Source organism: Sinohyriopsis cumingii, chromosome 6, assembly GCF_028554795.1.
Source record: "Sinohyriopsis cumingii isolate HCF-2022 chromosome 6, ASM2855479v2, whole genome shotgun sequence".
NCBI classification, from domain to species: domain Eukaryota; kingdom Metazoa; phylum Mollusca; class Bivalvia; order Unionida; family Unionidae; genus Sinohyriopsis; species Sinohyriopsis cumingii.
In genome coordinates this window covers 156,126,269-156,198,357 of record NC_142966.1, presented here as the reverse complement: position 1 = coordinate 156,198,357, position 72,089 = coordinate 156,126,269, and the positions used below count along the sequence as shown (strand labels likewise).

Below are 72,089 nucleotides of genomic sequence, written 5' to 3'. Positions count from 1 at the left end.
CGGCACTAAAAAAACGGAACAGCTGCTTCAATCAGGTTAAGCGATAGCGGCCATCTTGTTGTTTACATACAAAACTTACATTATACTTATACAACATTTTTAAAAATAATTTAGGCAAGAAAGTCATTTTTCTTTTCGAGGCAAATGATGGGCCCTGATAAAGGCCTTTGGGTTTAGGTTAACAATATTCTGTTAACATAGACGGCATCGTATAGGTCTTCTTCTTTTCCTCAAACTTTGTCTGACTTCTGGTCCGCAAATCAAAACCCTCTTCAAACCGCCTTGTCGAGCCACATAAATTCTTCTTTTCCAAACGCTTGTATCCGTCATCCTGACAATGGTCCACGATGATCTGGCATACATGGGTAAGTCCGTACGGAACAACATTGAAGATACGAGAGTAGAGGATTCTACTTCGGTCCACATCTTGTGACGAGAACAGGTGAATGAATGTAGCGAACTGTGGTCATTTATAGGGTAAGGGAGGATCGAAACGGATTGAGTTTGTTGGTCAATCCAAACACGCGTTACAAAATTCAGTCACCACACGGATTCACTCGTCCAATCCGAAGAGAGCAGTCTGTGACGTCAGATTCCCTATATAGAGGCACTAGCGTCTGTGCACAGTTAATCCATACGACATAGTTTTCAAACATGATGGAAACTAAGAAGACGATGAATTGGGGTGCACCGGCCGTGGAGACGAAAAGAGATGGAATAGCATTGACTACCCAAGTCAACCAGGATTTACTTCCAGAAGAGGTTAATTTCAATTGGGATTTTGTTGATTTCCTTTCGCAAGAATTTGTTCTCCTTTACCACACGTGGAGAATTTTAAACAGAGACCGAAAGAAGAATTGGAGAAATTTATAAAGCAGCAAAAGGAAGCAGAACAAGCTTTTCTCCTTCAACAACATCAAGAAGAAGAAATAAGAAGAAAACGACAGGAAGAAGAAGCCGCTAAGAAACAAGGTAGTGAAAGTCAAACGGTCACGATGCTGATAGACATTTTTAGCAGAGTTAAGAAATCTGAAACACATGTATCAGACTTCTTTATTACGACCGAAGAGAAAAAGACCTTCCCGTGCTAAACAACCCAACCCTGTGACTATGCCTGCCGTACCACCCTTAGTGATTTCTACCAAATCATCATCGACAGGAGGCAGTTCAGAAGTAGGCCTTGGCCGTGGCAAAGGCTTAAGGCAGTTAAAGTTGATTGTTTAAACCAACAAATACCCAACGGCCCTTTTCATGACTACCCATTTCTCTCGAAAAGAGGTAGTATTTCAATTGCCAACATCAATTAAAACTAAAAAACCCCACCTTTTTTACCCCTATTGTACGTGTGTGTGAGTGCGTGAGTGTAGGTTCTTATTCTAAAAATCAAAACCAAGAGACACGTTTTATGCCTGGTCTATTCAGGTACAAATTTCACAATCCAATTCACAGCACAACATGTATTTTTAAAACGTTCTCAGCCTAATTCTGTATCTGTCTTCACTCTCTCTGTTTTCTTAAAAAACATTCTTCACTTTCACAGTTTTTTCCTTCTACTTCTTCCTCACGTTCTTCCCTTTTTATTTTCTCCTCTTTTTCTTTTTTATTCACGTGTCTAGGTTCTTCCTTTACTTCCTCTCTAGAATCCCTCTCTTATTCTTCTTCTTGCTCCTGTTGTTTCTTAGGGCATTCTGAAGACCAATGTCCTTTTCTTGACAATGATAACAGGTATCTTGACTTTTGTCTCTTCTAGCCCCTGTAATGCTTTTTTGACGGTCTGGACACTCTGAAGACCAATGCCCTTTCTTCTTACAGATATAGTTAGTATCTCGACTTTTATCTCGAAATGAGGGAGAGTTTCCGTCGGCTTGTCTGAAGAAAATTTTCTGATGACCCCTCTCAAAGCTCTGATCAAAAGTTCGATCTGTGTAGGCTCTTCCATCGTTCTGCTCGGTGAAATGAATAGTGGAAGGCAAGACACACACCCTTTATATATACGGTGGTCTGCCATGGATATAAAGTGACCCTTGGTGTTTAAAATGTAGTCATTTGACTTTTTCAGTCAAGATGAAACGATCGCATCAATTCGTGAAAAAAGGAGAAGAAAGTAAGAGGCAGAAACGTGATTTATCGCCTCGTACAGTAGCTGAAGTCTTGGCACAAATTCATTCCAGTGAGTTTGAAGATGACATGGGTAAACCAGAATCCAGACCCAGAGAGTCTTCACCTAACTAATGTTCACCAGTTAACCCTGAAAAGTACTATCATATTCGAGAGACGGAAAAGCGCTCCTCTAGAAAATTTAGAACCACGGCTTACACTTACAGTATGATGTTTAAAGATTTCAAGTCCGACGTACCATTGGAGAAAGCAGAAGGGTTCATCACCGAGGTGTGGAATTCTTTGTTAACCACACTGAAACACCAATGTCAAGCCAAAGAAGACGATCGCTTGAGACTTTCCATTCACCACGACAGCTTGAAGTCCCTTGCTTGGATAAAGTTTAGCAACGCAGCAGAATTGATACCTTCCAAAGTCATCGACAAGATCCAACACGTGCAACGATCCAATGACCAATTTCACATCACCGATGAAAAAGCCACACTGTTTATGACTCTCGTCTCTCTCTCCAAGGGGACCAGACAACGCAAAAAAGTCTTATTGGTGGACGACCTTCGCAGCATTAAGCGTAGCCTCGTCCAAATTAACAACCCTCAAGACCACATGTGTTTAGCCTGAGCCATCGTGGTGGGACGAACCTATGCCAAGAAGAACGACACGGTAGAATGGAAAAGAGCCTGGAAAACTATTCAAAAGTCGGACCGAGCCAAACAACGAAGTGAAGCAGAACTCCTGTTACAACAAGCCGGCCTGTCCAAAGACACACCCTGTGGCTTTCCTGAAATGCAAAAATTGCAAGATGTCTTGGCTCCACACTACACCTTGAAAGTGCACCCTCAAGAGGTGCGCGGGTCTCTGTTGTTTCGAGGCAAACATTTTAAGGATGGAAAATACATTCACGTCTATTATCACGATGAACATTTCGATACCATTACCAGTATCACCGCTTTCCTGGGATAAAGTTGTTACTGTGAGAAATGTGACTATGGCTATAACAATCGAGAGCAACACAAACATTGTGGATCGAAATGCTCAGGATGATTGGCCTCTAAACCCTGTCTTGACAAAGGACAAGAACGAGTACATTGCTCTGCTTGTCAGCGCACTTTTGTCAGCCCTGCCTGTTACCAACAACATCTGAAGACGCAAGGTTCACAGTAGAAAAGTGGATGTCAACTCCTGAGATTATGCCCTACGTGTCGACAAGGCATAAGTATAAATTTCGAGAACTGTTCATGGAACACGGAGGGATCGATCCTTTGAAAGAAGCATGCAACATCGCCAAAGCATATTTCTTAGCGGACCGCGAACGATTCATGCCTGAAAACACCCTGGCTGTCATCAGCCCTCAAACTACCAACTTTGTCAAACGTCAATACTCAGTCAAATCCCTACGCTGGTTACATTACTTGTGCGACAAGGAGGACAAATATGTTCAGCACGCCCGCAACGGAGGGGGCGAAAAGACAATCGGAACATATTCGGTAGATGGCTGGGACTTAGAAAACCCCAAGATCGTGTACGAGTTTAACGGTTGCTTATTTCACGGATGTCACGTCTGCTACCCTGAACGTGGCACTAAAAATCAGTTTTCACACCAAACAATGGAACACTTGCACCAGGCCACTTATCAGCGAGGCTTGAAGTTAGAACAGCAAGGATACCAAGTGGTGGAAATGTGGGAACATGACTACGATCACCTTTGAAAACCGATCCCGAGTTTAATCTCATCGTAGAAAGTTACAAGTTGATGGACCCCCTGAACCCGAGGGACATTTTATTACGGAGGAAGGAAAAATGCAATATGTTTCTTGTACCACGCCGACGAAGAGAAAAGAGAAGAAATCAAATACTTGGACCTGTGCTTACTGTATCCCTAAGTATTCAAATATTCTCGCTTTTCTGCAGGTCACCCACAATTGTTGACGGAACACATCGACCTGGACCACATTCTACAATACGAAGGCTTAATCAAGTGCAAAGGTTTGCCTCCTACCAACTAGTACCATCCCGTGTTACCTCACCATTGCCAAGGCAAACTGATGTTTCCCCTGTTCCGTACTTACGCCGAAACCTGCAACCAAGACCAGCCTTGTAAGCACACCAAGGAAGAACGCGCCTTGACGGGGACGTGGGACAGCGTGCAATTGTTTAAAGCTCTGGACCTGGGATCCGAACTGTTAGAAGTATACAAAATTTACCACTTTCGCAAGACACAACAATACCACTAGGGTGGCCCAACTCATAAAGGCATTTTCGCAGACTACGTGGTTGCCTTTTTGAAACTGAAACAAGAAGCCAGTGGCTATCCTTCTTGGTGTCACACTCCCGATGTTCAAAAGAGATTAAAATAGAAATACTGGGAACAAGAATGCATCACTTTAGACCACATCGAGAAAAACGAAGGCAGGCGATCGTTTGCCAAAGTGATGTTAAATTGCTTGTGGGGTAAAATGGCACAACGTCTGTGTTTCCTCAAGACAGAGTATTTGCCAGAACCTGCCCGCTACTTTCAGATGATTCACGACAAAACCAAATGAATGAAACGCGTGGACGTCGTTCGTGAGGATTTGATCTTAGTCAATTAAGAAGAAGATATGGACTTTGTACAAGCCCACGAATTTGGAAATGTCATCATCGCGGCTTACGTGACAGCCCATGCTCGCTTAAAATTGTACGAAGCTTTAGAACTGTTAGGGGATCGCGTCCTGTACTTTGACGCGGACAGCTGCATTTACACCTATCGCTTGGGGCAACATCACCCTGACATCGAAGGAGATCGTTTAGGAGCCTTTACAGAAGAGCACCCCGACGAGCTGATTTTAAGTTTCGCTAGTGGCGGTTCTAAAACTTACGGCTACGAATACCGGGAAAACAAGGAGAAGTGCACACGGAGTGTAAAGTGAAAGGAGTGACTCTTAATTATCGCACCAGTCGAGAGGTGAACTTTGGCGTATTGAAAGAAACATTGCAGTCTGTAGAGGATGGAAATTTTAAAGTGACCACCTACCAAGCGAACACGATTGTACGTTTACACATTCATCAAATGGTCAGTCGACCTTTGGAAAAGGTCTATCAAATCGTGTACCAGAAGCGAGTGCGTCTTCCCAACCACTTCACTTTGCCGTAAAGACATGTCGGTATAAAAAATTGGTTGTAAGACGATAGCCACCAACCAGAAGGATGGCTTCGCCACAACAAGAATCGAGTGAGAAACCCAATGAAAACTCCAAGTTCAAACCCTACCAATTTCCCGGTCTTCTTGTCTGACTATTGTGATTGTGCCCGTCGACTGGAAACGTTTCAAAAATGCCCCACAGATAGGGAAGGATTACCTACTTCGAATGTTTTAGTTAAAACAGGATTTGTCTACTTGGGACCTGAGACTGGATTGGGATACGAAGTACAGTGTTTCAGTTGCGGCCTGAAGTTACGAATGGATCTATGTATCTATAAAGATTCCGCTATTCTGCAACATACTCGATGGTCTCCGCACTGCCCTTACCTTTCTATGGCCTTTCCACCCATCACACCACGATACAATTATGACGGTACCTTAGAGAGGGTAGTACCGTTGTCCAGGAAGAAAAAAAGGGAAACTTTCAAAATTAGACATAAAAAAGGAACGATGTACAAGTTTGAGACTTCATTGCGACTACTATAAAAAGGGACAATGTGCAAGATCGATAGTTCATTGTGATTACCAAGACCAAGCGAACAAGATGAATTCCTTCAGAGAAACACAAGACAAGTTCAGACAGGCACTATTCAAGTTCGGTGATTCTCAAGTGGAGTGCGATGCTGTGCCTTGCGATGAGAGTGATATTGTACGCTGTGACCTCAGCGATGCAGTAAAGCATCATGGGAACTTTGCTCTCACTACACCTATCATGGAAAGTGACGCTGTGCTGTCCAACCTGACGGATGCGAAAGCGATGCCACTCGTCATCGTGGACTCTTTACTGGTCGTCATTGTGGATGTCAACCTTCACGTCTCCCATCCTACGGATGTCATCCAGCCCTAAGCAAATTCCTATCGATGTTACCCTACCCTCATCGAGAACCTGTGAAAGACGCATATTCGTTCCCTGTGCGTTTGCCTGAATAATGCAACTTTGAAAATCGTCCTCAATCATTCAAAGGAAAATGGCCTAAGTATCTGGGAGGACCGACCCTGAAGAATTAGGAAGAGCCCGATTATTCTACTTGGGCGAGGGGGAAAAAATCTTGTGCTTTAGTTGCGGTGTGTCACTACGCCAGTGGGAACAACAAGATTCAGCCTACCTGGAACATGATCGATGATCCCCAAATTGTCACTACCTACCTTTAGTGGGACCAAGTCATTGAAGTAACCTACCATGTCGTTGAAGAAACCAGATTGGCTAGGAGTCAAATGTTGGAAATCACCGAGACCAGTATTTTAACTAAATTAAAATTTTTTTATTCAATCATTACCAAACGAACTGCAAGAGAAAATCTACAAGGAAGTTTGGTAGGGACTTGCCAGAGGGAAATCTCATTGGGTGACTGTAGAACTTTTGTGTCGAGAAATTCACAAGATGAAAGTGAGAGAAGTCAACAAATGTGTTATATTTCTCTGGATCAAGGATGTGTTCATCCTATTATTCCGCTTTAGGCCGTTTACATTAGACGATTTCATTGACATTCTTGGGCGTTACCTTGAATGGCAGTGGCCAGAAATTACTCGCTATGTTGATTACTTTTGCTCTAGGAGAAGATTGTAAATACAATTAAACTGACTGACTTAATCATGGATACTTTGCAAGAGAACATTCGTGGCTTACCTGTGGAGTTGATAGAACGTATTTACTGAGAGTTGGTCAAAATACAAGTCAAACGTAAAGAACAATTGCATCCGTTACGTCACCGGTGTTTAAACCACTGGTACCTGAATGCTATAAGAGGACTGATTGAGTTGAAACTGTTCCAATGGTCAGATATTGTTAAACTGGACAAGGACAGTACGACTTTGGTGTCTACTCATCCTACTACTTACATGTTGACCATTCTACAAAGAGCACCTAAGGAAGAGGTAGTGGATTACCAAAGTCTTTTACCTGATCGAATTATGTCTCTAGAGGAAGATTCTCTGCGATCTGTAGTGTGAGAACTAGAGATGAAAACATTTGGTTTAGCTATTGGAGTACAATCAGATTTGTACAGAAAATTCACTTATTACCTCCGACAAAAGAGGGTTTTAGTATGACCTGATCATTGATACTTTACAAGAGAACATTCGTGGTCTGCCTGTAGAGTTGAGAGAACGCATTTACCGAGAACAGGTCAAAATACAAATGAAACGTAAAGAACAACTGCATCCATTACGTCACCGGTGTTTAAACCATTGGTACCTGAATACTATAAGAGGACTGATTGAGTTGAAACTGTTCCAATGGTCAGATATTGTTAAACTGGACAAGGACAGTAAAACTTTGGTGTCTATTCATCCTACTACTTACATGTTGACCATTCTACAACGAGTACCTGAGGAAGAGTTAGTACAGAAAATTCACTTATTACCTCCGACAAAAGAGTGTTTTAGTATGACCTGATCATTTATACTTTACAAGAGAACATTTCTGGTTTGCCTGTGGAGTTGAGAGAACTCATTTACCGAGAACTGGTCAAAATACAACAGGAACGTAAAGAACAATTGCATCCGTTACGTCACCGGTGTTTAAACCACTGGTACCTGAATGCTATAAGAGAACTGATTCATGAGAAAGTGTTCCAGTGGTCGAAACTTGTTAAACACTTCGAGGACGAGAAGGATCATGATTTTCATTACTTCGAGGTACACCTGCTGCAACGAACTCAGGAAAAAGAGTTGAAGGATTACAAAACTCTTTTACGCAACATCTGCTTAGTGAAAGAGGAAACTTCGGAACGAACTCTGAACTGAAGATTAGTGCTTGGAGCATTTAGATTCCCAACTGGAGAACGAATATCTCTGGGCAGAAAGTACATTTATTGTTACCGAAAACAAGAGGTTATAAAAACAGGCTACTAATCCACGGCTTTTACCAAAAGTGATTCAGCAGATTTCGTGGAAGGAACTCAATGACACTATTCAAACTGTGCATGATTACCATCACTTATTACAAGAACTGTTTCCTTTGAATTTGGGTCGACGTGTGGTGTGTGTCTTAATGACTTGTTTTCTTTGATTTCGTTTATCAGCCGATTCCTTGTGGACTCTTTACAAACAGTACTTACCACCCAAATGGCTTTAAATTCTCACGAGGGACTCATTTTGCTCAAAGCCTTGCGTTTTCATCTGGATACTTCTCGATCTCTGCAGGAAAAAAAGATTCGTCAACTTTTAGGTACCGAAGAGGTGGATTACGATGTCTGTGTAGCTTGTGACAGTTGTACGTGACTGGAAAAAAATGGGGTTTTGAGGCTTGGACACAAGAAGTGGCCAATTATGCTCGAGAGTTGTGATCCTTCCTTTCAACATCCAAGGAAAACAGACACTTTTCAACCTGTGTTAGTGACAGTACCAGAAAAACCCGTCATGGACATTCCTGAAAGACCCTTTCGGGAGGACACTTGTGTGACATTACCCGCTGTAGAACCTGTATGAACATTACACCCTGTCCGTATGCCATCTTGGTTACCCAAAACATGCTGTACAGAGACTTGTTTCTATTCCACTTTGATCATTTTAATGTGCATTTTATCGTTGTACTTAACCCTTTGGCTTTTCTGTATTTTAGTCTTTCGTGTTTATTTTTAAAACATCAATAAACGTGTCCTGAAAAAGTATAAAAACTCTTATCTTGTATGTTTTTGTGTCACAAGTGACATTCCTGACACTATGGCTACCTCTTATGTATCTGCTCCCTCTTCCTCCACTTTCAAAGTCATCGACGAACACTTAGATCGTGCCAGTTGGGAGGCTTTGTATCTTCGCCATCCCTTTACGATGCTCATTGCTGGACCTAGCAGTTCAGGCAAAACTGAATTTGTCAAACGTTTGATCAAAAATAAACATCATTTGATCGATCGTCCACCTCAACGAATCATATGGTGTTACAAAGAGTGGCAATCGGCGTACAGCCTCTTGCGAGAAAGTCAAAGCGATTCCATCGTGTTTGTGGAAGGCATTCCTAACGAAGACGACATAATCGTGTCTGACCGCCGTCAAACCCATTTGGTCATTTTCGACGACATGTTAGGAGAAGACGAAGAAGAAATTAAACTTTGGTTTACGTGCAAAGGGCATCATCGTAATGCCAGTGTCATTTACATCACTCAAAATTTGTTTCAACAAAGTAAAACCAATCGCACCATCAGTCTCAATGCTCATTACGTGGTTTTGTTTAAAAGCCCTCGAGATAAATCGCAAGTGCAAGTCTTAGCCAAACAGTTAGGAATGCCTTGGTTAACTCATACGTACGACGATGCCACTCAAACTCCACACTCCGATTTACTTGTTGATTTGAAACCCACTGATCCCAATTATTTGCGAGTTTGTACCCATTTGTTTCACCACTGTTGTCAAGACGGAAGGCCTGTCCTGTACATGTCTCCGTCCTCGACTTCACCCAAAAAATCTATAAAAACCTCTGACACTTTTCGTCTGTCTCACACAGTGTCAACATGAGGTCCCTTCAGTCTCATCTTCCCATCAAATTGACTTGTGCCTTGTATGGCACCAGTCGCGAAAAAATGAACAAATACGTGCTCATGTCTTAGAAACCAGTCTCAAAGAAGTCTTACGATGGTTCACGGTGACAGCACGTTAATTACTGCAAGGCATCATTCAGATTTCTCATCAAAGCAAACGCTTTTTTGATAGAAGCAAAGTAGCTTTGACCCAATTGGACGATCCCCGCATCGACACTCAAAGCAAAAAGAAAATCATTTTGAAACCTGGAGAAGCGGTAGTCTAGGAGGTGCCATCATTCGCTCCCTCTTAAGATGGGATCCTAATGCTCCCAAAGTTCTCAACAAGAAAAAAAGCCAAACGAAGCCCCAAGAAGAAAAGTGCAGCGGAGTCAAGACCAGGTCACAACCGTAGAAAAAAGCCACCAGAAAAAGATACAGAGAAGTTCCCAGAAAAAGAAAAGCCCACATAAAACAGCTTATAGTCCTAAGAGAGGCACTTCGGCCAGGACGCAACCTTACATTCGCAAACCACGACGTGCAACGACGGTGACCGCGTCTCCGGTAGCCTCAGGTTCATCCACTTCTCCGTTGATGACACCATGAAAGCCCGTGTCTCCAAGAACTTCTCCTCCAGTGGTGACACCCTCCTCCTCTTTAGCTGCAGTGGCAGCTGCTTACAAAGTACCTGCTCAAAAAATCAAAGTCCAAGAGAGATCGGGCATGTTACAGAGTTTGCTGGATTTATCCAAGCAAGATGCATGTCATCAAGTTGATACGACGTAAAGACAATCAGTGGCGACGCGTTCCATTATAAAAAGGTATGAGACAAAGCACGGGTATCAGTGTTTTTGTGCTCCTGAAGATCCAAAGATGTCACCCCCCAGAAAACATCCCTCTTCTAAACCCAAAGGAAAGAAAAGGAAAGGACTGCCTCCTAGTTTAGTCATACATGGGGACATGTTGTCTCTCCTGTCCAAAGCTTCGCCACCCATGCGAAAAAAAACCCTCATTCAAACAGCCTCCAAAGATATCCTCGATACTGTGTGCGAATGTTATTTGAACGTCTCGAAAGACACGATACCTTTGTGGAAACACCAGAAATAATGCTTAGGCAAACATCGTCACATTCTTCGCCAAATGGTTCAAAAGAAAATCCCCATTCCTCAAAATAAGAAGATGTTGGTCCAACGTGTAGGAATTTTGCCTCTATTGTTAGGACCTTTGCTGAAAGGAGTCTTAGGAACCATGTTGAGAGGTCTCGTGGGAGCAAGATAAAAGGCCCACTGAGTCCCAAGATCTCAGACGTAACCCTTCACATCGAATGGAAGGACGAAAACTAGCTTTAGTGCCTTACAAACGATGGATGGAATACCATCGTTGATAAGAACAACGAACCCCGCATTTGCCTCCCAAGTCCAATTTGACCGAGATGTCACAGTTTCAACACGAATTGCTGTCCTTGATGGATCGCCACGTTTTGTCCGAAACAGAAAAATCGCAAAAGTACGGTCAATTCTTGCAACGACTGCAACTCTTTCACCATAAAGCTTTAGACGAAACAGCTCTACTTGATAAAAACTCCATCCCACACACCACGATCACTACCACCACTACCATCCACAGGGGCATGAGAGAAGCTACCACACGAAACCCTGAGGAAGAAGAGATACGAGAAGTTTTTAAAACACCGTCAGTAGCTCCTATTTCTAGTAAGATTGCAATGTCCTTGTTAACCCCTTCCCCCACACGCCAACGAGAAGAAATGAAAGCTTGGGTTAAAAAGATGATCTCCACTTTTCCTTCGACAGAAGTGAACAAGAAAGAAGGGAAACCAGAAGTGAAAAAAGAAAAGAAGACCAAAACCATTCCATTATCACCTCTACCACTAGCCTCGACTTCTACTCCCGTGGCCCATCGGACACGTAAATCTGTTTCCAAACCTCCCTTTCGCCCCATCCAAAGTAGCATCAGCGAAGAGTGGGTGACTTATTAACAAACAAAAAATGGAAAAGGTGTTAGCCAGCATTTACTACGATCCATCCCATCCTGCAGGTTACGGAGGAGTTCAAATATTGTATCGTGCTGCAAAACGTAGACTGAAAAGTCTCCGTTTACCTCAAGTGCAAGACCAAGCTAGCTACACTTTACACAAACCCATTCGACGCAAGTTTTCCAGAAGTCGCAGGCATCGATCATCAATGGCAAGTTGATTTAACCGATGTCTCTCATTTGGCCAGCTACAATCGTGGCTACAAATATTTATTTTGTGTCATCGATGTCTTTTCCAAATTTGCCTGGGTCGTACCATTAACTTCCAAATCGAGCAGCGAGTTAGTGCGAGCCCTGCAACTGGTATTGAAACAAAGCGGTCGTCACCCTCTTCGATGGCAAAGGGACAAAAGCACCGAATTTCTGAACCAAGCTTTTCAAAAAGAATTAAAGAAACGTGACAGTCATTTTTTTACTACCGAGAATCCTGAACCAAGGCCAGTATCGTGGAACGTTTTCAACGCACTTTGAATGAACGCATGTGGAAATATTGTACGCATCACCACACTCTCAAGTACATCGATATCTTACCGTACCTGGTGCAAGCGTACAGCCAATCTTACCATCGAAGCATTGGACGTGCCCCGCAAGATGCGACACTCGACAACGAAGTGCTGGTTTCTGGTCGCCTCTTTGGTAAGTCACCGACGGTGGCTGTCCCCAAGAAAGGTGAAGTGTTGGCCGTAGGAAATTGGAAGCGCATTGGCAAAACCAAAAGCACTTTCAAAATAGGTTGCTTACCTAACTGGACGAGTGCATGGCCGTCAGCCTGTCGTCCATAAATTGGAAGACATGAACGGAGAAGTGTTAAAAGGAACGTTTTAAAAGGAACGCTTTACTTGCCTGAGCTACAACGTGTCACCAAAAAAGAAGACTATGTGTACGACATCGAAAGCATTCTCGTAAGCAGAACCCGAAAAGTGGGGAAACGACGTGTCAAAGAAGTCAAAGTGCGTTGGAAAGGATATCCACCCAGTTTTGATTCTTGGATCGACGCTTCGCAAGTCATCGACTATAAAAAGAAGTGACTATCATGCCCTTTCACACTTCTTCAGCTACCGCTACCACTGCAGCGCTTACTCCTTCACCCAGTTCTTCTCTGCAAGATTTACAGAAACAACATTTGTGGGTGTGGTGTGGAGAACGTGTGCCTAAAAACAAATCGTCTTTTTCTGCCAAATCTTTGTGGTATATTGTGTTATCGGTGCAGCCATTGCCAATTTGAGTTTGTCGCAAGGAGACAAACAATTGTGGACCATTTTATTGAGCAGTTGCATCGGTTACCTTCTTCCCAATCCATCCCTGATATTCTCCTCGAACGGGAACAACGGGAATCTTGTGTCCAGTACCAGTCACCACTCCAACAACAACCCTATTTTGTGCAGAGTCACTGCTCTGACTTCCAGTAACCCCTCGGACAGCCCTAGAACTCTGGAATTATGAGCCACCATAACCAATTTTACTTAACCTTACCCAGTGACAGTTCCATGGAGGTGTTTTCCAACAACACTTTATGCTGTTACACGGCCATATTACCTCAGGCCGTCCAATTAGATCAAATATTTTTTCTCAGTGGAAGTTCATGACGAGCAAATGCAACAGTACTTGGATATCCATGGAAATTATGATAAAAGAAATACTTAACACAAGAACTCAAAAGTCGACCTATCACTTGTTGATTCCTCCAGTCTATTATTTTAGTGGTCAACTTTTGGTGAACACTATTACTTCCAGGCAAACAAGCCCACCTGATTCACTCTCAATCTCAAGCACACCACATTACAAACCTTAGAAGAGTACAATATCCACCCAAACAACATTCAACAACACAACACCAAAATCTCCCAACAGTATAAAGAGATCACAAACAAGTAGACAGCAAACGGTGTCTGATGACCCCGTCAATATATAACATATTTGGCGAGTTTGAGGACATGGATGTACTCAAGGTCGCTCTAGACCTACAATCAAAACCTTTAACCTCGTACTTCCTCCAGATAAATAAGCACATATATTTCCTCCGCGAAAGGTCTAATCAAATTACATCACCCCCGCTTTAAGTTCGTAATGAAGAACACCATCATACTATGATATTGTCAAGGACTTAAAACAATCTACATTGACATTCTGCTTGCAGGAAACGTTTTAAAAGAGACGGACAACATTACACTTAAAATCTACTCCTTGTTTAATACTTACTCAAAAAATGTTGACAGAGCATCAAGACGAGTTTCCATTATTGTGAATAGTAGGGCCCCTCATTGCGTCATTCCCTTAAACACAATGTGCAAGCCATTGTCGTGAGCGTCAATCTACATTACTTTTTGTTCCATTTATTTACCACCAAAACACCAACCTGCTACCAAACGAATTGGTCAACCGTGTTCAAAAACTGCCTGAACCATTTGTTAAACTCGGAGATTTAAATGACCATAACATTGTATGGGAATCAAATTACATAAGCGACAGAGGCAAGAAGGTAGAAGATTTCATTTCTAGATACGATTTGTGTCTATATAACACCAAATCATCGATTTACACACAGGAAGGAATACACACACGTGTATCGATCTGACAGTTTGTTCTTCTTAGCTGCTTTTGGACTATGAATGGAAGATCGCTGATGACTTTCACAGCAGTGACCACTTTCCAATCTCTCTTAAGAACATTAACTTTACAATCGATGAATCAATTACACAATGGAATTTACAGAAGGCCGACTGTGCCAAGTTTGAAACACTTTGTCAATCCAGGCACTACTGTGATACCGTTTTAAACGTTAATGACTGTATTCAACATATTACTTCTGTTTTAATCCATATTGCAGAAGCATCTATTCCCAAGTCCTAACAGAACTCAAAAAAGAACAAAAGAACCTTGGCTCACTAAAGAATGTAAAGAAGCCATGGTTCATCCAGGAATTCATAATTAAAGATGCTTGACTCAATTCACCATCAAGGAAGCTCTGGAAGCATTTAGGACATCTCCCGTCTAAGAGCCTTCTCGCTGAAGTGAACCAGCTCCTTTATCACATCGTAGATAAATGCTTTCGATACAGCAAACCCTCAAATTAAGATCGAACCATCTAAACCTTGCTTTTGCGGCTGTATTTGAACCCAAATGCAAAACATTATACCAAACTAAACCAAATACTATACCTACCTTTGTCGTTAAAATATCATCCAATCTTGGCTATACAAATATTGATCTTTCTAAAATCCAGAAGACGTCCATCTCCGAAACACCCCCTTGGCTACTTAACCAACCAAAGTACTTTTTAAGCTACACGATGGGTATAATCTTGCACAAACCCTTCCATCTTCTCAACGCTTATCAAAAATGTATCGCCGAATTTAATAACTACACAAGAATTTACACTGATGGATCAAAAGATGAGGAAAAGGCTGCTGCAGCTTTCGTTCAGGGAAATCACACAACAAAAGTTCGCTTACCAAATGGTACATCAATAGTTTTAGCCAAAATAAGAGCAATAGACCTTGCTAAGAAATATATCGAAAGCAAATGTATTATAAATTGCATCATCTTCTCCGACACACTATCAGTACCAATATTCTCATCAAACGTGCCGAGCTGCGTTCCTCCCACAATATAGTATACTGTTGGTTACCCAGAAATATTTGTATTAAAGGGAATGAAAAAGCAAATCGCGCTGCTAAAATGGCCCTATCCCTAGAACTATCTGAGTTTAAAATACAATGCACTGATTTTAAACCTATTATCAAAAAGTTTTTACGCCTCATGTAATGACGCATTGAATAACAAACTCAAGCCAACCCTATGAAAATAGGCTCCGTCCTACAGATCCAACCGTAGGGACGAGGTAATAGTTGCAAGAATTAGAATTAGTCATCCTTATATAACTCACTTCTACATGCTAAAGACGAACACCCACTTTAGTGCGGTTTTGCAATGAACCGTTCACTGTTATACGCTTTATGATAGACTGTTTTGAACTACAACCTGCACGCAATCATTGCTACAATGTTCCTCACATGATTGAGCCTCGTGGTACAATAAACGTGTCTTGCACCTTTAAATTCCTGAAAGAAGTAAATATTTATTATAAAATATAACTTTTATGCTATCTCTTTTAGTATTTTTATGTAATGTATATACCTTCGTTCACACTAAGTACCTTTTAATCGAAATATTCATTGACACACACCATTTACATTGCCCGTTGATCGGGTAGCTTTATATATTACCCTTATCATCTTATCGTTTTGATTTTAACTGATTTTTTCATTGCTGGTCGATAATAAACTTTTTTTTATCAACTTAAATAATATTACATATAACCTTTTCTGTGGTGCTATATCTCAATCAATCAATCAACTTTCTCCTGATTATACATTTTAAACATTGTAAATATAAAGCACCACTGATAATAGTGATATATCCAATGCTACATACATGTTTTGTTCCAAGTGTGCAGTAGGAACAAGTTGAATAAGATTCAGGATTACATATTCCAATAGGGATTAATACACCATATCAAATGACTTGGAATAAAGCATGTGGTTTTGCATTTATTACATATCACCATCTTTTAAACCGTCCAAAATATTTAGCCATGCTGTTTAATTGGTAGTTAGAAAAGTTAATGTTAGTGCAGCAAAGAATATCTATGCGCACATCAGTGAAAACACCTAAATAATCCCTATGCATGTGATATGGAAGAGTGGATTTTTGAAAACGTAAATTGGATGCTAGATGTCAAAATAAGTGTCCACGTAATAACGGACTAAATATAAAAGTAGGAGGGAAATCAAATTATTTCCTATAGTGGGACAGCTTCAATGGAAGCGGGGATAGGGCTTGTTCTAAAATGCTATAAATAGATAATATGTAAATTCATTACTTGTGCGAAATGAGTGATGGTCTTAGCACACCCTCCAACAATGAAAAATGATTCCAATGAAATTAAAAGTATAGAAGTTGCACAGGTCTACAAGGAATTTTGTTTTATGAGAAATGGGCATCAAAGAAACTACTCAAAAATATAAAAGTACTTTACTTCATTCATAAATCGACGGAGAATGAGATGTTCATGAAGAAAACCAGGATGAAAATAAGACCAACACTTGCTCTTTTTCTAGGAATATCATGCCTTAAAATTCATACATGATTTATTCAACATGTACCCAATTCTTTCTAATAGATTGCCACAACAACAAATTTAAGGTATCAATTCATGTTCATTTCATAAGTGGCAAAATCTTTCGAATGGAAAAATCAACTTCAATGTGGCGACCAAAATTATATTTAAATATCTCTGTTAATATGATAAATTACTTTAAAATACTGGCGTGGATAAAACTGTAAAAATAAATAGGGATGAGGTATATATGAAACGTTGAGTAGAAACAAAGAAGTACCACATTATAGAAGAAAATGGAATCTTGAACCTGGTAATTTAGAAAATAACTGGCAGATTTTTTCATGCAACAATAAAAAAACATATAAAACGTTCAAATCTTAGATGGCTGCAGCTTTTAATATTTCATAGAATGTTGCCTAAAAAGTACATTTCTACAAAAGAATTATAACTCTTTTAAACATGCTCTGTTTGTTATTTTTTTTGTTGCTACACGCAGAGACAATGTCTCATATATTGAGAGATTGTCACATAACTAAAATTGTTTTAAATGGTATTTTAAGATTCGATAAAAAGTAACATTGACATGTTAAAATTCACTTACTTCAATTCGTTGAAACTATATAAGCGAAAGACGAAAACGTAATGTTTTAAAAAGAGATGAAATGATGAGGTTAGAAAGGTTATTTGCCGAGTCGAATGATTCAGTGCTTCGTATTGAACCATGCTGACTTCCATTAGATAGCAGTATCACAATGCAGTAAATTGTCTCTTGGTCGTATGAATGACGTCAAATACCTCTGGCAAGCTGGAATTAAATTCCCGATTCAAAAGTGACTAACATATTTTTTGTGAAAATATGTCCGTCGTCCATATAGGTCTGTGAATCACACATATCGGGATAAAAGATATTTACAGTCCAAGGAACTCATATAAGACTGGATGTATGCAGATATATAGTGTCTATAAATAGCAAAATGAAATGTCTTCTCCCTTATAAATTATTTAATTGTTCATTTACACTATTATACATGTATATGTTTCTTCATTTAGTTGTGAATTTTAGGTTTTGGATAAATGAAATGTTTACCTTGTTTTCAGATATGCTTATGTTTTAACTAATTATTGTCATCCTTGAAGTATTTTTGTTTGTTTTGGGTAAGATCTAAATGCATTATTCTTTCATTAAATGAAAACACAATATAAAAATACAAATCAAAAACTTATGTGCTCATCAGCTAGTGATCTGGACAAGAGAGGTAACTTGTCACGGCTTATTAGAGTAATCGCAAATAAACCTATTGTCTATTTAGAGCAGACTACACATGCAAGTTCCCGCTCGTTGACGTATGGTGGCCATCGCAGCGTGCCACATATGACATCCACGACCATGCTGGCTGCTTGCCCCGCCAGCAATAGATTATGGGTCGCCGTTCCAAGCATATGTACACTGATGCCCAAGCATGACTGTGATACATTAAGACTAGATGACTAGAGCATTCATACATCCATCCGGAATAGTAACTTGTTCTACCTGGGATCATAACAGAAAACAGAACGACGGATTCAGCAAACAGCACATGGAGCATCATTGTCAAGAACTGCAAGTGAGAAAGAGGTGAAATCACCGAATACGCCCATCTCATGTTCTGTACCATATATATGACCCCTGGATCCAGAATCGACATTTCCGTCTTGATATTTAGCCCATGTTGGACCTTCTGGAAATGCAAAGATGATTTGCTCTGTTTCCCGTCTGATTGAAATTGGTACCAGACATATATCCTGAAAATGTATTCAATACATTACACGAAATGGAACTCATCAATCACTCTTATGTACCGTGAAATTTCTAGACTGGTTCTCTGTGTGAACGTTATTTGCTCACAAGCAGAATTTCTGAAAGAGGGAAGCAAACTTTCGACAATATAATATACTCTCTCTATGGAGTTAGTATGATTGAATTCTAATCTTAATTATGTACTCGAATTTATACAGAAATATTGTTCTTCTACCCCTTAAAGATGGATCCTACCTCGCAACGGCAACGTTAACAAAATATTATAATTTTCAAGGTAGTTACATCTGCATGTAATAGTCTTGTGAAAATTTGAGCGTCATTGCGGTCCTAAAACGATTTAAATGGCTGAGAGAGTTGATGCTAGACAATAGCATTATGCGAAATTGAAGATTGACATTGTTTTTTATATTATGTACTTGAATACTGATTCACCATAGACAGAGAAAATGTTGACCAATTGTTCAGAGTCTGTTTTTACATGATGCAGACAATTAAATGCTATTACAAATCTAGGTGTAATGATGTAATGATAAGTGTATATGATTTCTTTTCGCGTATGCATGAAATTGATATTAGTTCAGATGCATGCGAATGATATACGTTTTCTAATATTACAAGGTCACTTAATACATTACAAAAGCAATTCTACCCGTCGATGATTATTTTCTAACAGTGGTCCTATTGGTACTAAGAAATGATAAGAATATGTAAATCATGAGAAATGGTTCATAAATCAATCTGATCCAAAAACTACCTGATATGTTCTATCTGAAACAAATTGATGCACACACCATTGACAAGCTCAATATAAACTAATTTAAACCAAGAAAATGGCACAATATAAATGTTACTATTTTGAAAATACATTCCTCTGGGCACCAGGTGAATTTAATGACTAAAGATTTAATTTTGTGAGTCACTCATGGGACAAGTGAAATTTCATGTTATAAAGGTCGATAAGTTTAAAATTTTGGAAAAAAGTGTGCCCCATCTGAATTTTTAACGGAAGAAATTGGGCCTGTATGATAGTAATCTTTTTTGTTTCATGTTGGAAATTAAAATAACCAAAAGTGTTAGACTCTTATTTTGCCCATAACGTATATATTTACAGTTTTTCCCCTACGGTCATACAACATTAAATATTGGACATATTAACATAATACGCACGGACCTAATAATGCAACAAATGAAAATACAAATAAATGACCTTACACAGTACAAGGACGAATGATCCACTAATTTCACACGACGAACAAAATGTTGAGTTTTACTCAAATAGTAAAAATTAATTCACTCAAATAGCGAAAACAGGTATTTTACCCAAATTGTAAAATGATGAAAACAAAGGGACAGTTATAACAAAATATCTTTACAATTCCAAAGTACTGTGTATTACAAACCCCAAAATTAGCCCACGGCTCAAAGATTACACGTATGGAGTTACACACTCCGTCACCAGCGCACTTGGCAACCAGTCACACTGGTCAATCAAGGAGTCAGTGTTCCAGGTAGTCACCGACCACCATTCAATTCCTTGGTCAATCAAGCAATCAGCGCCCATCAATCGGTCAGCAACGCCCGATCACCTGCTACTCGACCAGCAACACTGTTCACTCAGCTCTATGACTGCTATGGTTCAACTATACAGCTGATATGGTCAAATTCTACAGTTAGCTCTACAGCTGGTACCACGTAGACTCCGATCAGCTGAAAATAACCTGACACCGTGTACTATGCATGGCACGGGCATATACGATAAAACGTAATGACGTTATATACGGTAAGCTATACAGATTATATTATCGGCATAATAATTACAAAACAATAAACAGGATCAGAAGTGAACCGACCCGTGCCCGATGAGAATCCTCCGGTGTTAAACGTTTCTTAAAAATGCAATTTTATATTGTTAATATAAATCTCTTGCTAAGTCACAAACAAGAATATAAAATATTTGCATTATACTACGTAAGCCAAAGCTACATAGAAAATAGAAAAAAAATAAACGTGGTAGTACAATAGTTCTAACTTATACACAAGAAATTAATAAATAACTCACATACATCTACAGCCGAAGATGTGCAAGTCCTTACGTAGACCGCTCACCGACAAGACGTTCGGTAATGTGAAGATTAATCTTACCGTTAGGCATTTATAGACAGACGATGCAGTCATACATCGTCTGTGCGCTGTAAGTATTCGCTTTTTACCATCGAAGGAAATTCGCACGTGCGTCATAGGATGAACCGAATTCATTATTTCCAAATATTGTACAATATGCAATTCCGTGACAATACCTCATCCTTTAAAAAATGTGGTAACACTTTTAGAAAAATCACGGAATGTGAACATAAACAAGTGTTAAAACATTCAATTTTTGAATATTGAACGAAAATGATCTGCTAATTACACCCTACTTAAAAAACCAGCACCCACATTTTCCGACCCTCGAATCGCTTCGATTTTGAAACTATACGGTTGCAAAGATAATGCCCAACGCATCAATCTTGCGTTGGCGACTTTTGCTTTGTTCAAGTATAAGAGCGGCTGATGCTCCGTTTATAAGGTAAAGTCCCTCCCGAAAAGATATGCATGAAACTTTCATATCCCCCATACTAAGGCTAGGCACTCCTTCTCAATCACGGAGAAGTTTTGCTCCCTAGAGAGCAATTTCCTACTTGCATAAGCAATGGGCAATAACATACCCTTTTGCTCATGTAGCAAAACTGCCCCAAGTCCCGTATCGGATGTATCAGTCATCAGCACAAAAGTTTTGTTCAATTCTGGCAACTTTAAGATTGGTGCACTTACCAGTTTCTGTCTTAAACGTGTTTTCCTGTAACACACACAGGGAATTATATTCGGTTGCCCTTTCCTAGTCAATTCTGTTAATGGGCTGGTAATAGACGCAAAATTTGGTACAAATTTCCTGTAAAACCCAATCAAAACTAGGAAAGACATTTCTTGTTTTCTTTGTTTCTGGTCTAGGTGCATCTCTAATTACTCCTATTTTGTCTGGGTGAGGTTTCGACTATCTTAGTCCACTTACAAGATGGCCCAAACATTCTAGGTTAAAATATCCTATGCTACATTTGGTGGGCCTAGCTGAAAGATTTGCTGTGTGAAGTCTAAAAAACATATCCCTTAATATTTTAATATCTTCATCACAACTATATGTATAAACAAAGATATAATCTACGTTGCTGTGGACGATTTCCATACCGCTTAAAAGTTTGCTTATGAGACGAACGCACGACGCACCGGCGTTGACTGAACCGAAAGGCATAACTTTAAATTGATAAAGACCTTTGGGAGTCGCGAATGCCGTTAATTCGCGGTCATTACTATCGATTGGTACCTGCCAATATCCCTTGCTCAGATCTAATTTGCCTGCCAATTTTGAAAATAAGCTTTCTATGTCTGGCATTGGTTCTGCATCGAACACAGTGATTTCGCTAAGTTGCCGAAAGTCAATGCAAAAATGGTTTGTCCCGTCTTTTTCCTGACTAACACAACGGATGACGAGTACGGGGAACTGGAAGGTTCGATCACTCCCTGGGCTAACATTTTCCCCACTTCTTCGTTGACTGTCTCCTGCGCATTTAAGGGTATTGGATATTCTTTAATCCTGATCGGCTCCGAGGTATGAAACCTGATCTCGTGTTGAATCAATCCAGTACGGCCTAGTTTGTCCGTAAACACGTCTGGGTATTGGAACAAAACCTCCAAGAGCTGCGTATGCTGACCCTCAGATAAATCCGGACATACATTGATCTGTTCTTTACCTTCTTTACCTAAGTCTATGGGGTATTCAAGGGGCATTTTTGTACTGGAGACGAATTCCGATTCGTCACACGACCTATCCTCTATCACCGCTATACTTACTACGTTCAAGACGCCTTTATCAGTTGTTTCATCAGGTCTTTCTACGTAATATTTCTGCATATTTAACCTACCTTCCATGTCACTGACGTAGTCCAATTCCTTTTTGAGACCGTTTTCTGACAAACCTTGCATGAACGACAAAATTGTGCTACGTCACTATTAACCTTGGGCCAATAACATTCTCGTAATACCTTAACCGTTGTTTTATTCATACTTAAATGGCCTGCCGTACTCGACTCGTGCGCCACCTTGAGAACGTGTGACCTAAATTTCTGGGGAACAATTAGCTGCAAGAACTTCATACCATCAGGCGTAGTCTACTCTCTATACATGAAGCCATTACGATGTAGAAATCTAGAGGACCCACTCCGGTTCTTATAGTTCCTCACGGTACTGGACAAAACTTTCCTCGCGGTTGCACGTAAAGACGCGTTACGTTCTTGCTTGTTCAGAAATTCTTCGCGGCAGAGATCGGTAATGGCTTCAGGCTTCAGGTACTTTTAATTTACGTAGGAGATGGTTATTTTCCTTTACCTGAGCTCTGGTTTGCACTGCTTGGATGATCGGGAATCGGAAGTCGGACATGGTTTAGAGTCTAGATCCCTGTACATAGCCAATCGTAAGTTCATAGATTCGATTGGCTATGCACAACGCTTCCACGGTTATGGTCAAGAAAGCTGTTTCGATATATATCCTTGCGACAAGAACGTGGACGATTGTTTGGTACAGTATCATACAAGGCGATTTAAACCCAAGTAATTGGTCATCACGAACGAGGCTCAGTTTCATGACTACACTAGCACATTCTGTGTCTCGCAAAAAGATCACATCTTTTCCGTTTACAGTGCCATTTGTCGTCAGTACCCGTGCCTCATGAAAAATACACGTGCCGATCGACTGGATAGCATCGCGACCGATCTCTGCACGCACCACTGGCTCGCACACTGATTCCAGCTTAGCCTGCTGCGAAACATAGAGTTTTCCCTCTACAGATCGTTGCCTTAAATAGCCACCGCGACTCTCTGGCCTGATCCCTACCGCTCAGAAACGATTCGGGGAGATATGACCCCACTCCTTACAAGTGAAACATTGCTTGTCCTTATGCCTTCCCTGGTTATCTCTACCAGATTTCTTAGGTTTCCTGGGTTTTCGGTCCTTAACCTGATTCCCACCTTTGCTGTCTCGCGAGATGCCATTCTTGGATCCTCCCCGAGCTTAAGCGAATAAATCCTCTTGTGTGGCCCTGTCATATATATTCGTGAAGGACCTTTCCCTCAAGAATAAATATAGCTCCCTGCCATAAGTTGTCAATAATTGGTCCCGAAGCAAGAAATCGATAAGACCCCCAAAGGTCTTGACGACTTTACCACATTCCACCCATCGCTGCAAGTAATTGCACGTCCTACTGACGAACTGGGTGAATGTCTCACCTCTCTAGGGTTTGCTATACTTAAACTTCTTGCGAAACCCTTGACCGGTTTGCTCGTATTTCTTCAGAAGTGCTTCTTTCATCGCGTCTAATGCTTTAACCTTCAACAACACGCTAAGATGAAGCGACCAATCGTCTTTTTTTATTTTTGTACAGTGGCGTACCTTTCTAACCAGTTTAAATAACTATCCATGTTATCTTTTTCGTCTTCAAATGGTGGCAGTTTTGGACCTCTCAGTTTAGAATCACTTTCCCCTCTCTTTTAGTTTGCTCAGAATTTCTTTGATGTTCTCTCTCCCTATTTCTATCTTCTATCTCCAATGCTTCTAACCTCACTTGTTTTTCCCTTTCTAATTTCCTATCTTCAACATCTTTTAGTAGTTGTACCTTTTCCTTTTCTGCTTCCCATTTCCATTCTATCCTTTCCTTTTCGGTCAGATTTTATAATTCTATCTTCTCCTTTTTAAAAGCCATTTTTCTTTCTTTGGCTTCCCCTCTTTCCCGCTCTACCTGTCGCTCTATCTCTAATTTCTCCCTTTCTGCCTTCTTTTCTAATTCTATCAACTCCTTTTTGGCTTTCCTTTCCATTTCTAGTTTCTCCCTTTCTATTTCCTCTCCTTTAACCTCTGATCCCTTTACCTAGACAGTTCTTCACGGACAAAATTTCTAAGAGACCCCCCTCCCCCGTAGCCAAACTGTTTCCCCAGTTCCACAAGTTCTTTCATTGATGAGATTGCAAAAATCTGATATGACCAACCTAAAGTGCACTGCTATGCAAAAATGCGTAATTACTATAATTTCAACGTACAAACCAAATTTTCTTTCTCGGAAGGCAACAAAAAACATGAAATGTGTACAAAAAATAAAGTAATGTTATATGTCTAATTAACCTCACTGTCTTGTCAAGAACGTCTGAAACACACAAAAGATCAAACAAGAATAATGAAACAATAATTGTAGTTCTACGTTAAATCCGAGATTCCACTTCTGACACTACTTGTAACAAGATAACCGGCTTGGATTTCGGATTTATAACGGAACGCTTTTGATGGTGATACAAATACAATGTTAATGATGAATTACTTGAATGAGAAAAGAATTATGATCAATACGTGCGTGTATAAGATCCAAATATTGGACAAATGGGGTTATTGAGGACTTCTTCAGGGAGGGGCGGGCCTTGCAAGATGGTTCTTTGGTCATTAGACGAGAGTTGTGGAACCGGGAAATACTTCGTGTTCGTCAAACAGAAGCCGTGAGATACATTGGTTCAAACTTAAATGAAGGGGAAAATGTCAAAACTGTATTTAATTAAAGGGAATATATACTTAATTTTCGTGAAATATTCTTAGATTACACAGAAGTTTTCTTTGTATTCTGAAAAAAGTGTGAATATGAGTTCCTCTTTGTGTTACATTTCTTGAACTAATTTCAACCTCATATTTTTTCTATCTTTTGAGGAGAATAGCCAAACCTTACCATTTCGGACGGCTTGATCCCGTCTTTTGTAAACTCTTTATGCAAAAAATCTAAACTTAAGTCTGAAAACAATAAAGTTAAGATTAAGATTATAGATCCTATAGTTTTATCTACAGGTTCCCTCTCAAGACATGTCACTGACCTATATATACTTTAACCCAATATTTTATTCCTGTTTCAAACCAAAAAATTTGAACTATTTGGAGCCAGAAGATGACGTTAATCCGCAAAAATTTAGTCGAAGAATATCACTTTAGATCATTTCATATAAACGCATCTAGCTCAGTTGAGAATGCAAATTAATAGGAAAATATATTTGGTAATAAAACATTTTAACTGACTCTTTGTTGTTTCTACCCAATCGTCGATCGAAAATTGCATTACTTATAAAATATGTACATTTGTGTGTTCCTACTTTCATAATAGGCTCTAAAGTTGTGTTCCTTTGCATATTTGCAGGATTACACTTTATCAAAAATAATGGTAGAGATTAAACTGCTTTTAGAGGAGGAAAATATCTTTAATTTGTTTTTTAAAAATCCAGAAATTGCCCAGCGTTAATCATGTCTTTACCAAATGTGTTTCCTGTACCTAAGATATTACGTAACAGCAAAACAATGCATGTATGTATGCATGTATGTATGTATGTATGTATGTATGTATGTATGTATGTATGTAGTATGTATGTATGCATGTATGTATGTATGTATGCATTTCGATGGGTAGTTATATAAGTTCGTTAAATATAAATAACATACAACAATGATGCCAAAGTCGTCATAAATTACATTTTAAACATTCATTTGTAAATCAATATTGTGACATTTTCCTTGTTGATTTTGAAAAATCTACATAGTCATGAGAAGGTGTGTAAGGTGGTCCGAACAAACTACAAGTAGAAAACTGATTTAATCTTTGACATCAATATGTAAAGGTCCTTTTATTGAAATGATGAAAAGGATAGGAAACTACACACAGTTAGGAAGTGAATATTTTAAACACAGTCCATTAAGAAACAAATTTCACACCTACTTGTGATCAATTAACTGAGCATGACATTGGTTGTTAGAATACTTAATTTAATCATAACGAACTTGTAGCACATCAATTTAGACCCGTTAGTAACGCCTGTTTCTATGCTTATTATCGTTAGTACAACGTTCTTATCGCATTCTTTTCTTTCGGAATGATTAAATCATTCATCTGGCTCGAGACACGTTCCAAAGTTGTGACAGAAAAAGACTACAGTCCACACAAAGTAGTGGATGCTTCCTTTTGTAGAGTCATGATAGTTTCTTTCATTGACCATGATCTGGTCAAAATTCACCGTTTGTCCGGATATGCATTTATTGTCTTTAGACAGTGGGGCTGAAGAGAATGATGTGTGCAACAAATCTGAAAGAAACAATTGGTGTCTCTATGATTATTAGCCGACGGGCTGACCGAAAACTGTCAAATCTGTTGATATTTCAATTCACAATCATTTTAATACTGCAATCGAAGTTTAGAAACATTATAAAACAAGAACAATGAACAAGGTAGAAAGATTAGCTCAAAACTGTAAAAATATTCTTTCCAGTTTGCGGTACCTTTGACACACAGACTTTGCATCCGTAATTAGCAAGGTGTTTGTTCTATTACCTCAGAAAAGATTTAATAAATATATGTGTTGACGTAGAAAATAATCGAATTATAAAAACAAAATTTGCTAAGAAAAGAAAATTACCTAAACTAGTAATAATAAATGAATTCCATACAGTCTCAGCCTTATTAACAGACAAAGTTGTCATTGTATATACAGTTGTGTATACGACCCACGCAAGCAAGTATAATCAAAGGAATCAAATTAAGTTTTAGCAAGTATATTTGCTCTCATACTCAGCGGAAGTTAATAGAAAAGAAAAAAGATTTTCCTAAGTAGTCCTTCCAATAAAAATGTTCATTTTTAGTTCTTCGATCTGTGACATCAGTACTTCCACGTCATTCTGTAAACGAAGACTTTCATGCATTCTCCTTTAGTTGAATGCGGACATATTCCGGATCGCATTAATCTACTTTTAACCTACAATTTGAAGATGGCCGTCATTACAGATGCGGAAGCCTACAAGAGTAGGGTGACGTCTGACGTAAGATGTTTAAAATCTTGAACTCTTTTCTTATGACCGTGTTGAGAACACTGTATAAAAAAAGGAGATTGTTTCTCTATTTATAATGGAGACAGAATATCTACATAATTTTGTGCGCGAGCATCTGTGAAGTTACGGTTATAGCTTATAGCTATTTGCACTATTTCACTGCCGTGTATGCTTTGCTACTCATATTCATTCATGGATTATATTTATATATAGGCTCGGGGTATATAAAAGACCGGGCAGGTGATATACACGAGTATCACTCTACTGTAAGCCTTAATGATGAATTTGTCATGCTTCAGCATCTTATTATCGTATCTAAGCATACTTGGTGCCCTAATCTGTAATGCGGACGATCACTCGTAAAGACTACAATAATGAAGTTTATTATGAACAACTTTTATCTCCATTAACTTTACACTATCAGAATAGTTTTTAATTTAACGTTATTGAACCTTAATATTACACGCACGTGCACGACACGTTTGCCTAAAATAGTATAGGTTATTAGGAACAACTTTGTAACCAAACCATATACAATCATGTAGACGTTGTTTAGGTTTTGGTTTTTAAGATTTGTTTCTTGATGAACAAAAGCAGCCGTTTTCGTCAATTTGAAAGTAAAGATGATATAGTGAACACTGTGGACGAGTTTACTGAGTCACTAATGAAAGTTTCAAACAAGCAGATGGATGAACGCGACATTCGCAATGTCCACAACAAACGTTAGAGACGCAGTATTGAAACTATTATTTTAATCAAGTAAACAGTTATTTAGGTAAAATGTTCGTAACCTTTCGTTAATGGAATGTGCCGACTATGACTAGTGCTCTCAGGGGTATATACAATAACATAGAAAAGCATACTGAGGGCAAGGGCTATCGCATATCTATCCGAGACATACCATTTTATAGGTCACATTACTAAATTCGTGGAAAAATAATGCAACTAAAATATTGGTAGAAAAGTAAAGGTTCATAGCCAATAAGCCAAGACGACGAAAATTCTTATTTCCGCTGACTGTAGGGACTGTCACACATCAGCTGCTTTGCAATTTTCCACGTTAACTTTGTGGACACAAGGTCTCGGATTTAGGCTATTGATAGACGCCATACAGGTCATAACATTGCTGGGGTCCCTACAAAAAGTATGCAGGTGACAAGGCATAAACATACGCTCTTTAGCTGGTAATAACAATGGCAAAAAATAAACTTGCATTTTTGCATCTTGAATTTCCTCAAAATTTACACTTTTAGTTCTGCAAATCCGAATTATATGAGGTATGTCGTGGGTTCTAAAGCTTGATTAGACATTGCGAAATTGTACTGTAATTTCGACTACATTTCCAAATGCAATAACATTCTCCTTACTGCCCTCAGAATGAAATTAACGCGATATTCATTAGCGTCTATTTGATAATTACAGTTTCACACACCATGATTCCAAACATTCAATTACAGAATAGAAACACACATACAGATGAGTCAAGACATGTCCCTTCATGCTCAAATCACAGACACATGTACTTAGTGCTGAATTGACTCAGCTAATAAATCCATTCATTCCAGACCAAATGGGAAAGCTGTTGTAACGCGCATTCATTCACAATATGGCTCTAAATTTTTATTTTAAGTTGACCAAAACCAAAAATTCTTTTTGAAACTTATGTCGAGCACGCGACTAAGTTCGAAGGTCGCTGGGCGTTGCTATGTACGCATTAATATTTTTTATTGTGTATTGATGATTCTAAGATTGTGTATTTATTTTGGAATACATCATACTTTCAATTACTTTGTTTCTTGTATTGTATTTATTATAATCAAGCCTTATGTAGAGCAAGTAAATGACTATATAATTAAAATACCACTGCATTTGTATTTAAATATGAACTCTTTTTCTCAGATGAAAACTGTACTCCCCAGGTTCATGCAGTATTAATCCGACAAAAAAACTCGTTCATATTTTTCCCAAACAAATGCAGCAACCTATAACAATTAATTAAATATCACCTTAAATATTGTCGACGCGTACATTTAACTTTGGAATATATCCAAGAAATTTAAACCCAAAGAGGAAATGATTTCGATGGGATCGCCCATAGTATACATCAATAAACTCATTAAAATATTGCATGAGATATGCTTGACAGTATATTTACAGGTGCATGCAATAATGATATCCGTTTGTTTTCCTTAGAATTTGATTTAGATTTTTTTTTATTTCTAAGCAATGCTACTTTACGTTTTTGTTACTAAAATATTGTTTATGTCGGATGAGTCAAGATACAGATGTCATGGACTATCGATTTGCCGGAAGATTATGTCATAAATATTTACCAAAAAGCCAATAATGTTAATATCAATCATGCGCATCTTAAATATCAGCTGCTGTTTCAAAATATAGCATGCATTACTCACTAGGCTTGGAGTCTCTCAAAGCTTCCAGGTTACTCTCTAAAATTTAGGATTTGAACAATTTTGTTTATATTTCTCCCAAAGACTTCACATCGAGCAAGGGAACTTGCCTTGAGACTGTTCAGCATGCATATAATGAACTCTTTCAATTACTAAAAAGCCGATATCAACACCGCTCAGGTGTATGACAAGTGTACAATACTCTGTGACACAATCAAACTTACTTTTCTTTCGAAGTGTGTGATTATTGGACAGCTAATATTAAACAAGTTCAATTATATAGTTTTAATCCCTAAAGTTCTCCAGCCTAAGAGTACAAATATTGAGTCAAAATTTAAACTAAGTCATCTAAAAATCTTGAACGATATTTGTACGTAAATTCTATCAGAGGTAGCTAAGTTCTTACAAGATCATCTTAATTGTTAAGTCTGCAGTTGAAATAATAAATATTCTTCAAACAGTCAAGCTTATATAAATGCTATTCAGCCCAGAATTTCACCAGTCAAGACAGACGTGCCCTGGCCGAAAGAAGAGATTTCCTCCTCGTTAGTATTTGAGTTCGACCAATGCCAGCTAGGTGGGAATCCCAGCTTTTGACCATGGCATGTCAGTCAAGACAATCAATTTCAAAATCACCTTCTTGGTGATGATTAAAGATGATACATAACACTTCATATGGACTTAATAATATATAAGGATTATACACAGTTTGCTTTAGAGGAAAGGAAGAGTTACGTCCCGGGTGTTCGAAAAGCCTTTCGCGAACGCTCCGGCAAACCTTCGCATACATAATTATATATTCTTACCTGATCGATTGTAAGCAAATACAGTATAATTTAGACACTAAATGCTCATAGAGAAGAGGATTTCGAGTACATAGACTTGATTGGCTAGAATATATAAAATTGTATTAATGTAAGCAAAATATCTCTAACAAATTGCATCTATTCTGCTTTATTTCAAATAAATCTAAAACTTCACTAATCAAAACCGGCAGAAAATAATCAAATAAGTCACAGTGGTTACTTATTGAACATGATGAAAATGTTCGTGATTATCAATTCAAAAATATTAATTTCATATCATTCGATCAGAAAATTGGTTTGGCTCTCAGTGACATACAATTGATAGGTCAAAACTTGGATCGGAAGGACATTTTACCTTATCATATTGGCTTGTAAATGCTCTAAACAAACTTTTGCCCAGTGGATACCGTGCAAAGTTTACAATTTAACCGGATATTCCTTAATCTAATCTTTGTCTAATAGCGGTAACAACTATTACTGAACCTGATTCCCAGCTGACACGTCCTTAGTGGACCTTTCCTATCCCAACATTGTTTTTAAATGATGAATAACCTATCGATTCTTAATTTTAGAACATTAGCAGAGAAAGAATACAGTCCCAAAATATCGAGTGCTAAATTTTACAGCAGAAGAATAGTAGCAGCTGCCTTCAATAAATGACGTCGGCTCGGAAATATGTTGAGTGCTTCGGAATGGAGTGGCAATAAAGACAATCCTCTGTGTATCGAAAGATACACTCCCGTAAAAAGCTGAAATAAACAATATTGCTATATAACGAGCTTTGTTTCATTTGTTCTTTTTAAAACAAAAACGCTCAATTGTTATATTCCTCCACCATTAATACTGGCCTCCATACATAGCCTATCGTGTGCTGAAAAATGGCGTTAAACCCCCACAACAACAGAAAATACTGCCTTGATTTCTAGACATTTGATGTGCTGAGCTGTTTCCTTTTCCGCCAATGTGCCTGAAAAAACTATACCATTCTTGTGACCTATTCATCTTATTTTCTAGGCATCTTTTGTCAATATGACAAATGGATCCTCCTAGGTGATTGATCAGCCTTTCACAGTGTTTCCTATATTTAACCACAAAAGTAACTGTTCCTTAAGATGTAAAGATGGAATCTGTTTTTAGCCTTTCTGAGGACGAGCGCCAAAAATACAGTATGAAGGTCGCATAAACACTGTAACATTATTCGTCTTATTCATTGACTGACACGCTGAATAAAGTCAGTACAGGATGAAGTTCTCTTAAATGAAGGTAATGTTTCAATTGATATTCTCTTTGAAACAATTCGTGTGCTGCTGCTACTTTTTATGTATTCTCTCTGGAGTACGAGACACTTTACCTCTGCCTTGTTGAAAATGTCCCACAACGTTCTATACTGACTGATTTGGAACCAGTGATGTTTGACTGTTTACAATGACACCCATCCGAATAAGAAGATTGAGAGCTTTCAGATTACATCTTGATCTTATTCAGTTGAAACCAATCGTCTAAATAGATTCCCAGTCTGATTTTCAGATAGGCTTTTGCCACTGATACAGTTTTGGAGACTACCCTCGATGGTACTGTTACACCATAACGTTGTGTAAATATCTGGTAAACAAGTAGTGTAACTAGTTGGTAAGTCTGGCTTTGTACTCAAATATTAGAAAACTAAACAGAGTAGGTATACATCCTTTGTATGTAGAGATAATACCCAGTCTCCTGTTTCGGCAAGATTTAACACCAGTAAAGGAGTCAAGAAATATTTGTAAAGTTCCATCCCACCTGTTTCCATTTTTCGTACCAGATCGATTTTCTTACAATCATTCAAACAAAACATTTCATCTGGATTTCTTACAATTGCAAGCGTGATCATGGAAATATTTCGTGCACATTATGATATAGTTTTTCTGCCAAGATCTGATTATGGTTCTGAAATCTATTTCTCTCGCTCTATTTTCTACTTTAGGGTTTCTTCTAGTTCTTCTCTAGAAACTTCGTCTGCTGTGAAATGTTGTTTAAACTGTTTGATTCGTAGATTTTTGTCTAATACAGTATCCACTAATACAGTTTTACATTAAAGAATATGATGAAATGCAGCTAAATATTTCACCTAATCGAGTGAATATTTGCACACGGCGAAAACATCTCTCACCGACTGTGTTGTGGACTCTGTGTTGGGGTTATTCTACAGTATGATTTGATTCAGTAAAGCTAAAATCATGTGCGTATACTGATTGATACTGATGCCCATCCTAGCTTTGTACTGAACATAGAATGCAGACTAATCTAAACTGAAAAGAAGAAATAACTATCTTGTATTCTTCAGCATTGCTTTTTGTCCGAACCTCTTTATGAGTTCTTGGTCACTCGGACCAGGCAGTGTCAACATCCTTTCAGTTTTCATTAACAGGAAACTTTAGTCCAACCTCATCTTTATGTTAAAATAAATTTTGGTTTCATTAATAGTAACACATCCTGTACAAATGTTTCAAAACTTACTCTCTTCAGAAAGATATCTGACCTATCTTTATTTTCAAGGCATCTTTCAAATACTAGATACTTTCTAACTGACATTGTGTTCACTTAAATCAGACTGTACACCACTATGCTAAATATCTGAAAACAATTGTCTTTTGCTGCGATGACTGTAACTAAATATGAAAATATCTGGTCTTCCTTTTGTGGTGGTGTGTCTATCTGGTCCTGTGAAATTAACCAACCCATGAACCTGGTGTTTCTCATCTGTAACTTTTCACAGTCATCTAAAACATCTAAACTGAGTGTTGACATCGCCAAGCTGCTCACTGATAACGAAAAGATACTTCCAAGATGGGCAGAACACTTCAGTGGTATCCTCAACATTCATTTATCAGCGATGAGGCATTTGATCGACTGCTCTAAGTACAAATCAACGTAACACTTGCTGCGCCTCCAATGCTGAATGAAACTGTAAATGAAACTGACCAACTATCAACTGGCAAAGAACTTGTAGCATATGCTATACCATCATACGGCTACAAAGATGGAGGCTAGCAAATGGCACAGAAACCTACTGAACTTTTCGAGTCAATGTGGAATCATGGAACTATATCACAGGGCACTAGTGGATGTATGCATCGTCCACTTGTGCAAGCGGAAAGGCAGCAATCAATCCGGCGACAGACTCGTGCTGTCAATAGTCTACAAAACCCTTATTTTGAGTCGTCAGGTGCATCCTATGCAAGAGAGTCAGTGTGGCTTCAGAAAAGGACGATGGAGAACATACAAGGAATGGTGTTTGCAGCTAGTCAGCTCCAAGAGAAAAGACAGGTATATAACTATAACCTTACACAACATTCGTCAACCTGACAAAAGTCTTTGACACAGTCAGCTTTGGAGCCTTCAGAAGATCATGGCAAAATTTGGTGTCTTAGAGACATTAATCATGATGGTTTGGGATTGTCAATATGGCATGCTCGATCGTATCGAGGACGACGGTGAGTCATCTGAACCATTCTCAAACCTCAATGGAGTCGAGTAGGACTGTGTGTTGACCCCAAACTTCTTTAGTGTATGCCAAGCTTATTGATGCCTTCCGTGACCATGACATTGCGACTGATACCGGGCCGATATCAAGCTCTTCAGTCTGAGACTATGGGGGAAGAGGAAGGTACAGAAAGTGGCTTGCATGATCTCCGATTTGCTGATGACTGTTCCCGGACTGCGAAATCTGAATATGACATGCAACAGATTATAAACCATTTGACCGTAGCTTGTGACAATTTGTGTCTCACAATCAGTATAAAAAACAGAGGTGATATACCATCCTGCACAAAGAAAGTTTTAGGTAGAGGATTCAATCAACGTTAATAGCCAATCCATCGTGGTGGAGGATATGTTCTCCTTTCTCGGCAGCACACAACGGTGAAGAAACCAAGACCAGAATTTCTAAAGCAAATTTATAGGAGTACAGACGGATCAGTCTAGTAGAACATGTACGACCTACAAATATGCTTGCGAAACATGGACGGCAAAAAAAACGCCATGCAAAGAAGCTGAATCATTTCCACATGAACTGACTGAGTAAACTGATGAGGAAAAGATGACAGGACAAGGTCTCATACATTTAGGTTATTACACGGCTAGCTATTTCTAGCATCCACACTCTGCTGACGAATCAAACTTGAGATGGGCAGGCCAGATCACCAGAATGTGACACGAGCCACTATCAAAGATCTTCTACGGCGGACTGAAGGAAGGAAATCGATGTGAGTAGAAACCCTTCATAGATTCCCTGAAGTCATCTCTGAAACACTTCAAGAAAAAAAAAACCGTCTCTTGGGAAGATCGCAGCAAGGATAGCTCCACTTGCGGAAGTCTCGTCCATACTATAGCTGCAGGCTTTGAATGGACAGGAATTGTAGATGCGCTGTAGAAATTCAAGCCGCGGAAATGTTTATTGTTCTAGCAACCATAAACTGCTTTTCCTGTCAAGTGCGTCATTGCCAGTTCAGATCACAAATTGACTTTATCAGAAAGATGTTGTTATTTTTGAGGTTTAACGCCATTTCTCAGCGCACGATAGGATATATATGGAGGCTAGTATAGATGGTGGAGGAAGAACCCGGGAGAACCCCGGAAAAAACCACCGACCCACGGGAAACTGCGGGCAGCTTTCTGGCGTTCCCACAATGACCAAGCCAGAGGCTCGAACCCAAGTGTTCAAAGCTGATATGACATGGATCGGCAAAGGCAAGCGCTGTAAGCCACTCCACTACCCGGAGACCCTGATCAGCCAGACAGACACGTGTTAATAGAAATGTACCTAGTTAAAGAGTTCATGGTCATCTTCAAACTCATACGGCAAACCACACACACACACACAAAATCACACACACGTAAACATACATATATGTTGCTGTTTGTTTACTTCAGAATGTAGGTAAGTCTATAATTACATGTCATTTTAACCTTTATCAACAGAGCTTTCATGTAGCAATATTTAAAACGCAAGGGAGCTCAAAGACTAAATTAATGCACTGGCTTACTACTATATCCACTAGACATTATTAAATGTTGCTTGACTTAGTTGGCAAGAGAAGGAGCTGGACGCTGGCAGATAACGTAAGGAATAAATGTCATGTAGCAGCAAAGATATTCAAAATTGTAAATAATTTTTAGCGTCAAAACACTTTCATAAATTCATTATATATTTGCAACATAGAAATTAAAAAAATAACTCACTGATTTTTATGTTTTAGATTATTCATTTTAGCGAATGATATTTTCGCAATTTATTTTCTAGCTAAAAATGCTATACTTTTAAGCAGCTAAAATTTTATTTCAATTTCATTAACTTAAATCCATGCATTGTTTGTATTTATATCAGTTACGGGGATTGGATATTAGTAAAACAAAAACACTAAAACTCCTTTTATTTTCCTGCTTTGGTTCCGATTGTTGATTTATTCATCAACCTGTTATTGGAGGACCAACACATATATACATACATAGGCTGCAACAGACAGTTGATGCTTGTCCATCGTTATCACATATTCTGCTAGATAGTCATGTGGGTTTATTTGAAATATTGTTACATGTTCGAATATGTCTGTTAAAAACGAAATTATATAAAGATATTTCTCTAATGAGGTTTGATTCAGAACAACTTTAAGAACAAAGTTGAAAACAAACCATGAATTCTTTGACAAACGTTCAAGTCCTCTCTGAATTACCAATGGATTATTATAACACCAAAGGTGAAGAATACCTTAGTTTTTCCATTTGTAGTAAAGCGATTGTTTTTCTCTCTACGATACATACAGACTAAAAACTTATTAACAGGCAATTGTAGACTCCTGACATCGGAATTGTATCATCGTATATTGTTTGTTTGTTAAGCCGGAAGTATGCCAGAACTAATTTTGGACAGCTTTGTTCCATGCTGTCACCTATCGGTTTAAAGGGAAGATAACAGAATACGATCCCTCATTGCACTTGCGCGAATACTACCTTCAGATTGCTTGCTTTCAAATAGTGCTGAGTCTTTGAATGGACTCATATTTGGCAAGAAACACGTAATAGATGTATAATAAATAAATACCAAGATAAATTCCATAACATATATTCTTAATAGCTAGGAAGATGAACATATTTGTTGATACCTTTATTTGCATACGAATGAGTTTATGTTTGAACTAATCCCATATTGTATGGGCAATGAGACTGCCGAATATCGAATAAACTAAATTTTGGAGAGACAACAAGAGGCGTATTTTTAATCAGTGTCGCTCTTTGATGGTATGGCAAAAGGCAATAATAGAGTCCATAGGGAACACCTCTGAGCCTTTCGACCGAAAATAGTCTCTTATTGAAACATTGCGTGAAAAACAATAATTGACACAGTTTTGTTTTATTCATATTTGGGCAAATAAATTATCCCAAAGGGTTGCAATGCTCTTTTGTGTATTTTAATAAGTTTCTATAAAGCTTTCGTCTGAGATTTGTTTCACCGGAGTGTGCGTCTTAGTGACAAAGAAGCTGTAGTGAGTGTTTTGATTTCCATGATGTACCGAAATGAATATTTATAAATTGAAAGAAGTACCGAAATTAATACTTATATATTTTAAGATGTACCTAAATGAGTATTGATAATCTATATATATCTATTACATTATATATTTTAAAATAATTGTAAAATTTAAGACAAAAAGACCTAATAAATAGTCAGGGAGAACAAAAACAACAATATTTTGATTTGGCGTAGGATTGTGCATACGGCTTCGTGTGTTGTTATGTCTCTATATAGCACAGCTTAGAATATGCATGTATAAAACGTTCCTTGTAGTCTCCAAAACTAAGGACGGTCAAATATTTGCAAGGAAGATTTATAATTTTTACTGTCATTTTATCATCCTCTATTACACTCTATAGATTTTACGCAATAGAAACATTATTTCGTTCTTCCCTTGCTGCTGCATAATTTCTCTCTGATAGAGATATCAGTCTAAACTCAGAAAAAGAACCATTTGTGAAGCCACAGTAGTTGGTAGAACACTTGGAATACCTGGAAATCTCTTGCATTGCTACGATATCGCATTAGATATGTCACTTTTTTATATTTTTTGTTTGTTTCATTAACAGTAGATGCATGTTCTAAAATTATATTCTAATTTTGCTGAGCATGGTTGCTTCCCAATTTTCTGGCTATGGGAGATAAAAACAAGTGCACGTATCAGTCTTCAATTGATGCTAAAGAAACATAATACAGTAACACAAGTTGACTGAAATGAGAAAACATAATACAATAATACACGTTCACTATAAATGAGAAAACACGAAAAGGCAAGATTTAAAATCCAAGACTTGAGTAGAACTCTTGTATTAAGAAGTTCGTCACGTGAATCATTCCAAGTATACATTACAGGATGGAAACAATTATGATTGTACTATACTTTAATTCATAGCCTTCATTTCCTAATTCGAGAATCAAACGCAGAGCATGTTTGCTACACCTTTGCTGTTTGATTTGTGTATTTGCATGAGGCACATACAAATTGCATTATATCAGTGGATCACCCATTCTCTTTCATTCAAATCATCGATTACAGTCTAATCCAATATGATGCTCACCAAGCCTAATAACCAAGAGTTAAGTAGTCATTCATGTGGACTCATATGGTCAAAGATTCCGTCCGCCGTCTCAGACCATGAAATAACAGGTGTCTTTGCTGACAAATGCAGTACCACATTTACTTGCGTTTGAAGATGTGTAAACAAGGTCATCTGGTTTTCATATATGCAATCATCGTTAGCTCTCGTGAATAGCAGTGTCATTATTTTAGTAGATTATTGCGAAGTCGAAAACGCAAACAGCAAGGTAAAGTGGAAAACATGGAGAAACGGGTATTGAACAATTTGCCAAACGCTCTCATGATGCATTCTGAAAGAAATTAATTTTGCAGATTTTGTCTTAATGATATGGAAATCAGTTTATTACGTTATGTTCCTTTAAGTAAAATAATTATTCATAATTGCTCATAATTATTTTCTCAAAAGAACACACATAAATTGTTTGAAAAGTTTGCTGAAAGTTAAAACATATGAGGATATCGAACAGAGATAACTGAAATTCATTTAACACGGAAGTGTTTGAATTCAAAAGATTTGCTGCATAGTTAACTTGCATTGATATTAAGCCAGCCTTATTTCATGCAGGCTGGATTTGGAAGAATTGGTCTTCTGATATCAAAGTCATTTAATTTCGCCAAGTCAAGATCGCAATTGCAACAACTCCCCCCTTTTTCAGTATATTTTAGATATATGTTTGTTGATGAAATTCTTGTCCTCCTCTAGTATGGATTTTGCAATCCTGGTCCCTCAGTCCGATAGCATGTTTGATCCACATTAAACCAGACAACCATTTTGCAGTTCAAACCTGGACAATTCATTTCAACAAATCACACTCAGGTTCCTCGACGACTAATATACATTTTGTTAAAAACAACAATACATTCATGTCATAATCTTTGATTGAAAACAAAAATTGCATACTAATTTGGATTGTAAAACAAAATAACCCAAGTACATGTATCGCAATACACAATGGCGATGTTTTTGTTACACACACTAACCATGCGCAATACTAATTTGAATTCTTTCTTAAAAAATATAATTAATGGCATTATGTATTTTGTATGAAATTAAACAGATTTCAGAGATTTGCTAGATCTATCATGCGTTTAACATAAACCCAGATATGCAGGTATCAAGGGATAATATGTATTTCTTTACAGGGTTCGATAGAATGAAAATTAATGACGATAACATGGAAATAATAATCACAAAAAATGATAACATGTTTGTTGAAAGAGTACGGTATGATGAAGTAATTGACTGCGTATCTGATGTAATTAAATACACAACGTTTGATTTGGCTACATTTATAGTACAATTTGAAGATCTCGTAAAGTCAAAGCCAATCTACAATAATGGAAGTCAAAAGCATAGATAGCATTTATGGAGTCAAAAGGTAGAATTAAATCAAAAAGCGGTGTCATAGCCGACGAAGTAACTGCTTTTGAATCAGTCATAGTAATGTCAAAAATTTATGTAAATGAAATGTTGATGTATCTTCCGTTGCTTTGTTGATATTGAGAATCTGTCAGTGTAAAGTGTTATATTGATGTTTTATGCCGTTTAATTAACTGACAGATAACATCATTTAAGGCATCTTTACTGCAGTCCTGAAGTCAAGTTGTGCTGACAGTGTGCTGCGGTTTCTCGGTAGCTAAGGCGTTAAGAAAACAAACACATGCTAAAGTGAGGGAATAGCCTGACCGAATAAAATACCTGCACATTATAAAAGCAAGTGAGAAAGAGATTTTCGTTTATAAAAAAGTTTATGTTACTCATGTGGGCGACTAGTAGCTATGAGAAAATGTTGACATGTAAGTTTATGAAATGCTCTGAGGCAGGCGGTGTACAAGTGAAGATTATCAGAAACTCTTGTGTTCAAAGAGGAAGGAGGTTCTTTAACACAGATCATAAACCATTCGTACCACTAATGCGCACACAAGACTTGGGAGATTTACCCTTACTGTCCAACGCTTAGCAACGTGCTTAATGAGATTCAACTTGTGGCCCATAAGAGTCGTATATCTGCCAATATACAATACAAAGGGCACATTTACGCTATCAGCCTGTGAGTGATAATAAGAGATTTTATCTTTAGTATTTTTTCGCATCACAAACTCGCCATAAACAGATCAAGATCGAACACCAAAATAGTGCAATTTTCTGTAGAGAAGTATGGCAAGAAAACAACATGTCTTAATCAGGACACAAAAGTATAATGATCAGAATGGAATGTACTGTTCATCTGGTTTCTTGTTGAATGGGACACACTTAGTCACACCACATTCTTTAGAAGGTGAAATCTCTGAGAGAATTCGTGATGTTCGCGAAGCATAGTAAAGTGCCGTGAATGGGTCAAAATATGTTTGATGGAACCAGCTTAGCACTCAGTTAAAGAATTTGTTGAAATCTTGTCAATATGATATTGCAATAGAAAAGATCAAGCTAAATTGGTTATACAAAACTAATTTCCAACTCTACTCCACACTCGCCTGAGTTACATGGAGCAAATTTGTCTCGGTAATAGACAGCTTGTCCCAATACACTGGCAGAGCACAGGTTAAATGGCAATTGTCAATCTTCTGAAATATTTTCACAACACTTTGTACCAGAAATACTAGTATCGGACAATGGTCGATCACAAATTTTTCGCGATCACTGTAAATAATTCTCAAGGATTAGCAATGCCTCACGTTTGGATCGTTGACGATCGTATAGAATGGTCAAACCTCGCGTAACTTCCGGTGTATTGTGATAAATGCTTGACGCAGGTGTCCAAAGTTGGTTTTCAATGCGATGATATCGTCCATTGACGCCATCCTGAAAACTTTGTTGTTCATAATAAAAGTATCAAAACTACGTCACCGCTATCCGCTTTAACGAACCTAAATGCTGTTTTTTCGACAGCGAGCATATTTTCCTGTTACAACACAACGTCTTTCATTCAAAATACTGGACTGTCTCCAGTACTCTTTGCTTTCACAATATGGACTTATAAGTATTTTGTAAACCAAATGTGTAGTTATAAAAGAGCTCGCGAATGAAAAGCGCCCACAGTGTTAGATGTTTTTACTACGTACAGCATCACATCCACGAATAAATCATCTAGCATTTCTAAATTCTATCCTGGCGATCATCATAGACCCCTCAGGAGCAGGCAAAATGTTTATTACATATTATCATTAGCTGGCTTAGTTGATATACATTATATTTAGTAGCACCATCAGAGGATGATCAATCTTGTTATGACGCGTTAAAAGATTTTAAAGATGCATGTAAGCAGTCAACAGGACGATTTTACGAGTAAGCTCTTGCGCTCCTTCAATTGATGATCTTGACGCTTCTGTGAATTTTCTTCTTGTGTCATTCTCCATTAAGATCAAATTCTGAACAAATATATTTTCGCGGGAGACATAAAGATACCGGGAAATCATATGGCGTTTGACAGGATGGGATTTTCTGAAGCATCGCTACGACTAAGTGGTCAACAATTTCCATCAGAAGCTGTACTTAGTTTTGATGACACTCAATTCGCACGACCGTATCATGTGCTGCTGTCGTTTATGGGATGAGATCGAAAGGCTGTCAGTTGATTGCCAGTTTCTCAAAAGGATTTCACGTCATTGTATTTGACTTATTACTTTTCGCTTAAGTACCTTACTTGTTTAGACAGTCGTCGATATGCATTTTCAAAGCTCGTGTACACTGGGGATGCCCTTTCAACATACCTTCCTGATTCTTTCCGACAATGCGTTGGTGGCAGGACGAAGATTGTTGATACACTTGTGGAAAATATGTAGCTGGTCCGCTTGCAGACTAGCAATCCATGTTGAAATCATGTAAATATTAGTCATGTCATTCCAAGAAGTCAACATAACGTTGCCTCTAGAAATACTCAAACAAATAAAATATGCAATAGCGAATAATCATTGCGGGGTAAGTTTAATAATACCTCATGAAGCTTTATCTGGACCACATCCACTATCAGAAACGAATGACTAGATGCAACAGATCAACAAGGATAACTCCAACCGTCCAGGAGTAACCAGAAATCTTTCCACGTCAAGAATTGAGTGGAGCTGAAGGTTTGGCCTCACAGAATATACTTAACATGTCACTGGAGGAACGATATCACGGATACGATCCTAATGTCGCGTGTATCAAAGCGTGGTGGTATACTTCCACTCCTCTCAGTTATTCCTACTAGGTGGCAGGATCCAGTTTCGTAAATTGGCCCCTGGCAAACTTCTTAACTTAATGCTATGATGTGACTTTTTCAGCTATTATTGTTTACTGTTTAAAGATATGGATATATTTGTGAATTTGGTGTTTCAGGCTTGTGTTGTTCTTGAAATTGATGTCAGGCGTGTACACCTTCCATAGTTACTCTGCAGTATGTTGATAGTGAAATACCAATAGTCGGCTAGGAAGAAGAACTAGCCTCCCATAGCAGCAAACACGTGGGTTTGGGGCATGTAGAATATCTCAAAAACGGCTTGGATGACAACTATTTTCAATTGCATCAGCCTGTTTAGCACACATTGTTTCGCAGAACTGTCATTTAGGAAAAGAGCTTGTGTTTGCACTGTGAGTATCACATGGTGTAAAAATGGACCTTCGGAGACGAAAATTGCAGGTAGAAATTTGTGGTTGGGATGCAAAAAGTCTTCTGCTATGAATTGTCATTGACTTTTGTGGTCAAGTGGATAATATTATTATGCTTTGTTTTAATATAGGTATCCAAATATATGGACCTCTTTGACCTCACTTGTGTATTTGATTTTTTATGAGTTTTTATACTAGGTCGCTGATTGCGGCATTAAATTTGTACATAAAAACTGGCCTTTGCCCCCTTAATGCTTTGAGAGGACCAAGTCAGCATGTGAACGCGCCACTACTTTCCGCATCACTTGCACCTTCGCTTGAAAAGGCGATCATGATGAGCGCGATTCCCGGAACGATGAAAAGGTCAATACTAGGCAGTGAGCAAAATAGGACAAATACTTATCAGGGACTAAGGCTGGCTAAAAGGTATTAAACAACAGGAACTGAGATTGCATTTATTCAATTTTGTCTTGCTTGAGCTATCAAATAAATGTAAAATGAAACATTTGAATTGAGTTTTCATGCGTGATAAACTATCTACGAAACCAAACTCAATTGAAACTAAGATAGGTAATCCGGGGTAGGTTTTTATTGGATTTCGAATGCAATTTTACCCAATGGCGTAATTTTTGTGTGATTCGTATGGATTGACGCCACCAATATAATGTTTGGAATATATCAACCTAGGCAATCGACTTCCCAGAGGCGACACGGTTACCCTATTGGGCAGCAGGTCATTTTTAAATTCAGTACTGACAGACGATTAAACGCAACTGTCCAAACCGCACATGGGATTAGCGTAGCAGCAACAGTTGGTCTTGATGGCACAGAATTGCAAACACAGTGAAAGCGATGTGACAATCTCGATCGCAGCAGATGTTGTCTCCGCTGCTGGTAAAACTTTGTCGTCACGACTACATGCACGCGCGAAAAAAAACCACATACAAATATTAAGCAAGGCGAAGAGTAGTCTGTCGACGATCACTAAGTGATAATTCGAAAGCGTTGGGACGACAATGTGTTGACAGAATACAAACAAGACTTGGTCTTGTAAGATGGAATATTTTAGTTGTTCAACCCGTTTTTTTTTGTCGCATTGTTTCAAATGTTTCATGTAAGGATATGTCTCACAATCCTGGACAAAAAATTGTGAATATTAGTTTCCAAGTTATCTCTTTAACATGGTATCAGTTCCATATTATCGTCCTTCGTGTTTAGTATATTTCTTATTTCTTTAAGATTCATTATTGAAGTACATTTCATCAATCGCTAAGTTGTAGTCTATTTTGGAAAATATCTGCGGTATTATTCCCTCATATTTTCAAACAAAACGAAAGTTTTACTTAAGTTGTAACTGTTGATAGTATTTCTTTGAGATTTGTATGCATGCTGCTATCTTAAGTTGTTGCACATAATTTCTTATGCTCAATAGAAGTGATGCGATCAGTGATAATTAAGGAGGTTTGGATTAATACTTTAGGGTGCGAAACGACATTTTTGTAAGCTTGTAGGGTGTTTCAAAGCTGATTCGCTAAAAGAAAAGTGCATTCATGTTGGGGACTGTTGAATCCGAAGAAATCTGATTCCTACTTGAGAATAAAAGGCATTATTATAATTATGAAAAACTTAAGTATATATTTCACTATTTTTATTTTTTTAAACATATATTTCACTATTGTAATTAGTTGAATAAGAAACATTACATTTTCACTATTTTGCATGTGTATTAAAAATGTAACCATTCATATTTGTCAAAAGGTTTTGCAAGAGCACATCTGCATTCTCTTATATGTGAGTCCCTGAGGGACGCATTTCTGGCGTTTGTGAGCACCTGAAGGCCCCCATGGTCCGGCTTGATTGGTCTCTCTTACAAGGAATTGGGCGGGTTGTTGCCACAGCATTCTTACGACAAAATCAGCCAGGATATTGCTGACTTACTTCAATTACATAACGTGTTAACCTGTTCTCAAAAGATTTTGCAAAATCTAAACGACACAAGGAACACACACACCATTTTAAACACGCCCTATTCTTTTTGTAGTTACATGCACAGAAAATACCTCATACTTTTGGGGATTGTCACATAACTAAGAATGCTTTTAATTATATTGTTAGATGGATAAAAGTAACGATGACAGTGAGAATTCACTGACATCAAATTCAATGAAGCTATATAAGTAAAAGCCTACAAGATCATTTTTCTGATAGATTTGATCGTAAAGTCATAGGTTAAAAAGATTATTTGTTGAATGGAATGATTCCTTGTTTCGTATTGAACCATGCTGACCGTCTTTATATAGCAATAAAACAATGCAGTACAATATTTCGTTTGCATGAATGAGGTTAAACACTTTTGGCAAGCATAAATTAAACTAAAATTGCCGATTACAGCATGCGTGACGAATATTTTGTGTGTGATATTTGTGTGTGAGTTGGATTTTTAATGTGGCTTTAACATGCTTTTGGAAAGGTCTAAATGAGTTAGTTAATTCGCTTCCAATGCATTATTGTTTAATTAAATGAAAATACATTAAAAAAGAAACAACACTGTATGCACTCAGCTTGTGATGCTGACCAGAGAGATAACTTTTCAAGGTTTATTACAGTAATGGCAAAGAAATGTATTGACTATTTAGAGCAGACGACACATGCAAGTTCGCGCCCGTTGACGTATGGTGGACAGAGCAACGTGCCACATATCACATCCACCAGGTATAGCACGTGACCATTCTGGTTGCTTTCACCACCTGCAATAAATTCTGGATCGCCGTCCAAACATACGTACTCTGACGGCGCAGCCTGAGGGTAGTAGCTTGAGACCAGGTAACCAGAATATTCAACAGTCCATCCCGAGTAGCAGTTTGTTCTTCCTGGGATCATAATAGAAGAGGAACGAATTGTTCTGCAAACAGCACATGGAGCATTATTATCTAGAACTGGATTCGAGAAAGGACTGTATTCACCGTTCACACCCATCTCATATTCTGCACCGTACACATGACCTCTGTATTCAGAATCGTCATTTCCGTCTTTATATTTAGCCCACGTTGGATATTCTGGCAGGCAAAGATGGTTTGTTCCGCTTCCGGTCTGCGTAAATTCGGATCCAGCCATATATCCTGAAAACGAATTCAATACATTACATGATAATGGAATTCACCCATTACTTTTGTGCGTTGTTAGATCCCGTGAGTGTACAATGAAATTTCTAGACTGGTTCCTTATTTCAGAGGGCTTTGCTTACAAACAGAATTTCTGAATGAGGGAACTAAAAGGTAGACAGTACATTATACGCCATCAGTTGGAGTAGAGTCTGATGAAATTATAATCTTAAATCCCAATAAACTATGTACTCGAATCTATACAGTGTTCCTCTGCCCTTTACAACTGGATCCTCCCTCACAATAGGTACCATAAGAAACTGTTATGCCTTTCAAGGGTAGCTAAACCTGCAAGTAATAGTGATTCACTAAAGTCAAAGAAAATTGCAGAAAACTAATTTAAAAACAAAATTGGCTGGTGATCTAAATAGCATATTTGACCTTATGTACCAGAATACTGATTGACCATAGGACAGTGTGAAAGTCTTTACTGCGTCATTTTGCTCTGTTTTTACATGATGATGACAATGCTACAACAAACCTATGTGTACTGATGTAATGATAAGTGTAGATGATGTTTGTATCTTGTATGTGTGAAATCACTATTAGTTCTACATGCAAATGATACAAATTTTAAAATTTTACAAAATCAAATTAAATAATTATAAAGCCAGATGTAATAGAAGAAAATAATTTTCTAAGACGAAAAAATCGTCTCTACGCTACTTTTTAATATTAATTAATATGTCTTAGTCATATTTAAAAAATTGTTTATTTCTAATGTAAAACAATGAGATACATTTTATACTAAAATACAATAGCAATTTTCTGATAGTAGAAACAAATTCCTAATATTACAGAATCTAATGTTAGCTTATTCTATTTTCGTCTACAATGGCTTGCCATACATTTTACCTTTATATACCAACTCTGTGCCATTTCCAGAACAATCCGTTCTACCCCATCTTATGTAAGTCGTACCACCGGCTGAAAACGAAAACGAAAACTCAATATACTTTTCTTAAATTGCCTTTCAGCCTGTCGGCCCTGGTTATAATGTTCTCTTATTTCTTCTTTCCATAATATCAACTCTCATGCCACACAGTATTATTTGCACTAAGTTTTCTCCCCACCGACAGCTGAATGTAAATTAGATTCATAACATTTACCTGCAACATTGTTCAATAGAATTAGCAGTAGTGGTAAATCCAACGAATGAAGTTGATGAAAGGGCAAATAAATACGATCAGAACTGCATGTGTGATGGAATCCATTATCACTCTCAAAGTGGTAAAGAAACGTATCACACGTGGGTTTCCGGAGGTGAAAAGATATCGGTCCTAGGAAGTGATATGAATTTGGATATCATAATAAATGGTTCATAAATCAATTTGGTAAAAACTCTGCTTGATATACGTATTAAAATCAATTTGATCAACAAACTGTTTGACATATTCCCAACATAAAACAATTAAAGCCACGCACATGAAGACTCTCTAGGCACAAAAATGGCCACTTGGCACAAAATGAATTTTTAATACTTTTTCCTCAGTTAAAACATTATAACCCTCTTGGTACAAAGGGAATTTAATGTTAAAAACGGCTAAATGACTAACAAAGTGAAAACTCTGGGGATAATAGGAATTCTATACTAAAATCATTCACGATTTAATATGGTGAGTCCCTCTGTGGACAAGGAGAATATAATGTTAAAAACGTACATGGGATGTCCATGAACATTGTGGGCCACTATGCAGAGACTGATATTTAAATGTTCAAAAATATCCACAGGTTTAGCATTGTGGGCCAATCTGGTTTCAACGATTGTTTAATGTGTTTTACTCTTGGTCCCATCTATTTCTAACATGGCAAAACATTACCATCATACAGGCCCGATTTGTTCCTTGATATAGCATGTTAATTTCAGATAGTGACTCAGCTCAAAGTGTCCCCTGTGCTAAATTCATATATGAATTTGTGTAATTTCATGCATTTATCGGTAAAAAATATGGTAGTTGCTTTGTTTCTCATTGGTGGTTATTTCTTAATACATCTTAGAAGATGGCACTCTTAAGAGACAGTCATCAGTTACACATCAGCAAATTGGGGGGAAATGTATTACGAAAGAATTTCGGTCGTACATTATTTTGTGTGTGCTGGGGAGGTCTGGTATCAACGTTCGAATTCCTCAGGTGTGTTGAAACCATAGGGGGCTTCAATGACCCCTTGATATTCGGCAAACGTTCAAAGAACATAATAAAACAGGTATGACCCTTGCATTAAATGTGCACTCACTGATATATCTGATGGACTAGTTCTATTGGAATTGTGGACATGAAAGCTGGAATGGCAACAATACCCCATTATTACACATAGAATTAATACGTATGAGAAAAGTGTCTCTGCATTCTTCATTTAATTAGTTTCCATTGCATAGTTTCCTCCTCCATGAGGCGCTTTCAGATTCTATGACTACAGTACACTTATGCAAACCGCATCCTTCGCATAGGCAAAATTATGCAAACTTCATCGTACGGAGTTTGGAAGTATTTATGAGGAAAATGACACGCACCAACTCACTTTCTCATTAGAAAGCATGATCATATACAATTTTTGCATAGTCTCCACCTTGTCCAAAATGATAGCGTTCAAGTTATATTTTTTTGTTTGCTATATTTTATCTTATTTGTCTGTTTAGTAGGTTAACGTCACATTTAATGCAATGGCTATATCATACTGAGGAAATGGTAGCTAAGTGCCTCTCCTAAAGACAAAGACGTCGCCGATCCGAGATGGCATAGGCGGTTATCTAAGCGAGACACTTGGACTTTGAGTCGGATGATCTACCATTTGAGCTACTGAGGCTCCCCAACGTATGAAATATAAAATAATCTCATGCAAAAATATAGTGGATCGTTTTGCCCGCGTATTGTGTATTAATAACGGATAAAAAGAGATTAAATTCTAAATTTAGTTGGGAACATTTTTATAAAATATTGATATTATGTGTCATGGTTCCATAATGTGAACTAACCAAACGGACACCATTTTCTTTCGTAGAGTCAAATACTAGTTTGAACAGCTGAAATTGTTTTATTGTCCGAACAGAAAAAAATAGTCGATTCCAAGAAATAAATAGACACTGGAAATGATAAAATATTGATACAATAACGCTTGATCTCGATATCTAAAATATATTGTATGTGATGATATTCAATATAATTTGGTTTTGTATCATAGGAAGAATCACTATGTTTCACGCAATATTTGCTTCATCTTTCATTAAAAACTGTCTCATGCAGGAGACGAGATTGACCCATTGTAATAATTGGTCAGTGAAGTTGTGAAACTCTAATATGTATACATCCGCTGTAAAAAGGTTTAATTTTGGCAAACCATAAAGCATGTTGGATTTCACACATGAAAAACATTAGAAGAGTTTTCCATTTTTCACGTTAATTACACATGGAAAACCATCAAACGTCACCATTTGTGATTTGGACATGATTGCTTAAATTTTTAATACTTATAACCTTGGTATTAAATGACAACGTACTGATCATTGAAGACAAGATATGCGTCTAACTCAGTTGTGTAAGCAAGAAGGTAGGGTCAGGTACGACATACCGATAATATACTTATTACCGGTATGGCCGTACCAGAAAGATGGGGCTGGGGATGGTCGGTACCAAAGGGGTGAGAGCTACAATCTAACTGCACCACTGGTCTGACTATTCGAAGAATGCCCCCAACTACCTACTAATGCCGTGGATATATAGCAGGAACTTTTTGGTGCTCTTGCTGTATTATTTTTATAGTTGTGATTCTTTTGTTTTAATTGCAACGATAGAAGACGTGTTTAAGGAGGATCCATTTACATCCTAGATTAACTTCTGTCTTCCTAATTAGCATCTGAATCTTAAAACTGAGGCTGATTGCAATTTCTTCCGTCTAACGTACACAATGGGGTGAGTATTGAAAAGGCGAGGAAAAACGAGGAAAAATACTCAGCAGCAAAGACGTAATAACAATAAGAAACACAAACTTTCTTTAGCACATATATATATATATATATATATATATATATATATATATATATATATATATATATATATAATAAACTGACAACGAACAGTGCGAAACTAGTATCTAACATCTAACTAGCCCGAGCGCTTTCGACTCTTTAATGCGTCTTTTTCAAAGGCAAATACAAAACATAGACAAGACAAACAAATAAAACAGAAAAACGTTTATATGTGCAAAACTTTACATGGCTGTTTCTACAGAGATTAAACCTTTAACTTTATTAAGTTTTAACTATTTTATTTCAACTTGTTGCTGATACTGGAAAATATTTGTACTGACCTAGAAATCGATGAGCCATAACGACATCTGTTATTTTATGTAAATTTATGTTAGCCCAAATTATATCCCGGATATTTCATTGTCATATAAGTCATTATGGGCTATTAAGCAAATTTAGAGAAATATTTAAAAGAAAATGTTTCGGCTGCAAAAGGTAATGTTATTTGTGCATGGCTGTCTTTTTCTAGTCTTCTTGGTTTAAACCGCTTGGTTTCAATGTTCTAAGGCGGCGTATCCAGTAAGATTCCTTTTCTTTCCTGGTTTGGGAACTCTAGTTGGGGTTGTGATCAATTGCAATAGTGTTATATCACTGAAAGTGTGGCCAGGGGAGGATAAGTGTTCTGCGACCGGGCTGGCTTCTGTACAGCTTCTTTGTTATCCAATCAAATCTATGAAGGTTGATCCTTTTGTGTCGCTTTTCAGTTTCTCCGGTATACTGAAGGCTACAGATCTTACATGTGATGAGATAAATGACATTCTCTGTTTTGCACGTTTTGTTTGGACCATTTATGTTTAGTCGGACGCACTAAAGTTAATCCTCCCTAACAAACCTGTAGTAGCTTATTGGAGACCAAAAAACCTCAAGGACATCCTAGTCAGGGTGAAGCTAACGCCAATCACTAATCAAGACCACCCTAGTCAATCTAGCCCCTGTGGCGATAAAAGGTGCAAAACCTGTCAACGTATGATAGAGACCAAGACATTTTCTAGCACAGTGGCTAAAGAAAAACTAAATATACATGACTTTATATTTAAATAGTTGCCGATATTTAGTGGATTTAGATTGAAATAAGTGGATCTTTTATGGATTTTGTTTGGCTTATGTATGAGGAAGAATTGATTTACTGCTTATAAAATAGACAGAATTCTTATGCGTACACGTTTATTTATTTAATATCCATCTCAAATAAAGCGTGTTCAAAACTTTTTAAGTGCAAAAATATGGAAGCATATATCAACAATGTAGACTCATATAAAATGTGTAAATCCCGACCATTTTCAAAAGCTAGATGTTCCAGTGTGATGTCACGAGTGTTGATTCAGTTCGTCGAAATGTATCAAGACAGACTTACTCCATTTCAACTGACATTTTTGTATGTACAAAATCGTTTCTATTTCTTTTTCGGCCTATTCTTGTCCTTGTCCACATGAGATCAGACTGCATAGGTAGCAAATATATATATATATATATATATATATATATATATATATATATATATATATATATATATATATATATATATTCATGTTTATCTGGGAGGAGGTTGTTTTCAATTTATGAAAGTTCTCTGCCTGTCTGTAATTAAGTGATGTATGATACTTAATTATTATATCCTCTAATATGTATAGAAGGAAATACAGATGATGATTGTGATAATGATGGTATCATGTTTGATGGCCGCATTATCCTTTAATATGCACGCGACCAATGATAATCTATCAAAAACCTTCGCACTGCTGTGAAATTATTTATGTAAGGAAATCATAGCAGTTGCTCATTTATTGAGAGGTCCTAAAATGTCTGTCCTAAGATAATGTTGTGTATTCAGACAATGGAGCGATAAAACCAATACTAGGTAACATTTCCGTTATAAAGCGAGACATTTGGGAAGGATTTAGAATATAATAATAAGTATATTTTTAAAATATGTTAATGATATATTCTATACTTCTTCCCAGTGTGCCTTGATGTTCACATGTTTTCCTTGTTTTCTGGTAAGATGCGTTAGACAGCAGCTCGCGTGTAATTATTAGTGACCACTACTTGAAACGGATATACAGGATATATACACTAATAGGTAATACATTTTTAAAATATATAATTTATAGGAAAAATACAGAGAATGAGAAAGGCAGAAACAAAGAGAGAAAGGAGGAAAAAGACAGAGACTAACAGAAAGAGGTGAAAAACACGCCAGCCAGTACAGAGGTTATTACCAATTTTTTCAATGTGGTCGCTTTTTCTTTTCAGCTCCTCAGCTTGTAGCAGAAGTACCCGAGCCTGTAGAAATAGTAAATCGAATTCATTCTGCGACAAACTCCTACTGGCCTTCCCAAGTCTAGTACGATCAGCTTCTAGAACGGTTCGACCCACATCTTCCAAGATGGCTGTCCCAACACAGGCAGCTGAGACAAGTAAAAGCAGAAGTCTGATTGCAAGCATATTAACACCGTTGTCTTTACCATACAGTAACGTCAAGGACACTGACTGAAGGAGGGTAACTTGTGCTCTATTTATGCTGCAGACAGGATATCAATGTCATTTTTGAATAAGTATATTTGCGTTTCTTTTATTTCGTCTGATAGCTAATTGTATTGGCTCTTTTTTTGCAGACTTTAAATGGTGACATTTGCTCAATGCTCTCACAAAATTTGTATGAGGAAGATATTATTCGTTTGAGTTAAACAGTTCATATATCAGCTACCAGAACATTGTTGATGCTGTGTCGTGTTGTGTATTTGTCTTTTTTATAAAGATAGTATAACCAGCTTTGCATTGGATGGACAATGGCTTGAAGGTCATCCGATCGTATATGATACTGTTTTTTTCCCGTGGATTTTAAATGAACGGGAAAATGTTAAAGACTTCAAACAACAATTAAATGTTTATTTTAATCATATTTTATTGCCAACATCACAAGTATTGATACAGTGCAAAACGATTGGAGAGAAGTTTTTTTTCAACATACAAGTTCCTCTCCATTATATTCATAAATAATTAACGAGCACGCATGTATAGTTTCGGAATATGTCAAGACAATATGCGATTTTTTAAAACAAAAGCTCTACTTTGATAATCAGTGTTATTGTTTGAGTTTTGAATAGACGCGAATATATGTTTTATTTGAACAGAAAATTCTCACAAATAGAATGTGAAGACAATAAAACTTACAGAATATTATTTATATGCATTCCACTCCAATACTGTTTTATTCCACTGTCTTGGAGTTTGAGTTTATGACTCCGTGCTAAAATTGTCTCATGAGTTAGATTTCAGATGATGGTAGATGATCCGGAATGATTAGCCGGGAAACGCAATTGACACCGTTGAAGATAAATGCGTCAAGATCAGTAGAGAATGTGATTTAATAGGACAAATGTTTCAGTTAATTAAACATTATAAAATATCATTTTGCTGTTTCTACCCACACTTGTATCAACCATTATTTTACTTTATAACATATACATGTGCTGTGCGTCTCTACATTCAAGGTATGGTCTGTCTTTTCCTCTTTTACGTGTTTGTGCAAATGCACTTTATCAAAAAACTGTTAGGAGTTTAATTTGTCTTTACTGCTCGGAACGGCAAACATTTTTTAATAACTGTACCTAAGATAAATAATTACTATGTATGTATGTATGTATGTATGTATGTATGTATGTATGTATGTAGTTACGGCAGATTGGTCCAACTAATGGCCCGCGGGTCATTACTGTGGACACACATATACACACACACAAATATATATATATATATATATATATATATATATATATATATATATATATATATATATATATATATATATATGTGTGTGTGTGTGTGTGTGTGTGTGTGTGTGTGCCACTAACTTTACATTTTGGTTCATATGGCCCACGGTGTTAAAGATGTTGGCCCACCCTAATATAGAACTATAAAGAACAATAATGATGCAGACTGAAAGGTAACTTCTTGATGTAGTACAGTTGAACTTCGATTTCCCCTGTCTATTTATCAGCATTGTTTTCCAAAATAAAAAAGCTAATTCGATTGCTCGTGATTGAAAATGCACATACTCTTCATGTATTGCATGTTTGTTTCCCAATTGCTCATCGAAAACGGACAATATTAAATAGAGCCTTTTCGTTTTGCCTCCTTTTGTTTCCAGTCTCCACAAAAAGTGTAGAGTAACACTATGGTGTGTTAATTGTGCATGTTCAGGAAACTGTGTTGTATTTCAGACTATAATTATCTGCATAGCGACCTCTGAAGGTCTTATGATTAAATTTAATCCAGAATATACAATTTAAAAAATATTTTAGGGGAGGGGTAATGAATCTGTCATAGGGGAGGGGTCGATTTACTTTGGGGACCTGAGTTGGGAAACTTTTGGTGAAATTGGCTTGGATCAAAGCACTATGTGGCTTATGTGAATTTAACGTTAAGGATGTCACTATGGGGGTCTAACGAAATTTATCCTTACGTTATGGTCAGTATAGACTCGAGTAATAAAGCGATGGCCAATTATGGCTACCCCTTTAGAGTTTGATTAACGTGTCATAGTTTCAAAGGTCTCCAAGTCAAAAAAGTTCTTGTGACGGCATTGCTGTTACTCAAGCATCAATTAAACTAGCAAAAGTATCCCTACTCTTCCAGATTTCAAAATAATTAAAACAATACTGAAGATAAAAGGAATAACCTATAACTTGCCGTCTCTATTGTACAACTCTTCTTATTTAAAATAGTATGTGTGGAATAGTAAAGTTACATTACACCTACACGAGCTGTTCACATTCCAAATACAAGGCATTCTATAACGAATTTAAAGTACTTTTACGCTAATTATTCACATTTGAAATACAATGTGTTTTCTTTTATGTTCAAGTACTCATTATTTTCAAACCGATAAACAAACTATGGGAAGTGCAGAGTCATTGGTTTCATTGCGAATACTAAAGGGTAAATACTAAAGGTTAAGTAAAGAAGAAACAAGGGCATCAACAGCACGTCAAATCCGATATTGATAAACCTAGTCAACCAGTTCTGCGCAAAATCTTTTGTTTATTAAAATCTTTTGTTTATTTGTTTTGTGCAAATAAGTGCCAAGATGACGCTGGAATAAACTTTCCAACGCATCGGCTAAATACGATCATTCACACGTAAAAACATACGTTCCTTGTCATGATTTGAATACAATAAGGAACACCAAATCGTCAGTTGGTTTGTTTTGCGGAAAACTCAATCCTTAAAATCTCTATGCATAGTCTCCGCTATTCGATATTTTTTGTTACAGTTTGAAAGAGATTCAAGATTATACTTGTATCAGCAATTCGTTTGTCTGACCAATTGTGGGGTTTCCTAAAGAATTAAAAGTCCGGACAGTATGTGCACAACTGCTTAGTCATGATATCGTGTTTTTAAAACTAGTTTGTAGATTTTAGGCTGATTTAGAGGCCTTACGCATACGATAATAACTTAGACATTATGAGAAGAAAATTAAAAATGAATTTGATTTTACATCATAAAATTTATAATTATTTACCTCTAGATATTAACTCAAAATTAAATTTCCTTTTGGAAGTTCAAGGTATTGATAGTCATCTTCGGGAATCGTCCAAAAATTAAATATTGCTAAAAGTAGCTGACAAGAAGATATAATCCGACACAAAAAAAACTCGTAGTGGTAAAATACCAAGATGGCAGTGATTATACCAGAAATACAGATAAAACAACACAAGGCTATCCCTCACCAAGATAATCTACTGAATCTCAACAACTTTAGCTAACATTCCTCGCTGTTCTTGCTATGGATGTAGACATCACTTCATGTCAAAATATAGAAGTTATGTCCATGACCCAGATTTAAAGATATTTGACTATAAATACATCCTTGAACTTGAACCAAAGAAGCAATATTACTAACTAGTAAGAGGTTTAGGTTCCTTGAATAACATTTGTGCTACTGAAGCAGAATAAGTCTGTTCCTTCACTAAATCTTCCGCGGAATGCGTCGCTATTAGTGGATGTATTGAAAAAAATGAACCATACAGCCATACAGAAATGTTTCTATATTATATATATATATATATATATATATATATATATATATATATATATATATATATATATATATATATATATAATAAGAACGCTGTGTCAATGATATACCATGACGTGTACAAATATTTTATTAAAAAGAAACGAGATTTGCCGAGTTTCATTTTAATGGAAATTTATACACCGAGTGCTATATCATTGAAATGGCGTCCATACTGTGCATATATTTCATTTATATCACATACAAATACATATATTTGCTATTTGGACAAAGTTACATTGACAAGAGGCAACTGTGTATTGACTGGGTGAATGAACTCACATCCCTGCCGAGTGTGTCCGCTACAAAATGTAGTTCTGTTTTTTTTGTGCCTATTCACAATCACCTTGTCATATAGATAAGTTGATTGTTTTCATTTTTAAGATTCTATTGTTATTCACATTGATTAAATCAATAGATGGTTTTAATGAAGAAAGTAGATCACTAGGCCTACATGCACAATGATTCTTGAAAATTGAACGCTCATCAAAGCACTGACGTACTGGCGTAAGGAAATTAGCGTGGAATATAATCTAAGCGAAAATACGAAACAACAAGAGGTAATTAAAATATTGTAATATATTTAAAGTTGATTAAATGTCATTGTTCTGCTTTAATTAACATTATTACCGACTATGAATTTGTTTTATCTCTCTCTCTCTCTTCCTTTGGTCAGTTTGTCTTAACATTTATCATGATCATTCTTCATAGGTCCAGATACGTTGCGGCATTATACAAGCGAACATCCTCTATTATCGTTTTTTCACTGATTTTCGCCATTATCTTCATACGATGGTCAACAGAGAGAGAGAGAGGGGGGGGGGGGCTCAATGATTATATTAACACCTTAGAGAGGTCCCAAGGGAACTGTAAACATACCGTTATGAAGAGTGATAGTGTAGGTTACTTGGTGCAATTTCAGTTTCAATGTTTTTTTTTAACCCAGTCCAATTTTGTTTTTCTCTCTCACTCCAGATCTCTGCATATGTAATGGTTAAAATATCAATAGTTTTAACATTTGTAGGTGTCTATACGGCCAAATCGGAATTTAATAACATGTCTATATGCTGAAAATTTTCGTGAGTCAAACGGAAATAAAATGTTAAGTAGTTTAACATGTTTGAGTTGATATGGCATCCAGTGGAATTTAAAATATTACACCTTTAGTCCGTATGATTGACATTATCGTTCCTTATGGCGACAAGAGAAAACGTAATCATAATGATATCCATATATTTAGCATACACTTTGATTTACCATTACTCGGTGATCTGTTATCCAGCATCCGGTTGTCTACACTTGTAGTTATATACCATCCAAAACCCACTCTATACTCTCTCCATCCCTATCTCTCCTCACCATACCTCTCCCTCTTTCTTCTTTCTCTCTCACGCACTCACACAGACACACACACACACACACAATAATGTGTCAATTTTAGAAAATCATATTGCCTCATATATTCAGTTTTCTTTTCCCGGCACTCCTAATATTTTCCAAATTTAATATGGTGAATCTGTATGATTTTCATTTGGCTTATAATTGAAGAAAAAAATCTAGAATTATATACTACTGTATTTGTATAGGAAAATATGAAAGAGTAATACTGCACGACCTTGACAGTGTAGTATTAGTCCGAAACAAACGAGTTTGTATTTTCCCATATACATGCAGTAACCTTTTTATTATATACTCACATAGTTTTCCTACATAAGCCCAATAATAAAGGAATACACTACAATAAACAAAGTAAGTGAATTTATGCTGTGATTCAAAATAAACGCACAAGCGTTAATTCATCAATTCACAGTAACACTATTAATGCACACATAGCACCACCCAAGGACCTTTGAACTTCGTAGATTTATGCTCTCGTTTTGGTCAACTTAAAATTTGAATTTAGAATTATATTCTGAATGAATGCGTATTGAAGAAATTTTTTCAGTTGTTCTGGAATGGAATCATTTTGTTTTTCTGTTGATTCAACTCAATTCTGCTTTTCTGCTTATGATGGACTGGATATATTGAGTCAATTCAGTGCATTAAGAAGAATGTGATCTCAGTTGGGAATGTAGTCGAAATTACAGTACAATTTCGGTGTGTCTCAGTTTTCCTATGATACGGGTCATGTTATTCAGATTTGCTGAACTAAGAAACCGCATTTTCAGGAAATTCAGGATGCATAAATATAAGTATATGTATTACCATTATTACCAGCTAAAGAAGACATATGTGTATGCCCTGTCACTTGCATGCTTGCTGTTGCAGCGACCTCAGGTATGATCTGTATCATACAGTGTATGTCTTCTATGGCAAAATTAACAGTGTATCAAAATAGTTAAACTGGGGAATATTACAAAGCAGCTGTTGTGTGACAGCCCATTCGTCGTCTTGGCTTACTGGCTCTGATACTCTTAGTTTCATGTCCAAACCTTCATCTGCATTGTTTCTGGAATTTAGTATTTTGACGGACTTGTAAAATGGTACATCTCTAATAGATATTAGATAACCCATGACCATCAATATGCTTTACTGTGTTATTTTTAAGTTTTGAAGAAATTTTGTAATTCGTTGAACTATTTAAATGTTTCTTCATCTTTAAAGTAACTAAATAAACCTTTATAAAATCGATTAAATCGTTCAGAACATCGCGGCTTAGTAATAACAGTGACTTCCAACGTCAGAAAAATATTCTGCTGAAAAAGTGATAATAACTTCACCGCCATGACCAATACGTACTATTTTAGGCGTGATATTAGTGTTGTTTATTTTTTGGCACGTTTTTGTGTTTTTAATTTACAACACGACATTAAACGCACTGATAATTCTTGTTGGGTTTTTAATTTTCTAAAGGGTGTACAAACATTTTAAAAACTGTGTATAATAACTAATAATAAATATGTGTAATCACCATTCTATTACTATGAATGACTCATATGCTGCCAATACTTTCGAAGTGTTTTGCATAACATTTCTTTGTACTTCTTTTTCAAACCATATCTTCAAGTTTATATAACCTCACTTTATATCGCTTGTCTTTTAATAATTACTGTTCTTTTGAAAGGGCGTGGATATGCTTGAGGTTGTATAACAAAATAGAAAATATGTTACAAATCTGGCTATCCTCCTTCTATGGGATGTTCTGGTTCTGTATTCATTGTTTATTATAGTGCCAAAAAAAGTTAGGATTTAAATTTTGTAATATAATAAATAACAAGTAAATCATTATTTTGTATAAAATTCTCAACCAACGATACAATGAAATATTTTTACAAATCCATTATTATCTAATGGAAACAATAAAGTTTTGAAATCTTTATTTTCTTCCACTTTGTTCTTTATTATGTCTATACTTTCATAACCTCAAAGAAAAAAGAAAACATTGGTTTGCATTTCTATATTATTCATTTTCGTATAAAGAATTTATTTTCGTTTGCTTTATGTAATCACCGCTGACATCGACTGTGCCAAAACCGAGACAATGGAATGCTGTAAGAACAAGGCAACATTATCTATCCCGTTTCAGAGGATTTGTCAAAACAGATTTACTGGATGCAAGAGAAATGCAAGGATGAAGTGTACAAAATAGACAATGTTTACTTACTTGCTTACTTACCGAATACAAAGTAGTTTCGCTGTTGCAGAGAGAGAGAGAGAGAGAGAGAGAGAGAGAGACAGAGAGACATAGAGAGATGGGGAGAACCTAAGTGAGAAGAATCAACGTCACTTAGAGAAATATGATTTAAAACGTCTACAGTATGGATAAGCTTTATTTTGCAAGCTTAATTTTATATGCTTGCACCATTGAAAATGTTGATAGTAGTCGGAAATAGTAACGAGTGGTAATTTTTTGATACATCTTTGTAGGCTTCCTTTTGAAACAAACAACACATTCTGCCCCACGATAAGGAAATGACAGAGGGTCAGACGAAGATGATAATTCAGTTCTTAAAAAATGAATGGTAGACAAAATATATGAAATAACCGGAATATCGCGTTTCACACTTGAGAAGAGTTTGAAAAGGTTTTACAAAGCAGTATGCACTGATTTTGTCATCTCAGGTGTTTGACAATGGCAGACAATCCTTGCAGGACTTGACCATAGCTTTTAATGAGTCTGTTAGTCTTCATATTTCGGACAGCACTGTTTTGTTCTGTGGCTTCAACCAAGTCAATTAAGGTCTTATAAACGCCATATAAATAAAATAAAACTTCTATCCCCTTCAAAATGAGCCTAACCTTATTCGTTTAAACAAAGCCACCATACCCGAATTATCTGCTGAAACCCTATAATTTGACTAGTGTAGTGATAAGGAGAGAATAGGTCTGGAGTGAAATCAATCTCCACAACGCATATCATCCTTAAAAATCGTCGTACAGAATGTCGTTAAATCTGTTGACTTCCTAATTGTCGTGTGGCTTCGAATAAAGTCAAGTAAGATTTCAGGAGCCCATTTTATTTTGATATTGCCTTATCTCCTCTTTTTAAACAAACTACCATCCTATGAATTAAGATTCCACCAAAAGACAAATTTATGCACGGAACAGACAGTATGTTTACCAAACATATACGATTGGGTTAGGGAGGGGATGTGTTTTATGTCTTGTTTTTCTTTTTCCTTTGGGGACCATTTTGCTAGCTAGACTGTCAGCCCGTTTTTCTGTTTTGCGAAAAAATTCCAATATCAGGTCAAACAGTTTATTCATTAGTTTTAATGTAAAGTTAAGAAAACGACATCCAAGTTTAATAAACCGGTTAACTTCAGGTAAACTGTAGGGCAGTTCACACAGTTTATTTATTTATGGGTTTGTTAGTTTTGTATTTTTTTGTTGTTGTCTTTTATGTTTCAGTTTGATATTTATAGCTAGGTGTATGCTGAAGAATAGTTTATTTTCTCTGGTAAAGCAACGATTTTGCATTTTTGAAAGCCGCAGAGCTAATGTCAGTTCAAGTTTTCATGGCACTTTTGATTTATAAACACGTTTCTCGCCAAGCAAAAGGCTGATTTTAACATTTATCAGCTCGAGTTCTGAAAATGGCAAAACCGTTGTAATAGAGTCTTCTTTTTAACGTAATCATTGTGGCTATGGCAAATTTTGAGTACATCAAGTTATTAGGACATCCACAAACATAGGTAGATTGGTCAAGACAGAGAGGTACGTAATTATCAGGGTCAATACTTTGATAAGTCATCCATCAAATCGTTTAGATTTCATCCATCAATAGTTGTGATGTCATGCAAACACTCACAAACCACTAAAGATGCCTCTATCTTATCGAAAGTTACAAACAAAGAAAAGAAAAGACGTTTCTTGTAACTTTGCCTGGCTATGAAGATTTAGAAGGTCGATTCGAGTTAACTTTATCTATTTTATTAACTGTGCGTGCATATGTCTTACTCATTAAAGCAATGGAATGCAAAGACAGTCAGGGAAAATAATATAGCTTTGTAACCACCTAATTTATAAAAACATTTCAATCAAGGATCCTGACTTGTGTTCTGTTTATGTAACTCGGTGAGTAGAGCATGCGACTTGTAATTCAAAGGTAGTGGTTTTTGAGAAAGACCTAGGTCAGTTCAGGTCCGGTGCCTCCAAGTGTTCTTGGGAAAGACACTTATCGCCAGTTTTCTCGCACTGATATAGCCCAGTATTGTACTAACAGTGTCGTGAATAAAATACTAGGCTATACCAACCAGCCATTTTTAATTCTTCTCTCCATTTTGCTCGATGTCTATAGAAAACTAAATATTGCTTTACTTTAATTTCACCCAAGACAGGAAATTTCTTGAATGTCGTGAGTGACGGATAGTCTCAAACAATTGTTGTCTTTAGTTTTGAGGAAAAATATTGTATCAATGTGTAATTAAAAATAAATTGACATTAGATCTTTGGTCTACAAAACTACCTAACAAAAATGTTGCAAGCAATCTTTGGCTTGGCTAAGAAAATATATTTATCCAGAATGTCACGAAATGAACTGACACGAGTTTTACCGTTTTCAAAGTATCCTCACAACTTTACCAGAAATCTTAACTTCACACAGCCCCAAATTTGGGTTTAACGATGTAAAACAGCTGACTAAAAAGAACAGTTGATAGGTTTTATTTTGCATTTCGTGCCTTCAATCAAAAACAAAATTCAAATTGTAACATTTAAAATCTCTTCATATTAAACTGTAGTATTCGTGACAGATGCATCCAACAGTTTTCAGTCTCCTGAGACTGATTTGGTTCGATTATTTTCGTTCCTTTTTAATGTCTAATAGAAACAAATGATAAAGATATGGATGACTATGAAGGTACTGAGAGAATTTAAAATGATAACTTTAAATTGAATATACCGATTACAAATCCAGAAATAAGTTAGAGCGTTTGCTCATTAAAAAGTAAAAGCCCTGATCATCACAAGGTACAGGTCAATTTTTACCATACGATGCATTCGTTCATTTCTTAATGTGCTTTCTAATAAAATCTACGAAATTGTGGAATTTCCTAAAGCAGTGATCAAAAAGAATAATATGTCAGATATTTTACAATAGTACTATGCACAATAACATCAATTACATGGCGAATTTCTCTAATAAATACATTGTGCAAACATTCGCATCTCTCCTGAAAAATGTTGCAAAACAATTCGCATCTATTTTGAGACAATGGTTGTATAAACATGCAGAAAGCTCTCTCTCTCAGACACGTACCCAGGCCAGGTCCCAAATTGAAACTATTCAAGGTAAATTGTCTCCAATTAGATCTATCTATCTATCTATCTATCTATCTATATATATATATATATATATATATATATATATATATATATATATATATATATATATATATATATATATATATATATATATTGGCTCCTTTCTATTGACTCCCATTGTTATCTTTTTCTCTTTCATTCGTTCACCATCTCTCTCTATTCTTTACTAACATTCTCAGGGTATTTGGGGTCATAATGGAATTAACATTAACCCATAGGTTAACATGCGATTAACGGTATGGGGTCATATGACAAATCCTAAATTACACTGATTCGTAGGTTAATCTGCCGATAGTGTTATAACCTTACTATCCAACACATCACATTTAATGTCCAAAATGCACCCGTACAATCCAACACCCGCTTTTTGATTACGATACAAATGCACACCCCTACAATTCGATACATCACATATTCTATCCAAACACATCCTTACAATAAATACCCGTGATTTATTACTATCCATTCACACCACCCTTACAATCCAGCAAAATGATTATGAATTACTGACACAAATACATTCACACAAAGATACAATTATACTAAATGGGGCTCTAAATTTTAGATGACAACAATATAGACATACAGAAATAAACACATACATCTACAAAACACAAACAAAACACAGTATGTTTGGCAAATAGGGAAAATATATATCTTCTTTCTAGAGATCTGGGTAGCCCTGACAATGCTTTTAATTTTCTTCTACTCCTTTCCTTTGCGGTTACATTTCCCGGCTCTGTCACAGCGAACATGTTTATCTGGAGACCGCCAACGTAAACGTAGGCTTTTTGGTCTCCTTCTCTTCATCATGGATCCAGTCAGTATGCCCCTGCCAGAGAAATATTTCCTGTATCTTCATCCATTTCGTATTGACGTTCTGGAAGTCCCGTTCTCTATCATGACGCTCCTGTTCCGTTCTCTCCTCCTACCTGATTGCCCCAATCTTTGCCACTTCATTGATTACTTCACTTAGCTGTTGTAAGTGAGGTTAGCTCCCAGTGAACATTACTTTGGTGGGGCTAATACCAGATTTCCTCTATCTAGTCTTTGGCGTCAAACATCCTGTTAATAAAATTGATTGCTTCCCTCAACACTCTACTTGGCAACATTGTACGGTTGTCATTCTTCTTAACGCTACTATGATATTTACGAATGGCACGACTGACCTGACCTGACGTTATATTTGTGACGAGTGCGGTCATTCGGCTATGTAAGCCGATTTACTGGTTGAGTGGGAACCAACCACCCCTCAACGAGATTTTATTCCTATTTTGAGTGCAAGCACTCATTTCGGGATTTACATGATGTGCGCACAGTGCACTAATTAATTTCTAGTCGATGGGAATGGAACCAACACCCGGCGAGCTACCCCTACTTTGCGTACAAAGCACGTTCTTCGGGAGTTAAAATTAATGCATGCATATCATGCTTCTTAATTAGTCGTCACGTGTAACACAATATCATCCACGGACGACACCCAGTCCAGCATGCAAGCACTGGTCTTGGGCTTTCTTTGTTTGGTCTCACACTACTGGATACCATATCTGGGCGAGGCAAAGGAGGGGAAGTCCGGCTTAAGACCTTAAACATGAAATGGACCTTTCTAAAACGCCATAGACGTACTATAGGTCAAATTCTGTCTATCTAATTCGACCTACTTCGAATTGTGTGTAAGTCACATAGTGTAATTAGGATCAAGCTAACCAGTGGTAAATTTTCCTACTCAGTGTTATTTAGAATTTAGCGTACATAGTGTACATTTTTGTCCGTAATAACAATAAAACGTACCAGGTCTGAATCACCCATTAAACCTTTGTGGTCTTGGATGGATATAATTGAATTACCATTTTGGAACGGAAGGCTAATGGGTCATGTTTGAACATTAAATCAGGTATTATCAAAATGGTTTTGTAAACCACAATAAACTTCCTACGTATAAGAGGTCAATATCCGCTAAAAGGACTGAGGCCAGACCTCTAAAGACAGAAGCAGGAACAGCTCAATAAATATTTACAATAAACTGGATGTTCTTCAAATAATTTTTTATGCCAAATGATTTTAAACAGCATACACAGACAATTATGGTATAAGAATTGAGGTAAATCTTTTCGTGAAATGAAATGGTTATTTGTCTTTACTCTAGTCTCCTAGCCTATTAATAACAAGTTTACTGTTGTTAGCGAATAATATCCTTTATAAGTGACAGACAATGTGCATCATAAATTGTATCACCAAAGCAGTTATCCTGTAATTAATCATATTTCCAAATTTTGGAATCTATCTTAACTTAGCATTAACATTTATTCCATTAAAATGTATGCATTAAAATACATTCATATTTTGATTCCCGCTACACAGCTTTTAAACTGGGCATAATTATACTAATACTTCCATATATTATCATTATTTTCAAGATTTACATATGCTGAAATATTTCCATTTATTGATGCAAATTCGAAACCACTCCCATTTTCCTGAAAATATCATAATATATTTTATGAAGAATATCACTGATATAATCTCCCAATAATGTTTTCATTTCACTTCATATGATCACACAGTGAAAAAGTTCTTCAATTTTTCGAAAAGAACTATATTCTTTCAAAAGAAATTTACTGACAATTTAAATTTTCTTCCTAAGTCTTTAAAATATTTCTGCAAAATAATAAAAAATCTCTTTATAAAAGTAACCGTCTTTGTTCAGAATAACAGGAAGATACTTATTAACTGGATTGCAGCCGATTTAAAAGCTAATCTCCATTTAAATGTGCGTCCTCTCCAGGACTGAACAGCCTACCCAACGAATTAAGAATAACATATTTCAAGGAATGCGGCCGGTCGATTTAGATATGGTAAGGGAGTTAATGTAAATGTGCTTTGTTCTTTTACGCAGTAGTTAGTGGTAATTATCTGTGTTCATCAAGTTTAACTGATGTTTATGTTGCTTGTCGTTTTGTTTCTTCTTCATTTGTTAGTTATGTAATTTATTAGCTATTTGGTTTTAATTATAAACTTTAGAAATATAATTTCTTGATAAATTAATTAACAATATGGCATTCGTGCATGTATGTTATTGACAAACTTGCCATATTTGTTGCCTAAAATTTCAAATGTATGCCTTCTTAGATGCTCCATATATGCACAAAGGTTTTATTTATTTTAAAAAATGTATGTATGAACTGTTGTTTGTTTTAGAACTATTGTCTGGAGCGGATGGAAGATAAATATAGCAACAGGAAGAAATGTTTGATTCGGCAGTATATAATCGAACGGAATATATCACAGTTTAAATTTTTTATGCAACTGATAGGTTTTGGGAATGTACTATGGAAAATATCATCAGTCGATATATAGGCAAGAAAAATCATTTATATACAGTATCGCTGACGAGGCATAATAACGCCCGCCATTTTTCAAGATGAAAAAGTGATTAAGGGTAGTCTCGTACATTGCTGAGTCGCATCAGGTAAAAATAAATATAATATACTCCAGGAGATCATCAGTGCCAAACCTAACTTTACTTCCTGTAGACCACTTTTGACAATATTTATTTTCAGTCTAGTTCGAGACAGGTTTTCTCGCTTGTTGGCGGAACTGGTACTAAAGAAAATAAACATTATTTATGTTTTGGCAGTTTGAACACCAGTTAGCTGTTATAGTTACAAAATGGCTAATAAAACGTTCAAAAGAGACATAACTCATTCTAAAAACGAAATTGGATGTATATGCTACAGGACATCACATATTAAACATGGTGATTTCATATCATGGTACTAACAAAGACTACCATTATAACAACTGGATTCACAGTCCTGCAATGTAAGACTCCAACTCTGATAGTTACGATGTGAGGGTGAGTGGGAGATAGATCCACTACTCTTCTATCGTAACTGTCAATGTCGATGTCTTGCACTATTTGACTATTGGACCCTCATCACCATATCCATTTACCAATATTCATCATTTCATTTGTAAGTAGCCTCCGTAGGTAGCCTAAACCTTTAATGAAAATAAAAATAGATCTAAAGAAACGAAAACTGGTTACTCACGTATGTAGACAAAAACAATTCTTCCAAATCACAACGAACTAATGAAAGCATCAAATCCAAGAGTTATTCGTTTGTCAAACCAAACAACACATCCTTTCCTTTGTATATTGAACTTATGTACAGATTACATTTGCCAGTTTAGATGAAATATTAAGACTATGCTGTGGAATGTTCAAAACCTTAGATCGCCCACCATTGGTAGAATTTGTTTGCTGCTGACGTAGCTATTACGTTACAGATGAGGAATCCCCTGTTATATAAATAGATACATAGCAGTTGCCCTCAACAGGAATTCATACGCTTAAATAAAGCTCTTAAACTGCGAGGAAATACTTTGTTTTTAAATTAAAAAAATAAAAGTAAATAAATGAAATTATAAAGAAATGCAGTTATAAGAGTTTAATGTTGTTTTCTCTGAGGTTATCGTGGTATAAACTGTTATTGGCCGACTCACAAAGCTTACGTAACGCAATTCGGGCGTTATTTGCTCTGTGATTCGATAACTATCAGTTTGTACCAAGATAAACTCAGCAATAACAACATTAAATTCTTAAGTAATTATTTTTATCGTCATTATCGTTATTATTAGTATTATTATTGCTATTGCTGTTGTTGTTGATTTTGATGTTCATTATCCCGCAAGACAATTCGCTTGACATCTTTCATTTAGAACCTCCATGCATAACTCTACCAGGATATAATTTCTTTAGCAGTTCCTGTACATGTCATTGATTTTGGGATATGCTATGTTTCTGTCCGTTGTTCGCAACCTTGAATTATGTCGATCGATGGATCCATCGAGAGAGAGAGAGAGAGAGAGAGAGAGAGAGAGAGAGAGAGATACAAGTGCGAGTAAGTAATCTCGTTGAATTTTGGACGCAAATCATTGGAGACCTAGTTTATAAAAAGAACATCAAAATAAAATAAAATAAAAGACGAACATCTATGATGTGAAGGATGACCAGCTATTATCTGAAATTTCATATAATTTATTATGCTGCTTGTAGTTAAGAAATAACGTTTTCGTGTGTTGTGAAAGAATTTCATTAACTATGCCCAATGATAATTCCAGTCCAAAAATGTAGTAAAAACTCAAATACAAAAACAATACGAGGCATATAGACTCGCATTAAAACCTTTAAGACCTAATCATTATCACCAGCGAGATTTGAGGTGCGAATTCTCCGAAAAAGAAAGAAATAAGTTCAATTTGTAATGAAGCTTCTGGATCGAGTGTAAATGGTACTTACCTCTGGTAATTAAATTGTGACCAATATATTAATTATCTGATTAGCAAAATTAGTGTAATAGCTTGGAATTTATTGATAATTAATAAAATATTGACATATTTCAATGCCGGATATTCCCCTTAAAAATAAACACTATGTAAAGAAAACCCTCGTGTTCTGTGCTTGAGAAAAACAAAGTAATGAATTAATAAACCTTCCAGATGTATAATAAGAATAAATGTAGATGAATTAGAAGACTAAATAATTTATTTTTGTAGCTTAAAAGGTCCAAACATCAGCTGACGGGGATGTTCAACTCATAGTCATGTCTAACATGTATCATATCAAATTCCGTTGGCCGTAGGTTAGTGTATTGAGCATTAGTTCACGAGAATGTTGCTTAACAGAGACTTTCTGGCTGCTTCTCCGCTACTGTAACCATAGTGTTATGTATATTTGATCTAATTTATATTTGATCATATTTAATTGTTTCTATGCAAGTTTTAAAGTTTTTATTATATTATTTGAGTTCAGTTCTGACTGATTTCTTTATATTTTTGACGTAAACAACTTTATAGAAACATTGTTTCTGAAGCTGACATAGTTCCTGACCTTAATTTAGAACTAGTGATAGTTTGTAGTAAACAACTTTTTTTTAATCTTTGTATTCTTGCTCAGAGTAAGATTCATAAAGAGGAATCAGGGCCATACTTGGACTACGTGTTAAATAACATGTATCAATTAGGTTTTTCCAGAGGATTGACCCACATCCGAGTATCTGCTTTGCGTTGTAGCTAGATTTATTGTTGATGTTTTGAGAAATAATAGTCATACTTGCCTTAACACTGGAGGCGTCCAGGTATTTTATGTTTGACAAGTTTTGGGGCTAATTATTTTATTTTACTTAATTCCTTCACCTGGAAATACTAGTGCTCTAAACAAATTCTTGGACAAGGATATTTATCGAAATTTGCACAGAATTCAAACACTGTAATACTGTTTTCTGCGATTCAACAAAGAACTGTTGACACATCAGTACAACGCGGGCCACAGCATACGTCATTGCCTTCCATTTTGGATTTCATCGGGATTCCAACTGAGTTTCATTAGGCTTTTTATTACTAGGACTTCGATTTTTAAATTCTTGCATTATTTAAGTTCTTTTTCTTATTTTACCTTGTTTTTCTAGGGTAATAAATTATTTGTTACATTTTATAAAGCTTGTTGTCTTCACTTTTTTCTTGTTGCGTTTTGTAAGAGCCTAAACACGTAACAATAGACGCAGATCTTGCCTGGTAGCTGGTACAGTCATAATATATCCATGCTGTAACAACGTCGTCTTTCATAATGTGCTTATGAACTGGACCGGTAGTGCTCAAGAACGTTACAGAGAACAAATTGTTCCCATTAATTAATAGAAAAGAGCGAAAGCAAACAAGTTTTGTAAAATTCAACAAATAATTTATTTTCCGAGAATACAATGTGAAAATTAAAATAAAAACTTACAGTACTGTGAATTAAGTCCCAAATAGTTCTAACAATTTTATCACAAACCTAAATGTATTAAGTTCCATCTGAATTTCAGTGGTATTCCAAATACGTTCCAATACTGGATATGTTTATGTGCCTGTAGTCCCAAATATGCTAATGTTACAGTAGCCTGAATTGTGGCGATGTGCTAAGAATATTTTGATGTTTCGCACTAAAATAATCCAAATATGCTATTGTCTGGTCACTACAATTCCAAATTTATGTTTCAGTCCAAGAATACTATTGATGAGAACTTTATATTTCCAATGATAATAATTTGAATAAACAATTCCACCCAAATGAAATAGTGAATACAACAATACGATCGATTCTGGTAAAGATTTTAAGCAAGAATCAATAATTTCTCAAGTAAACAAGATTATATAAAAGGTTAAGGCACAAACTAGAACCAGATTGAGGGTTAAAAGTTAATTTCTAGGACATTCCAAGTTGTCAACAATTCAAGGTTTATTATTAAAATTATAACAAAGAACGTGGGAACATCAGGTAGACCGGGTAATTCCTTAGAAAAATACCAATGCCCTAGACTCAGATTAAGATAAACATGTTTACATTAATCTCAATATTAAGTATCCACTCATACTGAACATTTTAGCTATATATTATGTTGTTTACAAAATCAATGGCCCTGGTTAGGTTCACAGTGAAATTGACGTGGACAAGGTTAGTACAAAATAAAAATGTATGCAACAGATAATCATTAAGAAAAGCCAACAAATACTACAAATTATATATACATAACAAATTTGTCCCTGAAATGGCAGCGAAATCTGCCTGAAATGGGCACGAAATCCAGCTTTTGCCTTCAATGATCGTATCTTCATACAACATCGCTGTCTCTTCTTCTACTGGTGTGTTTGTCTTTAGACAGTGTATCGATAAAACTAATATTGGGTTTAACCAGCATGATATTTAGAATGTAACTTGAAAAGGCAAAATGGATGACACGAGTCAAATGAAGGGTTTATATTTCGGCAAATGCATAAAAATGTTTGGATGGCATTTCCTTGTGTTTTTGTAACAAGAGTAACATAGCAAACTCAAGCGTGGTCTCTCTGATATCAAGATTTAAATAATCAGTGACTTGAATTAGAAACAAATATATAAGATATATATAAATTGGTTAGCAATTTCAAATTTAAATGAAAAATCTAAGGACATATGTACAAATAAAGAGAATGGGATGGACAAAAAGAAAGAAAGAAAAAAGAAAGAGGCTAAAGACCAACAAACTTGAAAGGATAAATGTATGGAGGTTATTACCCTTGTTTCCCTTTTGATCATATTTTCTCTTCAGCTCCTCAAGCTGTAGCATCAATACCTCAACATCATTCTGTAAAAGAAGCCTCTTGGCCTTCTCCTCCTCTAATCGAATACGAACAGCTTCTAGATCGGCTGGCACCACATCTTCCAAAATGGCGATCCCTGCGTGTGAAGCTGAAACAAGTAAAAGCAGAAGTCTGGCTGAGAGCATACTCATTATATTGCCTTTACCGTGCAGTAACGTCAATGATAATGCTGGAATGATGGTAACTTGTTCTCTATTTATACTACAGACAGGATATAAACGTGATTTAGAACACGTGCATCTGCGTTTGCTCGATTTGATCGCTTAGCCAATTGTGCTAGTTCTCTCACACAGATTTGTAATGACGTCACTCGCTGAATGCTTTCTATAAGACGATATTATTCGTCTGAGTAAAATAGCTTATAATACCAAGAATCTGAACCTCTTTGCACTACCAATATAGAGTGCATGTGCAATTGTATTCTCTGGTTTTGGCTTTTGTTTAATTATTTTTAAGATATACATAGCAGATTAAAAGGATTTGTTTCCGAGCCCAGTAAAATTGATATTGTAATACACACAGAGTATGTGCTATTTGTATTTATATCTCCGTTTATAGTTTTGTTATATTTTAGTGAAGTTTGGGATGACTATGGGGAGGTGGTGTTTGGAAAATATTTCTCAAGCCAAGTAAGCCAATTTAAAGGAGCAGACGTTATAATATGCACAACTTATGAGATTTTATGACAGCACGGATTAGTTTCGTAAAATGTACCCTCTATAATTTTTAACATAAGCAATTCTCTGGATATTTTAGGTATACGTGTTTAGTAATTTGAGACAATAGTTCTTTGTATTGA

General features: G+C 36.7%; 1 protein-coding gene across 1 annotated transcript; it reads right to left on the bottom strand.

The window, feature by feature from the left end:
- Positions 1–45,574: 45,574 nt before the first annotated feature.
- LOC149798338 (uncharacterized) lies at positions 45,575–52,867 on the bottom strand. Its single transcript, XM_089960587.1, has 3 exons — positions 52,485–52,867; positions 47,097–47,168; positions 45,575–46,199 (listed from the first exon to the last, which is right to left on the bottom strand). Exons 1-3 carry the CDS (start codon positions 52,708–52,710, stop codon positions 45,709–45,711), a joined length of 789 nt encoding a protein of 262 aa, XP_089816713.1. The 5' UTR covers positions 52,711–52,867; the 3' UTR covers positions 45,575–45,708.
- Between the last annotated feature and the right edge of the window lie 19,222 nt (positions 52,868–72,089).

Bases quoted from the DNA above. Each gene is read 5' to 3' on its own strand.
- LOC149798338 (XM_089960587.1), bottom strand. From the start codon at position 52,710: ATGCTTGCAATCAGACTTCTGCTTTTACTTGTCTCAGCTGCCTGTGTT. The intron at 47,169-52,484 runs GTAATAACCTCT...TTTCGTTTTCAG, and splicing joins CGACCACATTGAAAAAATTG to CCGGTGGTACGACTTACATA. The intron at 46,200-47,096 runs GTAAAATGTATG...ATTCGTTTTCAG, and splicing joins CACAGAGTTGGTATATAAAG to GATATATGGCTGGATCCGAA.